This window comes from Vulpes vulpes, unplaced genomic scaffold (assembly GCF_048418805.1).
Source record: "Vulpes vulpes isolate BD-2025 unplaced genomic scaffold, VulVul3 u000000671, whole genome shotgun sequence".
NCBI lineage: Eukaryota > Metazoa > Chordata > Mammalia > Carnivora > Canidae > Vulpes > Vulpes vulpes.
This window is the reverse complement of record NW_027325801.1, coordinates 635,822-689,513: the sequence shown is the minus strand read 5'-3', so window position 1 is coordinate 689,513 and position 53,692 is coordinate 635,822. Positions and strand designations below refer to the sequence as shown.

The window sequence follows — 53,692 nt, the reverse complement described above, 5'->3', positions numbered from 1 at the left end:
CGTCCCGGGGCGGGGGTCGGGCACGCGGGTCTGGGCACCCTGCGGCGGCCGCCCGGGCCTGGCAGCCCCGCCTCACTGGACGGCTCCCGACGCTCGCGGCGCTGAAGCCGTCGGCCGCAGCCCTCCCGCGGCCCCCCCCCGCAGCCCCCCCGCAGCCCCCCCCCCCGCACCCCCCCTCCTCCAGGTGCCTCGGGACTCCCCCCCTCCAGGTGCCTCGGGACCCCCCTCCTCCAGGTGTTCGGGACTCCCCCCCTCCAGGTGCCTCGGGACCCCCCTCCTCCAGGTGTTCGGGACTCCCCCCCTCCAGGTGCCTCGGGACCCCCCTCCTCCAGGTGTTCGGGACTGCCCCCCTCCAGGTGCCTCGGGACCCCCCTCCTCCAGGTGTTCGGGACCCCCCTCCTCCAGGTGTTCGGGACCCCCCTCCTCCAGTTGCCTCGGGACTCACCCCTCCAGGTGCCTCGGGACTCCCCCCTCCAGGTGCCTCGAGCCCCCCCCCCCCCCCCGCGTCCAGGTGCCTCGGGCCCCCCCCCCCCCCTCCAAGGCCTCGAGCCCCCTCCTCCAAGGCCTCGAGCCCCCTCTTCCCGCGGGGGCACCCGCTCCAGGTGCCTCGGGCTCCTGCGACCCCCCTCCCTCCCCGCGTGCTAACCACCCCCTCATCCTGTCTGGGAGGGCGCAGGTGCAGTCCGCCTCCGCCACCAGGAACGCGCCAGCCCAGCCGTCCTGGGCCACGAGGGCCTGTGTCCAGAATCACCTTGTCCCCGTTGTAACAAATGCTGGGCACCTTCCCCGGGTGAAGGCGCGGCCGTCGCTCCAGGGCTTTCGCCTGCCTGGCGGGGAAGACAGGGACCCGTCGGTCCTCTGCGCGGCCCTGCCCCTGGCATCCAGGCCGCCGGCAGCGGATCCGGAGCTGTTCCCAGGTGCCCGCAGCCTCCCGGCTAACCCCGTCGTGTGCGGCCACGCGGGTCCAGGAGCTATTGCAGGCCACAGAGAGGTGCTTGGAGGGCGTCCGGGAAGTGACAGAAGCGGCGGAGAGTAGCCACGTGGCCTCAGACACTGCTGGAAGCCTGGGCCAGCCGCCCTGGGGCTGGGACTGCAGTGGGTAGGGGCTTTCTTGCCCACTTTTAGGAAACAAGGTACAGCCAGTTCCCACCCCCCAATGCACGATCGGATGCCCTCAGTTCTATCGTCCCATCAAAGGCCCCTGGGCTGAATGGGCGGGACCCCACCCCTCATGGTGCTATGTGAACTCAGTTCCCCAAAACTGAGGTAGCTGGGCCCCAGGAGCGCTAAGAAAACCTCCCCTGAGTGACCACTACTCCTGGTCCAAACTGCAGACACAATCACCCCAGCGCTGCCCGTCAGCCCCCCACTGCCCAGGACACCTCCCAGATCTCCCAGCACCTCTGTGCTCCCAGGTCCTTGAGTCTACAAAACTTGTTTCTTAAAAAAAATAAATAGGGATCCCTGGGTGGCGCAGCGGTTTGGGCCTGCCTTTGGCCCAGGGCGTGATCCTGGAGACCCGGGATCGAATCCCACATCGGGCTCCCGGTGCATGGAGCCTGCTTCTCCCTCTGCCTGTGTCTCTGCCTCTCTCTCTGTGTGTGACTATCATAAATAAATAAAAAAATAAAAAATTATTTAAAAAAATAAATAAATAAATAAAATAAAAAAGTCTAAGTGTATTTACTAAGAAGAATGATTCTCACTCATAAAACGAACGTGTGTGTCGTGACTCAACATCCCTGCACAAAACACGTCCAAGTCCTCAGCTCTGCCAGTTGTGAGGTGATGTTATTCAGAGACAGGGTAGTTGCAGGTGTCCTTGAGTAAAGTTCTCTGAAGAGATCGTCCCGGAGGACGATGGGCCCTAAACCCAGGAGCTGACCTGACACAGAGGCAAGGCCGGTGTGAAGGCCGAGGTGGGGTCACAGTGATGCGCCCCCAAGCCCAGGGACACCGGGATCGTGACACCACCTGTGGGGGGAAGGGCCTGGGAACGGGTCACCCTCAGCCTGCGCAGGAGCCCGCCCGCCCTGAACTCAGGCTCGGGCCTCCAGCGCTCCAGTCGCTGTCACTGTAAGCCACCGGGTGTGTAGTAATTTGCTCCAGCATTCCTTTTTCTTTAAAGATTTTATTTATTTATTCATGAGACAGAGAGAGGCCGAGACACAGGCAGAGGGAGAAGCAGGCCCCATGCAGGGAGCCCGACGTGGGACTCGATCCCGGGACCCCGGGGTCATGCCTTGGGCGGAAGGCAGGTGCCAAACCGCTGAGCCCCCGGGGATGCCCTGCTCCAGCATTCCTAAAAACCTAGAACCATGCGGCAAAAGTCTCTTTAACTCATTAACCAGTGAGAGAACAAGGAAGCGATTACAAGTTCAAAAGCCACAAATTTATGTGGAGTGAAGGAATGATGAAATGACTTTTTGGTTTGTTTTTAAAATTCAGTTTTCTAATCTGTAAAATAATGTGTTTATGACATTTACATTTTTAAAATGAATTTAAATATAGATGGAAATTGGCTTTTCCTACAGGAGAAAACAACTGAATCTCTAGAGAACCATATTTGCAAATCTACAAAAAGGAAGTGTCTGGGGCACCTGGGTGGCTCAGTGGGTTCAGCGTCTGCCTTCAGCTCAGGTTATAATCTCTGGGTTCTGGGATGGAGCCCTGAGTTTGGCTCCCTGCTCCGCGTGGAGTTTGCTACTCCCCCCACCCCTGCTCTCTCATGGGTGAGCACTCGCTTTCTCTCTCCGAAAAATATTTTTTTAAAAAGAAAGTATTTCTTTAAATAGTATTTCATAGGGCAGCCCCGTTGGCTCAGCGATTTAGCGCTGCCTTCAGCGCAGGGCCTGATCCTGGAGACCCTGGGATCGAGTCCCGTGTTGGGCTCCCTGCAGGGAGCCTGCTTCTCTCTCTGCCTGTGTCTCTGCCTCTCTCTGTGTCTCATGAATAAATAAATAAAATCTTTTAAAAAATAATAAAAATACCATTAATGTATTTTGTTTATTCCTATAGTTTATTACTTCAATTAAATTATTTTTTCATTTTTTTTAATTTTTATTTATTTATGATAGTCACAGAGAGAGAGAGAGAGAGGCAGAGACACAGGCAGAGGAAGAAGCAGGCTCCATGCACCGGGTGCCCGACGTGGGATTCGATCCAGGGTCTCCCGGATCGCGCCCTGGGCCAAAGGCAGGCGCCAAACCGCTGCGCCACCCAGGGATCCCTTAAATTATTTTTTCAAATAAAAATCACTTTAGGCCATAAAACGAGGCTGGTTTCAATAAGTGTGACCCAGTTATTTATGTGGGTGTAGCAAGTGTCAAACTATAGGTTTGCTTCCCTCAAGTTTTCAAAAGAAATCTCAGATTGGATTTTCCAAATCCTGTATTATTCTCCCAGGGTAAGAAATACAATACCCATAAGTTGGGTTAATTTCTATGTTCCTTCCTGTGACCAGAATCTCCACTCCTAGGAGGGTTTTGATCCTTTTTTTTTTTTTTTGTGGAAGAGTCTGGCTAAAGGTTTGTTAGTCTTGTTGATCTGTTCAAAGAACTAGCTCCTGTTCTATTGCTTTTTTGGTTTCTGTTCCTTTTACTTCTGCTCTGCTCATTATTTTCTTCCTTCTACTGGTTTTGTATTTGTTCTTCTGTTTGTAGCTCTTTTAGGTATAAAGTCAGGTTGTTTGAGATTTTTCTTGTTTCTTAAGTTAGACCTGTACTGTTATGATCTCCCCTCTTAGATCAGCTTTGCTGCATCCCAAAGATTTTGGACCATTGTGTTTTCATTTTTTTTAAAGATTTTATTTATTCATAGAGACAGAGAGGGGGGGGTGCAGAAACACAGGCAGAGGCAGAAGCAGGCTCCATACAGGAAGCCCGACATGGGGCTCGATCCTGGGTCTCCAGGATCACACCCCAGGCTGCAGGCAGCACTAAACCACTGCGCCACAGGGGCTGCCCTTCATTTTCATTTATCTCCTTTTTTTTTTTTTTTTTAATTTCCTCTTTGGGGATCCCTGGGTGGCGCAGCGGTTTAGCGCCTGCCTTTGGCCCAGGGCGCGATCCTGGAGACCCAGGATCGAATCCCACGTCGGGCTCCCTGTGTATGGAGCCTGCTTCTCCCTCTGCCTGTGTCTCTGCCTCTCTCTCTCTCTCTGTGTGACTATCATAAATTAAAAAAAAAAAAAATTTCTAATTTCCTCTTTGATTTCTTATTTGACCCATTTATTGGTTAGTAGCATGTTATTTAACTTCCATGTATTTGTGCTCTTTCCAGATTTTTTCATGTGGTTGATTTCTAGTTTCCTAGCTTTGTGTTTGGAAAAGATGCATGGTATGACTTCAATCTTTTTATATTTATTGAGACTTGTTATGTGACCCAGTATGTGATCTGTTCTGTTCTGGAGAATGTTCCATTTGCATTTGAAAATAATGTGTATTCCAGGGTTTTAGGATGGAATGTTCTGAATAATATCTGTTAGACCCATCTGGTCCAATGTGTCATCCAAAGCCACCGTTTCCTTGTTGATTTTCTGTTTGGATGAGCTGTCCATTGATGTCAGTGGAGTGTCGAAGTCCCCTACTATTATTGTATTAGACCGCTTCTTTTATGTTTGCGATTAGATGCCATATGTATTTGGGTGCTTCCATACTGGAGAAAAGAAGATAAACTTCTGCCACATGGTACTACTTTTTTAGGAATTCTGGAACAAATTAGCACAAGAGTTATATCTTCCGGCTGGAGTGTCCCTTCTATGGTTATATAAGTGTCTTTCTTTGTCTCTTGTTGCCGTCTCTTTTTTTTTTAAGATTTTATTTATTTATTCATGAGAGACACACAGAGAGAAACAGAGACACAGGCAGAGGGAGAAGCAGGCTCCACACAGGGAGCCCAATGTGGGACTTGATCCCGAGTCTCTAGGACCACACCCCAGGCCAAAGGCGGCACTAAACTGGGCCACCGGGGCTGCCCTGTCTTGGCATTTTTGTTAAAAATCAATTAGCCATAAGTGTAATATCTCATTCTGAACTCCTGATTCTATTTTATTGATCTCATGTCTCTTCTTACATTGGTACCAGTACTGCCCAGTCTTTTTTTTTTTTTTTTAAGTAATCTCTATGCCCAGCATGGGGCTTGAACTCATGACCCGGATATCAAGAGTCACATACGCTACCAAGTGAGCCAGCCGAGCACCCCAGTACTGCTTGGTCTTGGTTAGTGTAGCTCTGTAGTAAGTTTTGTGATTGGGAAGTATGAGTGATTCTTCCAACTTTATTCTTTTTAAAGATTGTTTTGGGTATTCTGGATCTGTTGCATTTTGTTATGAATGTTAGCATCAGCTTATTGATTTATGCATTAGAAAAAACCTTGGAATTTTGATAGGAATTTCTTGAATCTGTAGATCAATATGGAGAGTGATGCCATCATAAAAAGTCTTCCGATCCATGAATTTGGAATGTTTCCATTAACTTAAGAGAGAAAAACTCTAGCAGACTCCACGCTGAGCACAGAGCCTGATTCTGGGCTTCATCTCATGACCCTCAAATCATGACATGAGCTAAAATCTAGGATGCACCTCAAATTCATTGTTTTCAAAAATATTTTGTAGTTTTCATCATACAACTCGAACGGTTTTTGTTAAATTTATTTCCAAGTATTTAATTATTTTTGATGCTATTGTAAATGACTTTTTCATAATCTCTCTTCCAATTGTTCATTGCTAGTATATAAAGACAACTGGTTTCTGTATATTTATCTGGTCTCCACAACCTTGCTTTTTAGTTCTAATTATTTTTTCTGGATTCCTTAAGATTTTCTATGGTCATGTCATCTGAGAATTGAAATAGTTTTACTTCTTCTTTTCCTTTTTTAAAAAGATTTTATATATTTACTCACGAGAGACACACAGAGAGTCAGAGACACAGGCAGAGGGAGAAATAGGCTCCATGCAGGGAGCCCGACGTGGGACTCGATCCCAGGTCTCTGGGGTCACCCCCTGGGCTGAAGGCGGCGCTAAACCGCTGAGCCACCCGGGCTGCCCCTGTTATTGATTTTTAATTTCTAATTTTTTGTGAATTTTAATTTGTGGTCAGAGAACATGTTCCATATGATTTCAATCCTTCTAAATTTATTGAGACTTTCTTTATGGCCTAACAATGTCTGTACTGGAGAATGTCCTATATTCACCAGAAAGCAATATGTATTATGACATTGTTGAGTAGATACAGCATTGTTGTTGTTTTTAAGATTTTATTTATTTATTTGAGATAGCAAGTGAGGGGCAGAAGGAGACGGAGAAGCAGGCTCCACGCTGTGCTGGGAGCCCGAGGCCGGGCTCCACCCCAGGACCCCGAGATCATGACCTGAGGCAAAGACAAACACTTAACTGACTGAGCCACCCAGACACTCCTATGCAGTTACATTTTAAATCAGATAGGACAAGAAAAAGAGTTAATAGGAAAAAAATGCATGAGTACAGGATTTTGTAAATACCTATGTAGTCACCTTTACCAGTGCTCTTTATTTTTTATACGGATTTGAGTTACTGTCTAGTGTTTTTCAGCTTGAAGGATTACCTTTAATATTTCATATAGGGAAGGTCTGCTAGTGATAAATTCTCTCAGTTTTTATTTATCTGGGAGTGTCTTAATTTTTTCCTTCATATTTGAAAGGTAGTTTTGCTGAATACAGAAATGCCAACAGCTTCTTCTTTCAGCACTTGGACTATGCCATCCTCCCATCTTGGTCTCCATGGTTTTTGGGTTTTTTTAAAGGTCTTATTTATTTACTCATGAGAGACACAGGGAGAGGCAGAGCCAGAGGCAGAGGGAGAAGCAGGCTCCTGGCGGGGAGGCCAATGCCAGACTCGATCCCAGGACCCCAGGGTTATGATCTGAGCCGAAGGCAGATGCTCAACCACTGAGCCACCCAGGCGTCCCTTTCTTGCTCTTTTTAAGATTCTCGGTCTTTGACTTTTGGCAGTTTGATTATAATGTCTCTGAGTGTGGATGTCCCTGTTTATCCTACTCAGAGTGAATTGAGTTTCTGACATGTTATATTAACATTTTCATTAAATTTGGGAAATCTGGGGATACGTGGCTCAATGGGTGAAGCATTTGCATTCGGTTCAGGTCATGATCCCGGAGTCCTGGAACTGAGTCCTGTGTCAGGCTCCCCGCTCAGCGGAGAGTCTGCTTCTCCCTCTCTGTCTGTCTGTCACTCCCCCTGCCTGTGCTCTCTCTCTAATAAATAAATAAAATCATTTAAAAAAATAAATAAATTTCGAAAGTTTTTTTAAATTTCTTTTCTTTTCTTTCTCTCTTTCTTTCTTCTTTCTTTTCTTCTTTATATAAGCAATCTCTACACCCAACATGGGACTTCAGCTCACAACCCCAAGGCCAAGAGCTGCATGCTCCTCTGACTGAGGCAGCCAGGTGCCCCTCAGCCATTATTTCCTTAAATATTCTTTCTCCTACTTTCTCCTCTCCTTTTGGGACTTTCCTTATGCATATATTTGGTATATTTGATGGTATCCCACATGATTCTGAGGCTCTGTTCATTTTTCTTCATTATTTTTTCATTCTCTTCCCTAGATTGAATCATGTTAATTGACCTGCCTTCAAGTTTGCTGAGTTTTTCTTCTGCCACTCAAACCTGCAATTGGCCTCTTTAATGACAATAGCTTACTGTGGAGTCAAACACAAACTAACAATGAACAATTCAGATTCTCCACTGCCTCCCATCCACTAGGCACTGGATGTCTGTAAATCATTAGTCCATCTGCAGAGCTTACTGAATGGTCAGACCACAAAACCAATACCCGCCACTGCTCCATCGCTGTCAGTGGTGGCCAATGAGTTATTGGCCACAAAAATAAAACCACAAAATAACTTCAGAGGAAAATTATAATTAGAAAAACTGCAGTTAGGGATGCCTGGGTGGCTCAGTGGTTGACCATCGGCCTTCGGCTCAGGTCGTGATCCCCGGGTCCTGGGATCGTGTCCCACATCAGGCTTCTCTCTCTGCCTATGTCTCTGGCACTCTCTGTGTGTGTCTCTCCTGAATAAATAAATAAAATATTAAAAAAAGAAAGAAAGAAAGAAAAACTGCAGTTGGGGATCCCTGGGTGGCTCAGCAGTTAAGCGCCTGATCCAGCTGAGCAGTCCAGGCCGTGATCCTGGAGACCCGGGATCGAGTCCCATGTTGGGCTCCCTGCGTGGAGCCTGCTCCTCCCTCTGCCTGTGTCTCTCATGAATAAATAAATAAAATCTAAAAAAGAAAAGAGAAGAAAAAAAAAAGAAAAGAAAAGAAAAGAAAAAAACTACAGTTAGGAAATGATAATCCTGTTGCCACTTCAGACTCCTCCCTAGAAACCAAGAACAGACAAGTCAGGGCTTGGCCTGCGAGGTGCACACTCAGGAAAGGCAGCTCGCCCAGCTCAGCCAGGGGAGCCACTGGTCATCTTGGTGGAAAACCTCCAAAACTGTTTACAGGATAACTTACAGAAAAAGGCAGAGTCATAACTCTCATACAGATATAAAATGAACACATGTCAAAGATTTTGTCTTTTTTTTTTTCTTTTTAAGATTTATTTATTCATTCAGAGAGAGCGAGAGAGAGGCAGAGACACAGGCAGAGGGAGAAGCAGGCTCCACACAGGACGCCCAACATAGGACTCGATCTCGGGTCTCCAGGATCACACCCCAGGCTGCAGGTGGCACTAAACCGCTGTGCCACCAGGGCTGCCCGATTTTGTCATTCTTTAGGAGATTCAGGAATGTTATAACTGCTTCAAAGAAGTCCAAGAATCATAAATCCGGGCAGAATGAAGGATTGCTGGAATTAACTTACATATGGATACAAAACCGGCTTTTTCCACGACTGGAGGAGGGAGATCAGCTGACAGTTACATCCTACTAGTCACTTACAAACACAAGTTTGTAAAGTGGCTTGAAGACGAGGAGAGACACCGACCTTATGAATCAGAGACCCTGGGACGATGCGCTTTCCGCAGAGCGCGGCCGTCCTTAGACACCAGGAACCCGCTCTCGGGTGCTCGGGCCTCACTCAGTCTTAACCCTCTTACACCCCCCCCAAGTGCCTCTGATTTTCCGTCCCCGGGTCCCCCAGACTCCCAGTCCCCCTAAAGCCCATTCCACTCTGTCCCAGCCCAGCCCCCCAGACCCCAAGCTTCATCTCCTGTTACCCCAGCACCTGGTCCCCACGAGCCACCCCCTCAGAGCCCAGTCCCTCGAGGTCCTGGCCCCCAGCTCCCAGGGACCGGGAGCCACACCCCCTCCCTCCCTGCCCCAGCCCCGGTGCCTCCAGCACGTCCAGGGAGAGGGGAGGCCCAGGGGTGGCGGGCCTGGCCGACCTCTGGCCTGGTGGCCCATGGGTGGGGCTGGTGACTCTTCACTTCACAGAAACAGGGAAGTTCCTCCTGTGGCTCCCGGCAGCTCCCTTGAAGAGGGGCCCGGCCCGCAGGCCATCCACCTGCCACCAGTGGACCCTCCAGAAACGTGAAGTCGGCCGCGCTCCTGGGCGGAGGGGCAGGGCTCGGGGGGACGGTGACGGGCTCCAGGCTCCCGGCCTCCACCGCCTGGCCGCCCGCTCCGCCCGGCTCCCGGGGCCCTGCGGACCGGCGGCATCGCCACGGGCTCGGCTCTTCAGTGCCGGTTCCCAGCCCCCGGCTCGGCTGCCCGCCGGCTGTCCTCCCCTCTGCACCGTGGCCCCCAGTGAACACCTTCTCCTCTCCGCCCCGCGCTCTCGTGCCCGGGTGCTCGGGGCTGCCTGAGTGCTCGGGACCTGCCCTGGGTGCTCGGGACCTGCCCTAGGTGCTCGGGACCTGCCCTGGGTGGTCGGGCCTGCCCTGGGTGCTGGGGACCTGCTCTGGGTGCTCGGGCCTGCCCTGGGTGCTGGGGACCTGCCCTGGGTGCTCGGGGCTGTCCTGGGTGCTCGGGCCTGCCCTGGGTGCTCGGGACCTGCTCTGGGTGCTCGGGGCTGCCCTGGGTGCTCGGGACCTGCCCTGGGTGCTCGGGACCTGCCCTAGGTGCTCGGGACCTGCCCTGGGTGGTCGGGCCTGCCCTGGGTGCTGGGGACCTGCTCTGGGTGCTCAGGCCTGCCCTGGGTGCTTGGGACCTGCCCTGGGTGCTCGGGGCTGTCCTGGGTGCTTGGGACCTGCCCTGGGTGCTCGGGGCTGCCCCAGGTGCTTGGGACCTCCCTTTGCAGCCACCCGCGTGCAGAGTGGACGCTCACCAGCTCAGCGGTCAGGGTGGGGCCACCCACAGAACGACCCCACGAGGAGTGTAGGTGGGGGCGCCCGGGTGGCTCAGTCGTTTAGGCTTCAGTCCCTTGATCTCGGCTCAGGTCTTGATCTGAGTCGTGAGTTCAGGCCCCGCATCGGGCTGGGTGCTGGGCGTGGAGCCTACTTAAACAACAGCAAAGGGAATGTGTGGGGAGGCCCAGGGGTGCCAGGAGGGCCCGGGAGGAAATCTTTTCCAGTCTGCTTTTGAATTAGCTTTGTTTCCCCACCACCCTTGCAAAGGGATGGAAATCCCACAGTTGTTTGCAGCTTGTCTTTCAGCAAATTAAAATGCTCCTCCTCTTGTGTGGACAGAGAAGCCTTCCCCTGCGCACGTCTGGCGCCCTGGTCAGGGAGGCCCGGCCGAGGAAGTTCCTGCCGGCTCCCCGCCTGGCCTGGCTCTGGGTGCTCCTCTGAGAGGGGCAGATGCGAGGGGGTGACTCCCAGGGAACTCTCCCTTGCAGGGCAGGAGCAGGGCAGGGGAGCCCTCTGCGGAGAGCTGGAGGTCACAGGTGTGCCGGGGACAGCTGCCCAGACAGGACCGCCATTCCCCCAGGCAGGTGCCGGGTGTCCCATGGTCCGTCTGTCCCGGGTACTCAGGGAGGCGGGACCCACCACGCCCTGGGCTGGGGCAAGAAACTATGGGCCTACACAGCTAGGAAGCCCGCGGGTCTCGCTTTAGACCACCTGGGTCTGGATGATGCCAGCATGTTTTCTGGGTCCTGCCTCTGCACCTCTCACCCTGCTTGCCTCTGCAGCGCCTTCCTTCTCGGGTCTGCTCCAGGAAGTTTGGGTAGCTTTTTATGGCTTTTGGGATGACTGAGATCTTCAGACGGATGTCACAGTAGACCGATTTGCTCCACAGGGGCAGCGTCCCCAGTACAGTCATGAGGGTAGGAGGATGGGCGCACCGTTGGATCAGCGGGGTCACCCACCCAACCACAGGGTGGGGGCAGGGGGTCCTGTAATCAGCAGCACCCCATCAGGATCCTACTAGCCTCTGAGCCCCCTGGAAGGAGGCCAGTGCTGGGAGAGGGGGAGGCCACAGTGGCCTCAGGATCTCAGGCACGTAGCCTCCGTGACAGGGTGGACATGGCCCAAGTGGCTGATGCTGGAATGGCCGATGACCTGCATCCATTCTCTGGCCAAGGTCCCAGGTGCTCCCATATTCCCATTTTCTGTTCCCACAAAAACTAGGAATTCAAATTCCCTTTGAATTCCATGGAGGAGAGGAAGCCCCTTAAAGACAGTCCCGTGGCCCCAGATCATGCAGTGGGGACTCTGAGCAGATGCTAATGGATGGACACAACCTTCTATTACCCAGGTTGGTTACACACATTGACAATCACACCCCCTTGGGGAGCCCGTAGGCCGAGGACCGCAGGACTGAAGGCAGGCGAAGGCTCTTCTGTCATTCCACCAAGTGCAGGCGGGACTTGTCCTGAGGTCTCACCAGGAAAGGAACCTGCATGTGGCAGGCCGCAGCCTCGCTGGCCCTTCCTTGGTTCTGAGGAGCCGAGGGGCCTGCCCCCGGTGGTGGGACAGGCACAGTTGCCCTTGGCTCAGGCCTGCTCTTTCCCCAGGAGTGCTCCCGTGGACAGCCAGTGGTCAAAGGTCCTGCCTTGGCCCCTGCCTGCCCTCTGGGGTCTCCTTCCACAGGCCCCCAGCCCTGGGTTTGAGCCCCTTTGGGCAAGGCTGTGAGGCGGGGTCCCTGGCCACCTGCTGTCCAGCTGGAAGCGTGGGTACCCTGTGACCAGACCCCGTGCTGGGGGACCATGGGTAGGAAGGGTGTGCCGGGCAGCTCTCAGGGACTTGGCCCTGAGCATCTCTCTCCCCTTGTTATTTCCTACCAGGCTGGGACAGGAAGGCCCTTGAGGCTTCTAAGGGCAGTGGCTTCCTCAAATTGTCCACTCCAGCCCTGGCCCCCAGGTTCAGGGCCACCTGCCCCCTCTCCAGGAGAGCGTGCACGTCCTACCGGGCCTCACTCCTCTGTGGCCCGTGGACCTGGCCCACGTGCTCATGTGGGCAGAGACGAGGCTCTTGCAAACGCCTTTGATCGTCGCCTGACGGAAGAGAGCGGGAACTGGGACGGGGCTCCAGCCCCAGGTGGGCAGGGAGGGTGCCGGGGGTGGGGGATGAGGATGTGCCCACACCCATGTCCTCATCCTCCTTCCTCTGAAGCTCTCCACTCACCACCATGGACAGCGGCTCCTGCACTCACACCCCACCGACCAGCCCGGACTCCCACAGGTGAACAGCCAGGTGAACCCCCGCGGCCCCTGCTCCTCCTCTAGGCCGGCCAACGTCCTGGGAGTCTGGGACCTGGCGGGGGCCTCCCGCTCTCAGGACCGTGCTGTGTCTGAGCCACTTGGGAGCCCGGGCCCTCCCAATACTTGATGCAGCCCCAGATCACAGGCTCAGGGGCCAAGGCCTCGGGTGCCCCCCTCGGTCCTCTGGCCGGTCCTGCCTGGGACCTTCAAAGGCTCACATGCGGGCCACGTCAAGGACAGGCAGCTTCTGAAGTTTAAAAGGGCTTCCGGAAACCAGGACAATCGTGGGAAGGAGCCGGGGAAACGGAGCAGGAGCCATTTTTCCCAGTGCCCACCACCCACCCGAGCTGCACGGTCCCCGCTGCAGAATGGCGGGGACAGGATCCCAATGCCAGACCCAGCCCCGCTGGAGCACAGCTCAGGTGTCCCGCCTCCCCTGGGGAGCCTGGGTCCCCCCACGGGCCTCCGCTTCTTGCCTGCCCAGGAAGCCCGAGCCCCTGCCCACTGCAGCGTCTGCCCACGCGTCCTGAGGCCTTGTTGGCCGCCTGGCCGTGGCCTTGGCCCTCCATCAGGTCCCTTCCAGCTCTTTACGCAGGATGACCACCCAGAGCAGCACAGTCCACAGCCTAAGGCTCTGCTCCCTGCAGACGCTACCCAAGCAGAGGCCTGACCGCTGTCCCAGGGCAGAAGGCACGTGCCTGCCTGAATGCAGTGTGTGGCATTTGCACATTTGATCACAGAAAGAAGCCAGAAACTAGCTGCTTGTGGCTCAGGGAAGGGAGCGATGCTCCTGACCAGAAGGATCCCTAAGTTGGCCAGGACCTTAGACCCCAGTGTTCTCAAAGCCCTACTGACGGAGCCCCTACGGTGCCTGGGCCTCACAAGAGGATCCTCCCGCACGAGCAGACCAGACGCTACCACTGCTGCACCACAATGAAGCAGCAGCCCCCTGCGGGACCCTCGCACCTCGCTGGCTCTGCCCACCACATGGCCAGAGGTTTGCAGAGCAGTGGCCCCCACAGGAAGAGGCCCCACCACCCGGCGGGAGATCCCGGGGAAGCTGGTGTCGGGTGGGGACCACGCGCCTCTGACCACGGTAGCCAGTCCTCGGGAGGAAGTTCCAACAAGCAATGGGGAGATGGGCAGCAGAGTCCAGGGCTCAGAGGGCGCAACCCCAGAATCTATGAGCAGCCAGGAGGCGGGGGGGCCCTACCGAATGGTTCAAGTCATCCCTCCAGCTCAGCAGATGTCCACCTGCACAAAGACACTACAGGAGTTAACTACTCGGATCCATGGAGTAACAGTGATTTATTGTGTAAAGCCCACACGGGTTCCAGATCTCGGGCCAAGTCCACAGCCCTAGCCAGACCCTGGTTCTGGGCCTGCTCTGCGGTCTCCGCCCTGACCAGTATCTGCTATGGAGTGTACAGGTGTCCACGAGTACGTCCACGTGTAGGAGGGCCTCCTTGGACTCTGAGCACTTGGGCGCTGTGGCATCTCAGCCCGACGTCAGGTCCCCATCCACCCAGGCTTAGGAGCCACACTGGTCCACACAGTCCTTCCCGCTGCGGAACACATGATAGATGCTGGTAGGAGGGAACATGGCAACAGCACCGAGCAGGGAGCCCACCTGGATTGCCACTCCAGCTGCCAGCAGTGCCGGCCGGCCGCCACCGTGCAGCAAGGAGCTCGCGGCCACCTTCACGTAGGAAAACACACCCGAACACAGTACCCATGACAGCACCTGAATGATGGACACAGCAGCAGGCTGAGCATGAAATGTTCCCTGCTCTGGGGCAACCCCCACCACCACCACCGCAACCACTTTGCCTCAGTATTCCCAGCAAACTTACCACAAGGACCACCCCTGCAGAGGTGCCCACCAAGGGTGGGCAAGGGCTCAGGACTGCCAGTGCCATCAGGTAGGCCCCAAAGAGCATGCCCAGCACAGAGAGACCACCCAGCCCTGCCAGAGACCTACACGGGTGAGCAGAAGTTCAGGACTGGCTGCACCACAACCCAGCGCCCATCCCTAAACTCCATCCCAAGCAGCCGGGGACCCTCATACCTGCATAGCACGCCCATGGCCAGAAAGCAGGCAAGAGGGTTGGCGGCGCTGCCCAACACCACTGCCAGGTGGTAGGCCAGGCGGCCATAGGGCAGGCAGGAAAAGCTCTGCACGGAAGGCAACACACCGTTGGTCAGTGCATTGGTGATGGCCAGCAGGCCCAGCAGGAAGGCACTGTGGACGGAGAGCAGCCGATGGGAGTCAGGGTCTGGGCTGGGAGGGGCGCCTGCTGCTTGGTTCGGTGATTCCTGCAGCGGTGAAGCCTCTTCCTCCTCCTCCTCCTCCTCCACTCCTGGGGTCCTTACCCGCAGGTCAGACCCCAGACCTGCTGTGGATGCAGATGGTGGTGATGGCAACAACAGCAGCAGACCCTGGAAGGCGGCAGCCGAAGTGACCAGAAGAGCAGTCAGCACCCAGAAAAAGGTGCTGGCAGGAAAACGCTCTGGGAAGTCGTTGGGGAGCCAGAGGGTGCCATTGGCAGAGGCTGGCAGACATTCGAGATGGCCTACGCCTTGCAGTAGGGCCAGCACACAGGGCAGCAGGGCGCTGAGGCCCTGACCCAGGAAGAAGGAGCGCAGGAAGGGAGGTGGCAGGTGGCTCAGGAAGGGCAGGAAGGTGACATTAGAGGCACAGCAGGCCAGGGCCAGCACGGAGGCCAGCGTCAGGAAGGCCACGGAGTGGAGCTGCCCCGCTACGGGGGCCACGTGGTGCCAGAGCGGGGCCAGCAGGGCTGTGCCCACCACGCTCAGCGCCTGTACCACCTGGATGGGGACCCGCTCGCTCTTGCCCGGAGCCAGCCGCCTCCACAGAGTCACCAACAACAGACCCAGGTTCCCCAGCGCCACCAGCACAGACAGATAGGACGGCAGACTCCAACCTGCGGGGAGGGGAGAGCAGCGGTGAGCGGCGGCGGCTCAGGGCGGCCGCCCCCGCCCCCTGCGCGCCCCCTGCACGCCCCGCTCACCCTCGGGAAGGTCTTTCACCACCACGGGCAGCTCCACCCAGATCCCGTTGATGGCAGCCCAAGAGCCCATGCCAAAGAGGGCCACCAGCAGGTGTGTCGACACCAGGCGGCCCAGCGGGGGTGCTGCCATCCGGCCCGCGCTGGGCCCCGCAGCACAGCCCAGGGTCACCGCCTGCTCCTCCGCCCCCGCCTCGGCCCGAGCGCACGCTCCGGCTCCGCCGCGACCCCAAGGCCTCCGGCACCTCGAAGAAAACAGACGCGGACGCGGGGCCACACGTCAGACAGACCTGCACGGCGACGAGCGGGGCCAGCGGGCCTCGACGGTGCCGGGCGGCGCACCCGGGAGGCGCTCGCGGCAGGAGGCGCAGCACGCGGGGCCCCGGGAGCACGCGGGGAGGGGGCCCCACGCCCCGCCTGCGCTGCTCGGGCCACCACCGCCCGCCCCCGGGGCGGACCCGGACCCGGGACGGGGATCCCCAGCGCCGCGCACACCTCGGCTGCCGCTCCGCCCCGGCGAGAGTCCCAGGCTTCTGCGAGCCGCGGGCCGGCGGGAGCGAAGGCGGGTCCGCGGGGAGGGGGCGTGTCCGCGGGGAGGGGGCGGGCCCCGCACCGCCCCTCGCGGCGTCCGGCGGGCGGCGCAGAGCTGCCGGGCGCCCCCCGCCCCGACAGCCAGGCGTCTCGCCGCGCTCCACGGGCGGCGCCTCGGGCCCGGAGCCGGGGGCGGGGGCCGGGGCCGGGAGCCGCTGCCCCGCCGGACCGAGCGCCCACCCCACAGCCAGGACCGCAGGAAGCCGCAGGCCGCCCAGCCCGCCTCGGCCTCCCGCGAGGCCGCAGCCGGAAGTCCCGCCTCGGAAGTCGGGCGCGGGGCGTGTCGGCCCAGGCCCCGCCCTTCCGCCGCGGGACCCGCCCCTTCCGCCGCCCCGGGGCGGCCCGGGGCTTGGGCTGGGAGCTATGGCTGCCGGGGCGGCGCGACGGGCCCGGCGCCGGGTTCGGGGCGCGCCGGCGGCCGGGGAGCGGGCTCGCTCGGCCGAGGACTGGTGGTGGGACCGGCTGGCGCCGAGCGGCTCCGGGTACCACCTGCTGCAGTCGGACAGCATGCTGCTGGTGCTGCCCGGCCCGGGGCCTGCGCGCCCGCGCGTGCACCGGCGCGCCGCCCGCCGCGCTCAGCGGCAGCCGGCCCCCGCGCCCCGCGCCCCGGGCGCCAGGGCCAGGCCTAGAACGGCGCCCGCCCCGGAGCCGCCGCCGGGGCCCGACCCGGGCTGGGGCGACCGCATCCCCCTGGAAATCCTGCTGCAGATCTTCGGGCTGCTGGTGGCGGCCGACGGGCCCGTGCCCTTCCTCGGCAGGTACCCCAGCCCCGGGGGGCGCAGCGGCACGGCCCAGCTGACCTCTTGCCCAGCGGGCGGGTGGCCGCGGCGGGGGCACCGCGGGGGACAGAGCGCGGCCTCTCGGGGGTCCACGGAGAGCCCAGCTGTCCGCAGCCTGGTGAGGACGACGGGGCCCGCGGTCTCGTCGCAGCCCCTCAGCCCAGGTCTCCTCCCAGGGCTGCTCGCGTGTGCCGCCGCTGGCACCAGGCGGCCTCCCACCCTGCGCTCTGGCACACGGTGACCCTGTCGCCCTCCCCGGCTGGCCGCCTCACCAAGAGTGAAGCCAAGGCCGAGAAGAAGCTTCTCGCCTCCCTGGAGTGGCTTATGCCCAATCGGTGAGACCTTCCCTCTTTTCTTTCTTCCCTGGCTTCCTGTCGGCGGCTTGTAGAAGGCCGTGTGTGTCTCCCTAACGGAAGGGGTGGGTAGGGACGCCGCTGTCGGGCAGCATGGGAACACCGTGCAGCTCTGCCTCTGCTGTCGGCCCAGGTTCTCGCAGCTCCAGAGGCTGACCCTCATCCACTGGAAGTCCCAGGTACACCCCGTGTTGAAGGTGAGAGCTCCAGGCTGCCCTGCCCACCGGCCATGACATTTTGGGGTTGCCCAGTACTTCCAGGGACTGGGTCAGGCACCTGGAGCCCAGTGTTGCCCCACAGGGATGCCTGCCTGGGCCTCCTTCCCTGTTGTTTCTTTCAGCAGGGAGGTGTCAGAACTGGGAGCACCATGTTGGCCTGCCGTGGGCAGAAAGGAGGTCATAGCTGAGGCAGTAGTGAGGGTTTGGTGTCGGCCACTGGTTTCTTCCTTTGTGGACACATGACCTCTCCCAATCTCTGCTGGTACTCTGTCTTCCACAGCTGGTTAGCGAGTCCTGTCCTCGGCTCACCTTCCTCAAGCTTTCCGATTGCCATGGTGTAACCTCTGACACTCTGATCATGCTAGCCAAAGCCTGCCCTCAGCTCCACAGCCTGGACATACAGCACTCCATGGTGAGCCCTGTGTCCCCAGGGGCCCTGAAGAAGCTTGGGCCGAAGGGACGGGTACCCATGTGCTGGGTTCCCAGGTGGAGTCCACAGCCGTGGTGAGCTTCTTGGAGGAGGCAGGGCCCCGAATGCGCAAGTTGTGGCTGACCTACAGCTCCCAGACAACAGCCATCCTGGGTGCGCTTCTGGTAGGTTGGTGACGGGCGGCAGCAGAGCGGGATGCTGAGCCCGGCGCAGCCAGGCCGCTGAGTCTGTTCTCCTCCACCTCTGCAGGGCAGCTGTTGTCCCCAGCTCCAGGTCCTGGAGGTGAGCACTGGCATCAACCGCAGCAGCACTCCTCTCCAGCTGCCTGTTGAGGGGCTGCAGAAGGGCTGCCCCCAGCTGCAGGTACCTGACACCCCGCCTCTCCCACCTGCCACCCTCCCTTCCCGTCTGCAGCCTGGGCCTCGCTCCAGGTGCTGCGGCTCCTAAACCTGATGTGGCTGCCCAAGCCTTCCGGGCGAGTGGTGACTCCTGGCCCAGGCTTCCCCAGCCTCGAGGAGCTCTGCCTCGCCGGTTCCACCTGCAACTTTGTAAGCAATGAGGCCCTGGGCCGCCTGCTCCACGGCTCTCCTAACCTGCGCCTGCTGGATCTTCGTGGCTGTGCCCGCATCACACCCGCCGGCCTGCACGATCTGCCGTGTCAGGGTCAGCTTTTTCTGGGTGGTGGCTGGGCGGGAGGGATGTGGGCACCCTTGCCGCCCCACGACTCATGACCACTCTTCCCTTGCAGAGCTAGAACAGCTTCACCTGGGTCTTTATGGCACGTCAGATCGCTTGACTCTAGCCAAAGAGGGCAGCCACCTGTTGACTCAGAAGTGGCGCCACACTCTGCGGGAACTGGACTTGAGTGGCCAGGGCTTCAGTGAGAAAGACCTGGAGCAGGCCTTGGCTGCCTTCTCAGCCACCCCTGGGGGCTCACACCCAGCCTTATGCTCTGTCAACCTCAGGGGCACCCGGGTCACACCAAGCACAGTCAGGTCAGCATCCCCATTCCCGGTCTCTTGGAGTCAGTACGGCTTGCAAGTTTCAGGGTGCAAAAGGGGAGCACGTGTTGGCCAAGCTCCTCTTTAGGATGGACATTAGGGACACCATGGGTACTGGGCTTGGGCCTCGGTGGCTGTGGGTGGCAGAGCCAGGTGTGGCACCTGGGCAGAGAGGGCTCCTTACCTTGGCTGAGCCCCAGGCCAAGGGAACCAGCGTCTGGGTCTTTTGGGAACCAGCGGCTTGACTCCCCATGGTGTGCCCTGCCCCCACAGCTCTGTGATCAGCAGCTGCCCAGGCCTGCTCTATCTCAACCTGGAATCCTGCCGCTGCCTTCCTCGGGGCCTGAAGCGGGCCTACCGAGGCCAGGAGGAAGTTCAGTGGTGCCTAGAGCAGCTGCTCACCAGCCTTCCCTCCTCCAGCTAGGCAGCTCCAGACCCCCAGCCCTCAGGTAGTCAGCAGTACCTGCCACCCTTTCTACATTTTGGATGTTTAAGCATTTTTTAAACAATAAAACATTTTTAGGAACTCTGTGTGGTCCTTAAGGTGGGGATGAGAGGCCAGGTGTTGTGCCTACAGGAACCATTCAAGGCTAAAACTGCTGGGAGCCTGAGGGTGGGGGTAGGGGTGCATTGCTGATTCACCAGGTGCTTGAATCTTGGAATGTGTGTGTCCTGCCCTCAGGGACAGGGGGGTGAGCTGTCTGTGCTTGTGTTTGAGGCTCCGCCTGGGCAAAAGTGGCCATGGGGTGAGGGCAGCCCTGCTCAGCCGGGAGGTCCAGTGTGGAGTGCCTGCCTGCAGACCTCCAGCGCAGGCCTGGGATGTCTGGCCACCCGCCCTTAAGGCGAGGCCTGTGAACCGGTTGGTGCAGGGGGCCTCTGTGGTGTGGGCACTCCCCACAGAGGTAGGAACAGAACAGCCCCTTCTAGAATGCGCTGCCCAGAGCTTCTAGAATCGCGGACCGCCCAGCCGGGACCACCCGCCGCGGCGCTCCTCGGCCCTCCGTCCGACAGACGCTCCTTCCTGGACCGCAGCCCTGGAGGCTTTGTCGTCCCAGGTACCGGCGTGACCCTGAGCCCGGGGCGCGGGCGGCCTGCGGGAGCCCCGCTGACCCTCTGTGCCCAACGCAGGCCCCCAAGGGCCGGGCTAGCGGCCTGCCCACGACCTCCGGAGGCAAGCGCTTCCAGCTCTGGGCCCTGGGGCTCTTCTGCACCCAGCGCCACCTGGCCAAGCGCCTGAAGAACAACAGCTTCTACCCGTTCACCCAGCAGCAGCCCAACGGTGCGCGCGGGCCGGGCCGGGGCGCCCCCTGAACCCCCGGGGGGCTGCGGCCTGGGTGGGGGCGCGGGGCGTGGGGCGCGGGGCGGGGATCCGATGTGCGTGCGGCCTGGATGCCGACCGCGCCCCGGGCCCTGCGTGCGGCGGCTGCTCCGGCCCGAGCGCTGGCACTGCCACCCCCGCTGCCGGCAGGGCCCGGCCGTCCTCACGCGCCGCCGCCACGCTGCCCGCAGTCTTCGTGCTCGAGTACTACCTGGACACCCTGTGGAAGGGCACGCTGCTCTTCGTCGTCTGCCTCCTCCTCGTCAGCTTCGGCGTGGTGAGCCAGGTCTGAGCTCCCGGCCGCGCCCCAGCGCAGGGCCGGCCTCCTGGGGGCTGCCGCGCCCCGCCCCGCCCCGCCCCACCCCGACACTCGCCCTGGCCCCGCCCGTGGCCCCGCCCCCCGACACTCGCCCTGGCCCCGCCCATGGCCCCGGCCCTCACTCACCTGGCCCCGCCCGTGGCCCCGCCCCGACGTTCACCGGCCCCGCCCCCTCGCCCAGGCCCCGCCCAGGCCCCGCCCCCTGGCTGCTCAGGTCCCGGCGGCTCCCGCAGGTGCGGAAGCAGGAGACTTGGGGCTTCCCCGCGTGCGGCCTGGCGGTGGGCCTGTGGCTCATGATTTCGTCTTTGGCGCGGCGCCGCCTGGTGCTGAACCACGCGCGGGGCACGTACCACTTCTCCATCCAGGGCCGCACCGTGTGTCAGGGCCCTATGCACCTGGTCTACGTGCGCCTGGCGCTCAGCTCCGACGGTGAAGCACGGCGCGGCCGCCGACCGGGGAGGGTGTGCAGGGGGGAGGGTGCCAGTCCTCTGCCCCGCCCCCCGGCTCTGGCCCCCGGAGCCCCCAGCCCCCGGAGCCTCCCCGACCCCTCGCCCTCGCCCCAGCCCCAGGGAGCCCCCGGGCTGAACTGCTCGCCCCACTGCAGCCTACGGAAGGTGCTTCTTCCAGCTGGTTCTGTGCGGCCACAAACTAGAGCCGCTGGTGCTGGTGCAGCTGTCAGAGCGCTACGAGGTGGGTCCCGGGACGCACTCCCTCCCCTCCTCCGTCCTACGCGAGGCCCCCACCGCTTAGGGGCTTAGCACGGGCCGCTCCTCCGGCACAGCGCGGTTCCCACGCGGCCCGCGGCGCAGGGCGGACCGTCTCCTCCTGACCGCCGCCTGTCCCCGCAGCAGATGGAGTACCTGGGCCGTCACATTGCCCGGAAGCTCAACATCAACTACTTTGACTGCCTGGCCACGTCCTACCGCCACGTGGTCCGCCACTGGCCGCTGGGGGCCGCCTTCAGCCCGGGCATCGTGCAGCGCAAGACCCGCGCGTATGACAAGCGGGACTCCCAGTCCGACCTGGACCTGGACCTGGACGTGTGACGCCACAGGCAGCCCCGCTCCCCGCACCCCTGCTCACGAGCTGCATTCTCCCTTCCTGGCCAGTCTCTCACCTCTACCCCCTCAATAAAGCTGCCTCTCGCTTCCAGGAAGTGCTCCCTCTGGGAGGGGAGGGCAAGGGAGGGGGGGGGAGGCCCCTGCTCCAGGGTCTTCCCCTACTGCCCACCTCCCAGGGCCTCAGGGAGCACATCTTGGAGTCTGGGCTGGAAGATTGGGGGTGGCAATAGGAGCAGGGTGAGCAATGAGCAGCAGGCCCCCCAGGACTCCTCACTGGACAGGTGTGGGACCCCCTGCCTCCCTGTCAGCAGCATTTAGCCGTCCTGCCTGGCCTCGGGAGTGTGGACCAATGAGGCATCCTGGAGTCAGAATCTGGTCAGTCTGTGTTCCTAGTCCACTCAGCAATGGGAGGGGGCATCGCCACGGGTCCAGCCTTGTGCCTGGGGCTACGTGTCCCCAAAGTCAGGGCTGCAGCGCTCCTAGGGAGTACGTTGCAGAGCCCTGGAGCAGGGTTCAAGGCCTGCTGGGTGGACCCATGCATCCCTGTAGCTTCCTTCCCCATGCCCACCCGCCCACCAGTCCCCTATCCCCTTGTCCAGTGGGTGTTCCCCCCTCCTGGGTAGCGGGAGCTGCTGTGGGAGTGGAGAGGGCAGTGGGCTATTGTGGCCCCCGCAGGAGTGGCAGCTGGCACTGTCCATGTGGCTCCTCTGGTCAGCATTTCCCCTCAGGGCCTCGCTGGTGGCCTAGGTCTCTGAGTGTTATGTCAGTGAGCATCCCTGGAACCAGAACCAGCTGCATAATTTGCAGGGCCCCATGTGAAATGAAAGTGCAGCACCTCTTGTTAAAACAGTTATTGAGAATTTCCAGGAGACACTAAAGCATTAAGCCCAGGATGGGGGTGCCTGCCTGGCTAGGTCAGTGGAGCATGTGACTCTTGATCCTGGGATTGTGTTTGAGCCCCATGTTGGGTGTAGTTTACTTAGTTAAACAAACAAACAGAACAACAACAAAACCCTGTATGGGCCCTTCTGAGGGTGACTGCCCGGGTCACATGCCATGGAGCTCGTCCTGCCTGGAACCATGGCTCAGAGTCACTCACTGATCAACTCCTGATCCCAAGGTGGCCAAACCCAGTGGGTGCGTGGGCAGGATCCAGGGACTGCTGGAATGGCTTCAGGCAATGGTCATGGCACAGGTGCAGGCTCCTCTTGCCCCTCAGAAGATAGGGCCCAAGTTATCCCCAGGTGAGTGCCTTGCTTTTGCCAGGGGACAGGCTGGAGAGGGTGAGCAGACCTGGCGTGAGGGGCTTGGGACAGGTTGGGGGAAACGTTATGAGGGGAAGGTGAGGAGTGGGAGGTGGAGGCCATGGGGCTAGCCTTGCTGCGTGAGTGGCTCGTGGCCGAGCTAGGCCCCCAGTGCGTCTGCTCTGAAGGGGTTAGAAAGGCATGTCAGTCCCTCGGGCTCTGGGAGGCTGCTCAGGTCAATGCTTCAGGTTGGGGACTTAGTTGCATCTAGGAAGGCAAAGTTCCTGTCCTCCTCGGGCTGACCTTCTTTTGGGGGGGGGCAAGATTTTATTTATTTATTCATGAGAGAGACACATAGAGGCAGAGACACAGGCAGAGGGAGAAGCAGGCTCTCCGCGGGGAACCCTGATGCAGGACTCTATCCCAGGACCCCTGAGCCGAGGGCCACCCAGGCATCCTGGGGCTGACAATCTTAAGAGGGACAGAGCTAAAAGAAGAGCTAACTTGTATACTGCCAAAGAGGCTGGAGGTGGGGTGGTGTCCCCCTAGCTCAGGGGATCAGGAAGGATGCACATTTGAGAATCCTTCCCTGGATGGGGAGGGATGCAGCATTTGAGCTGATGCTGCAGGCGGGGGTCATGCAGAGCTCTGGAGAAGAGCACCCAGCAGGGGTGGGGGAGGGGAGGGGGTGGGGGGGTGGGGGAGGAGGGGGTAGGATGCAGGAACCAACTTCCAGGCTGGGCAGAAGAGGAAAGGACAGCGAACACCTTGCGAGGGCAAAGCGGGATCCCTTTGCCCATCCTCCACTGGTTCCTTAGGGAGAACCTCCCCCAAATTTAACTAGGCCTATGGTCCCACAGAGCAGGGACTGCGTTGCCGAGCCTCCATCGCAGGTAGATAGACGACCGTCGTCTTGGGACTAAGTCCTGGCCAATGCAATATAAGAATTGGCGTGTAGAATTTCCAAATGCGTCCTTAAGGGGGGGTGGCCTATCTTTGCCATTTCCCACCCCCCCCCACCCCGCTGGCCTGTAGGCACGGCACCTACGATGCCAGGAGCTTCAGCAACCACCTTGGATGACGAGGTACCAGGCACGGGTTGAGGAGAGCAGAGCAGCAAGATGGAATCGTGGAAGCCTGAACACTGCAGCTGCCCTGCGCACTGGATGGCTTAGGCTGAACTCTTTGCAAAAGAGTAAGACTTCTAAGTTTAAGTTAATGTTATGCGGAGTTTCCTAACACTTGTAACCAAGGCTCTGATTCAAAAAGAAAGAAAAGAAGAAAAAAAGGATTGTTAGCTTCAAGGGGCGACAGGGTGGGTGGAGATTCAGAAGCTTCAAGGAACAAAAACAAGGCAAGGTGTGAAACAGTCTTCCCAGAGAAGGAAGACGAACAGGATAAAGAAAATGTAGTAAGATTTTCTGGTCGTGTGCAGAGCCCACTTCGAGACGTGTTTTGTAAACTTAAAGGGTGAGTGAGTGTGCTTTTGTGTTTTTCTCTAACGCAGTTTTGCTGCTTGGATGCAGGTGTGGAGTTGGAAGATAGTTCGGTCTAACAAGGGTTGGGGATGTGTGAGGACAGTATAAGAGTGTGGGGTTCAGGGAAGGGATTACAATTTTGGACTATGGGACTCGGGCTGGGAAGGCAGACAGTGAGGACGGGAGTCAGGGGCGCAGACCAAGCGGCTTCAGTTCCCTGTTGATACCTAACAAACCAGCCTCAGCTTGAGGCCTTTGAAACTGCAAGTCCTCACTGGAGCCGGGCCGCAGGCGGGGCTCAGCTGGGTGGTTCCACTTGCTCCCTCCCGGTGGGGGCCAGGCGTCCAAGCTGACCCCCAGCCTCCAGGCCTCTTTTCAGGTGGTCTCTCATCACTCAGCAGACTCTCTTGTTACCGGTTTCCAGGAGGGAGTGTTACAAGCAGCACAGCCTCACTGGGCCCCATCCCATTAAGCCTCTGGGCTCATCATTCATGCCAATGTCCTAGTGGCCAAGCAAGTCACAGGGCCAAGCCCAGAGTCATGTCCATGAAAAGCAGGAGTTTCACAGGGGTCCTGAATGTGGGGAGTCCACCACAGTGCACCCTCTGGCCTCTCCCAGACCCCCCAATAGCTCATCTCATCACAGCACCCGGCTCAGACCTCAAGTCCAGGATCTCCCATCTAAGTCAGGTCCAGGGGCAAATGAGGTTGCTCAGGGGTCCTTCCTTGGGCCACCCAGGTGTGTGTGTCCTCCATGCAGAGACCCATGAGCTAAAAAACCCCAAGCTCTCTTTCCCTACATACAGGATGTACATGAATGAGACAGGGAAGGATACCTTTAACAGATACTCTATTAAAATATGAGGAAGTGGGACACCTGGGTAGCTCAGCAGTTTAGCACCTGCCTTCAGCTCAGGGCATGACCCTGGGGTCCTGGGATCAAGTCCCACATCGGGCTCCCTGCTCCGAGTCTCCTTGTCCCTCTGCTTCTGCCTGTCCTCCTGATCATGCTCTCGTTCAAATAAGTAAAATCTTAAAAAAAAAAAAAAAAAGATACTGCTTTACATCTCTTAGGCATCTGAAGGAGAAGCCTCAAGGTCCTACATTTCTTAAAGATTTTATTTTATTTTTTATTTATCCATGAGAGACAGAGAGAGGCAGAGACACAGGCAGAGGGAGAAGCAGGCTCCCTGTGGGGAGCCCAATGCGGGACTCGATCCCGGTTCTCCAGGATCATGCCTTGGGCCCAAGGCAGGTGCTCCATGGCTGAGCCACCCGGGCGGCCCTCTCATTTCTTCTTGAAAACTAAAAGGTCGGGATCCCTGGGTGGCGCAGCGGTTCGGCGCCTGCCTTTGGCCCAGGGCGCGATCCTGGAGACCCGGGATCGAATCCCACATCGGGCTCCCAGTGCATGGAGCCTGCTTCTCCCTCTGCCTGTGTCTCTGCCTCTCTCTCTCTCTCTGTGACTATCATAAATAAAAAAAAACAAAAAACAAACAAACAAACAAAAAAACTAAAAGGTTCCGTCCTTAGCTCATTCACTGCTTGTGATCCGTTCGATGTGACTGGCAGCTCGCCGCCCTCATGGCTCTCGAGCCGCGGGTACATCAAGACAACAGCGCTCTATGATCTCGCAGCTCTGGGGACCAGAAGTCTGAAATCGAGGTGCCCGCAGGGTTGGCTCCGTCTGGGGTCCCTGGGCAACTCCGCGGCCGGCCCCCTCCCAGCCTCTGGCGGTGCCGTCCTCGGGTCCCCTGGCCCATCTGCCTCTGCGTCCTCAGGCATCTGTCTTCACCGGCGCCCTGTCTCACGGGCGCGTTCCTTCTCCCTGTAAAAGCACCAGTTCCCCTGATTAAAGGTCCCCTGCTCCCGTGATGCCCTCCCCTGAGCTAACGGCATCTGCAAGGACCTTATTCCCAAAGAGCATCACATCCTGGAACACCTGGGGCTTAGGACTTCAATACATTATTTTTGCAGGTGACACAGTGGCACACACGACAGGCATTTCCACCATTTCCTGGATGTCTCCTCTCCCTGAAGCAGGTCATTAGGTACATTTTCTCCCTTCCAGGTGACGGAAGGCAACCGCCTCGCCGTTCTCTGCGCTAACACGCATCCCCTTTCTCTGGCCTCTGTTCATACTTTCTTCCCTTCCAGCCTCAGCCAACAATCTCGTCCATCTCCGCTTGTCACCTGGCCCCAGAGCCAGTGCCACTGGTTCAGGTGTTGCTGTGCCAGAGCACGCTTTTGGGCCAGGGTGGCCATGCCTGGTGGTCAGCTGCCAGGACCTGGCAGGCCCTGGTGCCACCCAGTCCCAGACCCCCACCTGGTGGTCAGTTCAGGTCCCCTGCTGTGCAGGCCACTCCTCTTCTGGCCTCTTGCACACGACAGGCAGCGGCCACAGCCTTCAGCTCATGGACACTGTAGCTGTGCCCCTGGCCATAGCTGTCACCCCCTCGGACTGACCCCGGAGCTGCGGGGACATGGAGCCCAAGCTCCCAGGGGCCATGCTTGCTCTCACTCCATGGTGCCTGGGCTGTGTGCTCCACCTGCAGGGACAGGTGTGTCACACACTAATAATACACCCCCTCCTGCACATTCCTTTTGAAGAACACTCTAACCCACTATAGAGCTCCTTTGGGTTTTAGCACCTGCCCCTGTTTCCACACCCGCAGCACATGCTGTGAGTCACAGGCCTTGTGGTAGGAAGTGGGGACAGACCCGAGGGGAGTATACGAGGACAGAAGAGAGAACGGTCCCTGAATGTTCAAGGAGAGGATGTCCTTATCAGGGGGCAGCACTTCCGCCAGCCCAGCTTAGGGGGTCTGGACGTGAAATACGTGCAGGGCACCCCCCAGCTGGCCTCACCCCATACAGGAGGTTCTTGTTCACTCTCAACCAGGACCTGGGCCTGGCACAGGTATTTTGTGTTTTTTAATATTTTTATTTATTTATCTACTTAAGAGGAGTGTGTGAGAGAGAGAGAGAGAGAGAGAGAGAGAGCCCGCAGTGGGGCTCCACCCAGGAACCCGGGATCGTGCCCTGAGTGGAAGGCAGATGCTTCACCGACGGAGCCCCCTGGGCACCCTGGCACAGCTTTTGCAGTAAGTTTAGCCTTCTTTGAAACAACCCTCTCAATCCCTGCAATATTCTTTATTTACAAATCTACTTTGTGGGGCACCAGGGTGGCTCAGCAGCAGAGCATCTGCCTTCGGCCCAGGGTGTGACTCTGGGGTCCTGGGATCGAGTCCCACATCGGGCTCCCTGCATGGAACCTGCTTCTCCCTCTGCTTTATCTCTGCCTCTCTGTGTGTCTCTCATGGATAAATAAAATCTTAAAAAAAAATAAATCTACTTTGTCCTATGCAAACATAGCCCCCCCAGCCTTCTTTAGTGTTTATGTGGTGTATCTTTTCAGGTCCTCTTATTTTAACCTATTTCCGTTTACGATGGGTTTATTGTAGACAGCGTGCAGTGGGGGCCCGCTTTCTTACACCACCTGGCAACCTCTGCCTCATAGTTGGGGTGCCCACACCACTTGCATGTAATATGATTAGAGACACAGCTGGGTTTGGATCTACCAACCTGCCATGTGCTTTCTATGTGTCCCATCTCTTCCTGTTTTCCTTTCCCTCTTCTGCCTTCTTTTGTATTTGCTGCGAATTTTGCATGATTTCTTTGTTGGCTTATTATTTTGCTTTAAGATTTTAAAAAAATTTATTTATGAGAGACACACAGACAGAGAGAGAGGCAGAGACACAGGCAGAGGGAGAAGCAGGCTCCACGCAGGGAGCCCGACGTGGGACTCGATCCCAGGATCCCGGGGTCATGCCCTGAGTCGAAGGCAGGCACTAAACCACTGAGCCACCCAGGTGTCCGTAATTTCTTTATTCTTTACAGATACACCTTTGATTTATCAGAGCCCACATTCCAGTGACTTAGGCCACTTCACCCACGCTGTGAGCACTTTGCCATCCTGTCCTTCCATCTCTGCCACCCCAACACTATGCTATCTAGTTATACATTCCACTTCTATATATGTTTCAAACCCCACATACATTGTTAATTCTATGTAATCAGTTGATCATCTTTTAAATAATAAGAAACAAAGTGTTTACATTTACTTCTTAGTTACAATTTGCATACTTCTCATTTCTTTGTAGACATGGATATTTTCATCTGGTGTCATTTTCTTCTGTCTGTAGGGCTTTTTTTTTAAAATTTATTTTATTTTTTTATTTTATGATAGTCACAGAGAGAGAGAGAGAGAGGCAGACAGGCAGAGGGAGAAGCAGGCTCCATGCACCGGGAGCCCAATGTGGGACTCGATCCCAGGTCTCCAGGATCACGCCCTGGGCCAAAGGCAGGCGCCAAACCGCTGCGCCACCCAGGGATCCCTCTGTAGGGCTTTCTTAAGGATTTCTTGTAGTGTGGGTCAGCTGGTGACAAATTCTTACAGCTTTTATATGTCTGAAACATCTATCTAACCTGTGCATTTCAAAGATATTTTCACTGGGTATCAAACTCCAGGTTGACAATGTTTTCTCCCAGCACTTTAGAGACGCTGCTCCACCATCCTCTAGCTTGCTTTATTTCCATGAGAAATCTGTTGTCGGGACACCTGGGTGGTTCAGCGGTTGAGCACCTGCCTTCAGCTCAGGGCGTAATTCTGGGGTCCCAGGATCAAGTCCCACATTAGGCTCCCTGCATGGAGTCTGCTTCTTTCACTGCCTACGTCTCTGCCTCTGCCTCTCTCTCTGTGTGTGTCTTTCATGAATAAATAAATAAAATCTTTAAAGAAAAAGTCTGTTGTCATCCTTATCTTTGCTCATTTATACACAGTATGTTGATGCCTCTCCCTACACCCCCTGGTGGCTGCTTTTAATATTTCCCTTTATCACTTGATTATGATCACACAGAGAGACACAGGCAGAGGGAGAAGCAGGCTCCGTGTGGGGAGCCTGATTGGGACTTGGTCCCAGGACCCCAGGGTCATGGCCTGAGCCAGAGGAAGACAGTCAACCACTGAGCCACTCAGGTGTCCCTGTCCTGTGTCTTGATACAAGAACAACTGTGTTGTTAAAATTGATGGAACTCCAGGGGTGCCTGGGTGGCTCAGTGAAGCATCTTGCTTTGGGCTTAGGTCATGATCCTGGGGTCCTGGGATCGAGCCCTGCATCAGGCTCTCTGCTCTGCAGGGAGTCTGCTTCTCTGCTATCTCTGTTTCTGTCTCAAATAAATAAATAAATAAATAAATAAATAAATAAATAAAATCATTAGGAAAAAAAAAAAAACGGATGGAACTCCATGCTCTACACATTTATTGTATGGAAATTCTATCTCAGGCTTGAAATGAGGCCCAAGGATCTGGGCAGATCGGGCAGTTGGATCCCTTGGAACAAAGTAGGACCTGGGTCACTCAGGGCTGCTGGCCTCTCTGATGGCCCTAAAATGAGGCTCAGGGGACACCCTTCCTGAAGCAAGAAGGGGGCAGAGCCCAATGACACCTCCTGGTGACCCCAGGCTGGGACCCAGGGCCTCCCTCACACAACTCCCAGGCCCTCTGTGCTCTAATGTCTTTACTTACTAAAAGTGGCATTTTGAGATACGATATCTGGGATTTCAGGGAGAGAAAGGAAATCAGATTGGCTGTGAGCCGGCCTTAGGTGATGGTAGTGATGGGCCAATGTGGACCTATCTTTATCTGACCTTTTGCACTTTTGTGCACATCTGATATTTTATATAATAAAACTGTAAACAAAACCCCCTAAAATTTGCATCTTGTTTAATTTGCATGTCTTTCCCAGTAAGGTCTCTTATTTATCGTGCGGTAAATTGCCTGTTAACCCCTTGGGGGTCTCCGCATCTTTGTTCTGTAGGTTCATTTATAGCAGCTATTCTATGATCAGAATATTAACCCATTGTTATACAAACATTTTCTACTACTTTGATATTTGCTCTTTGTTTTTCCTTGTCTTTTTTAAGTAGACATTTTTAGTTGCCTCATGGTCTAACCTCTCTCCCGTAGCTCCCAAGCTCCTGCCCCGGCAGGGACCTGCTGTGCCCCATGCTGCTGTCCTCCCGAGCCTCACCCGGTACACACCCCGGCTTCTGGGGCACAGCTAGTCACTAGCAACCCCCCACCAGCCTCAGCCCTGTTGCTGGGAACCCCAGTTCCCCTCTGCCCTGCTCCCTTCCTGCCAGCCTTCTCCGGGGGCTGCTTTTTCTCTTCCCACCTCAGCCCCCTGGGAAGGGGGCACCAGGCACCCCTGTTCCTCACCGTGGCCTGTGGCCCCTTCCCCACTCCTCTCTGCAGGAGTCTTTGCTGACACAAGCCATGAGCCGTGCTAACCACCCAACCGGCCCTGGCTGCGGGCATTGCCCCGTCGCCGCACCAGGTCTGCTTCCCGGTGGCCTCAATTTCTTAGGACCAGCCTGCAGCTCCCTGCTCCTCAGTCATGACCCCTTCTTCCTGCCAATGACCTCGTCCTCTGCCCCAATTATGACCTTGAGCCTGTTGCCGTCAGTAACTGTCTCCCCTCACGTCCCCTCCAGCGTTTCAACCCAACACCCCACTTTCAGACTGTCACCTACCCCCCAGCGCAGTTCCAGCTCCGTCCTGCAGATGCCCACCCCAGCGCCAGAGCCCCCACGCTGTCATGCCCTCACCCCTTCCTCACTCCATTTAGATTCTACAATCAGTGCCTCCCTCTCCCTTGGCTCAGCTGCCCCTCTCAGAAGCTTGCCTGGCAAAAGCCCAAACCTGGGTAAACCCAACACCCCTGCTTATTCCCATTGGCCTCCCTGCAGCTCCTCAAAAATATACAATCCCATCTCCTCTGGAATAGAGGCTGAAGCCCACAACGGTCTCCCAGGCCTGGTCTCTGCCCCTGCCTGCTCTCATGATCCCAGTTACCACCTGGCCTCCTCATCTTTCTGGTTAGTATCAGTGTCCTGGGCTGGCCGTGGGCTTTAGGAGCAGGTGGGGGGTGGCTGTTCTGAGCTGTGAGTCTTACCTCACAGCTGGGAAATTGGCAGTTGAGTCAGCCCACTATGTACACAGGATCTCAACTGACTTCCAGGAAGTCAAAAGTCTTCCAGGAAGACTTCCATTCTCCCGGTGAGGAGGAGGGCGTTGGGGTGCCAGGGAGCCAGACCAAAAGAGACTCCTAGCAAGGGTCAGATGCTGGCAGCCAGGGAGAGGGATCCAGAGGAGGAGTGGACCTGCTAGGCTAGGCTAGCAGGCTGGGCTAGACTGGATTGGAGCCCCAGCACAGTGGAGGGGGGTGAGAGGGTGACCACAGGGCCCAGGAGTGAGCACACAAGGGATGTTGGCTCTGCTGGGGGGAGGGTGCTGGGGACATAACACTGTGAGTTTCCACTTTAAAGCATGGCCTTTGAGCAACATGAGACCTGCCCAGGGCGGGAGAGGGCATGCCCAGAAGCAGAGGGAGGTAGAGGGACGCAGAACCAACACTGCATCCCCTCACCCCAGGTGGGTAAGATGCTGGGCCCAGCTGCAACACGAACCAGGACAGGGGGAACACGGGCTCTATGGGGGCAGGGTGGACAGACCAAGATCCTCGGGTGCTAAGGCCCTGAGGGTCGGAGTATCCCTCAACTGGCTGGGTCCTCGGGGAGCCAAAGTAGCCTCGTCTGGGACTGTGTCCTCTCCTGCAACAAAGCTCACCCCACCCCCGCCCAGTCTTCAGCCCTCAGTGGGAGAGACTCCGGGTGGCCTCCGGGGGAGGATAGCTAAAAGTTTCCAAAAGCATGGGAATCACCATCTCTCCTTCCCCAGTCTCTCCTAGCTGGACCCTAGGACTGGGACGCAGCGACCTTGGGATGCTGGCGGGGGGCAGGGGGGTGCTGGAAAGGAGGTGGGGCGAGGCGGCCCACGTAATTGAGGCCGGGCCGCATGTGTGCGCTGCACCGCGGCCACTGCGAGCTGATGGCCGAGGCCTGGGCCCACCTGCCCCTCCCCGCCAGGCGCCCCAGGGGGCTGCGGACTCCACCTGAGCGAGCGAGATCAAGGGCCGCCCGAATGGTCCCCTCGAGAGCGCGGCCGTGGGACACATGTGTCCGCGCTCTGACGCCTTGTCCGTCCAGGGGGTTGGGGGCGGGGTGGGGGGCGGGGAAGCTGACAGGGGCAGGCACGCGCACGGCCAGCCAGGGGCTGGAGGGGCAGATAAATGACGGCAGCGGTGAAGGGGCAGCCAGGGGCCGTGCGCGGCGGCCGGGCGCGAGAGCGAGCCGAGGGATAGGCCGCCTGGGCCGCGCGGGGGCACGGGAGCGGCCGGAGGGGCGGGCGGCGGCGCCGGTGCAGGGACCGGCCGGGCACGTCCCGCCCGCGCCCGGAGGGTTTGCCCGGTAATTAGGCCTCGGTCCAGATGGGCCCCCAGTCCCGCAATCAAAATGCTAATTGGCCCCGCGCCTCCGGCTGCGCCTCGGCCGGGCCCCCCTGGGAGGGCGCCGGAACACAGGCTCGGCCGGGGGGTCCCCGCCCCGCCCCCGCGTCGGGCCGCGCCGGCTGCGGCTCCGCGATAAGGGGGTTGGCGGCGCCCCGCCCCCGCCCCTCGGGAGCGCCCGCCACGCAGGACGAATACGCCGCCGGGCCGAGGCCACAAAGCGGGGCTGCGGGCCCGGCCGCGCACACGGCAGCCGCGGGGCTCGGCACCGCACCCCGGCGCGCCCCGCCCCCGCCCGCGCCCCCGCCCGCGCCCCCGCCGCGCGCCCCCGCCCCGCCCGCGCCCCCGCCGCGCAAGGTCACCGCGAGGAGCGCCGGGCGCGCGCACCCCCTGCACGCGCCCCGGCCCGGCCGCGCCCGGACCCTCCCCGGAGGCGCCGCCACCTCGGCCCTCGGCGCCGGCGGGCGCGCGGAGGCGCTCGGAGCGTGGGCTCCCCAGCCGGCCGGCGCGGGGACGGAGGGGACAATGGCAGCCCGGGGTCCTAATTGAGGACATATGTCCCCGCGCGCGGCCATTGTGCGGCCTGGAGCCCCCGACACCCCCGCGCGCGGCCATTGGCGGCCGGGCCTGACGTCATGGGGGCTGCAAACGCGGGGCGGGCGGCCGCGGGAAGGGTTATCCGCCTGGTTGCGGGCCTCCGGGGGAGCTGCGGCCGCGCGGGAGGGTGCAAAACCACCCGTGAAGTCGCATTTCTAGAGCAAGGGCACGGCAGCCCCTCTCCCCCTCCCCAGCCCCTTGGCTGCGTCGCCGCCGCGCTCGACATCCGCCCCTGGGGGAAGGGGCGGGGGTGCAGGGAGGCCTCTCCAGCGGGCACGGGGTCAGCCCGGGTGACCGAGTGGCAGGGAGACACTGCGGCACGCGGCGCGCGCAGCGCTTCCACACTGCGCTTCCGCTGCCTCAGCACCCGCTCTCCGGCCTCTCGCCCCCGCCCCCGCCCCCGCCCCCCGAGGTCCCCAGCCTCCAGACCCGAAAGCCAGGCGGGCGGGCCGGGGCTGGGATCCGCCCTGCGTCCCTCCCCACTAGCTCTCCGGGCTGCGGCTCATGAGTCCCAGGCCTGTTTCCACCTCTCCCCCCACGCACGACAATGCCGCAGACAGCCAGGCCTCCATTCCCGAAGCTGCTCGGGGGAAGTCCACACGGGCGGGGGCCGCGGCATCCCCAAGACCCCTCCCAGGAGACCCTGGCCGGGCCCGGCCCAGCGAAGCCATTTCCGCCGGCTTCTCCTCCCTCCCCGCCCTCCCCCTCCCGCAGCTCCCGGGCTTTAAAAGCCAGAGGCTGGGCCCGGCCGCAGGCAGAGGCGGCCGCGGGCGCAGGAGGCCGGGCCAGGAGCTGTCCGAGCGCCGAGCCCCGCCCCCGGAGCCCCCGTCCCTCCCTCTCTCCTTCCCTCGGCCCGCCCTCCCTGCGCACCCCTCCCCCCGAGGACCCCCGCCCCCCGCCCGCCGCCGCCGCCGCCGCCGCCGCCGCTCGCTCCGGCTGCAGAACAATAAAGCAAGGCTCCCAGAGACCCCCGCCGAGGACCCCCGCCCGGCGGCCGAGCCCCCGCGGCCCGCCCCCCGCCGCCCGCCGGGCTGAGCGCGCCCGGTCGCTGGCCGTGGTGCTGGCCGGGCCGGCGCTGGCCGCGGTGCTGAAGCTGCTGGCGCTCCCGCCGCCGCCGCCGCCGCCGCCGCCGCGTTCTCCGGGCCCGGCGCCTCCACCCCCAGGGGCATGGGGGGTCGCTGACTGAGGCTCCGCCGCGGCGGTGGGGGGGGAGGGGAAGGGGGCCGCGGAGCCGGGCCAGCCCTGCACCCACTCGCAGCCTCCGGGCTCGGGACGGAGCCGCTCCCCCCTTCCCCACCCCCCACCCCCCGGCCTCCTCCCCCGCCTGTCCAGGGGCGGCACTGCGGGCTGGGAAGCCGGGACCAGAGGAGGGAAGGAAAGAAGGAAGGAAGGAAGGAAAGAAGGAAGGAAAGAAGGAAGGAAGGAAGAGAGGAGAAGAGAAGAGAAGATAAGAGAAGAGAAGAGAAGAAGAGAAGAGAAGGAAGGAAAAGAGGAGGAATCCGGAGAAGCAGAGGAGGAAACGCAGGGCAGGCAGGCAGGAGGAGAGAGGACGGCACTCCAGCGGCAGCATCCAGAGGCCAGAGTGGGGACCCGTGCTGCCTCCGCCGCTCCTCGGATGGTGACGGGGCCCCGCCGCGGCCGCAGCCCCCCCGCGCCCCGGCTCCGCAGGCCCGCAGCGCCGGAGCCCCGCAGGAATCATGCCCAGGTCCTTCCTGGTCAAGAAGGTCAAACTTGACACGTTCTCCTCGGCGGACCTCGAGAGCTCCTACGGGCGCGCCCGCAGCGACCTCGGAGTGCGACTGCAGGAGAAAGGTGCGAGCTGGGCTGAGGCTGGGGACGGCAAGGGGCCCAGGGCAGTGCTGGAGGGGGCAGAGGACCAGAGTACTGGGGAGGCAAGGGGCAGGGGCCCCGGGAAATAGACCCGAGGAACCAGAACCAGAGGGAGAGGGAGGCTGAAGCTGGACTGTGGAGGAGGGTGGGGAGAGGGGAACGCAACGGCAGGCCAGAGCAGGGCCACGGCCGCCGGGCAAGGAGAGTGCCAATGCGGGAGAGGAGGTGGGGAACAAGGGACGGGAACAGGAAGTGCCCGAAGGTACACACCGACCCACACCCTGACCATGCGGGGACAGATGCAGTCGTACGGACACCTGGCTGATATGACGGGACCTGTCATGCGTGCAGACCCACACCCAGAAGCCTGGGCCTTCCTCGGCATCATCCTGTCTTTTTTTTTGGCTAGAGTCAGCGGAGTGCTGCGAGTGCCTGGGAGTAGGCATGGGTCCAGTGGGGGCCGCCACCTGTCAGGACTAGGGTGTCAGCAGAGAAGCAGCAGTATTTCCCCTGCAGCCGGGGTCAGGCAGGAGGATGTGGGCAGGAGGGCTGTACATAGGGAGGTCCCAAGTGCTGGAATCAGGGGGAGGCTCTTTGTGTAAGGTTGCTCAAGTTCAAGGACAACTGTTAGCATGCAGGCAAGAGGGCTGGGAGTGCCAGCGGCGGCCTGGGGTGATAGAACAAGTGTGACCTGAGCCTGTGTGTGAGCCTGTGTGCGCCCATGTGACTGCGTGCGGCCATGTGACTGTGTGCGCTTGTGTGTGACCCTGTATGAGTGTGTGCCTGCCTGTGTGCCACTACATGGGACCATGTGACTCTGAGGCCGCTGTGCACCCATGTGACTGGCGACCCCGGCTGAGAGTGTGCCCTGGGTGGCTGCATGTGTGACCCTGCATGAGTCGGTGCTGGGCTGGGATCAGCGTGCAGCCCACCCCTTTGAGGACACTCCAGGGCTGACGGTGGCTGGGAGGCTGGGTGTAACCCTGGAGAAGCCAGAGGCTGCATCGTGTGGTGTGTGCATCTGTGACTTTGAGGTTGTGAGATCCATCTTGTGCCTTGAGAACAACTGCGGTTATGGGCTTGAATGATGCTGCCTCCCTGCAGCTTGCCTCAGTGAAGGTGTCCCCTGCTGGGTGCCCTGGCACTCCCCGGTCCCCCGGCAGCCCGCCCGCCCGCCCGAGGCTTGGGAAGGCCCCGACAAAGGGTTAGGGCCTGGGGGAAGAGGGCTATGTGGAACGAGGGAGGGCCCAGGGGGTGCGGGATGACCGAAGGGAGTGGGCGAAGAAGTAGAGTGGAAGGAGGGAGACCGGGCTGGAGCGGGAAGGGGGGTCCGGTCCAGTGAGGAAGAGGAGACACCTGGGCGGCAGGAAGGAGGTGCTACCGGGTGGGAGGGGCTGCCGGAGGGAGAAGTCTTCAGGGCCCGTGAAGGGGGGCGGGGGCGGCTCGGGGGCCAACGAGGGGCAGCATCCAGCCCGGGCACGAGTTCTAGGTGCCGAGGGGAAGAGCAGGTGGGAACCCCGAGAGGCAGGAGCGACGGGGTCCCTTGGTGGGCGGTCCCGGCTTTGTGCGCTGCGGGTCCGCAGTGTGTTGCATAATCAGGGAAAACTGCTGAAGTGGGGAGAACCCGAGGGGGAGGAGGGGTGGAGGAGGAAGGGCGAGGGAAGCGCCGCCCCTCCCCCCTGACCTTGAGGCTCCGCGGAAGGGGGGCAGCCGCGCCCGAGGATGCGCCTCTGTCCTCCCCCTGCGCGGGTGGGGCGGGCGGCGGGGGCGGAGCCGGCCCGGTCTCATCTGTCCTCTCTTCTCTCCACCCCCCCCCCGTGCTCCGTGCCCCGCGGTCCCCGGCCTCTTCTCCTTTGTCCTTCTTCCTGTTTGCTCCTTCCCGGACCCCGTGTGTCCCGCCCGCTGCCCGCTGCCCCTGCCCCCTCCCTCTGTCTGCCTGTCTGTCCGCCCGGCCCCCAGGATACCTCAACGACTACGCGGGGCCCGCCTCCGTCTACGATGGCGATGCGGAGGCGGCCTTGCTCAAGGGGCCGTCCCCGGAGCCCATGTACGCCGCGGCCGTGCGCGGAGAACTGGGCCCGGCGGCCGCGGGCTCGGCACCGCCCCCCACCCCGCGCCCCGAGCTGGCCACGGCCGCGGGCGGCTACATCAACGGCGACGCGGCCGTCAGCGAGGGCTACGCGGCTGACGCCTTCTTCATCACCGACGGGCGCTCGCGCCGCAAGGCCGCCAACGCCGCCGCCCCCTCCACGGCCTCGGCCGCGGCTCCCGACGGCGACGGCGGGGGCGGGGGCGGGGCCGGGGGCGGGGCCGGCGCGGGCGCGCGCGGCGCGGGCGCGGGCGCGGGGGGCCGCGGCGGCGCGCGCGCGGGGGTGAGCGCGGAGGCGCGCGCGGGGCCCGGGGCCGGCGGCGCGGGGGGCCGGCACGCGTGCGGCGAGTGCGGGAAGACGTACGCCACGTCGTCGAACCTGAGCCGCCACAAGCAGACGCACCGCAGCCTGGACAGTCAGCTGGCGCGGCGCTGCCCGACGTGCGGCAAGGTGTACGTGTCCATGCCGGCCATGGCCATGCACCTGCTCACGCACGACCTGCGCCACAAGTGCGGCGTGTGCGGCAAGGCCTTCTCGAGGCCCTGGCTGCTGCAGGGCCACATGCGCTCCCACACGGGCGAGAAGCCCTTCGGCTGCGCGCACTGCGGCAAGGCCTTCGCCGACCGCTCCAACCTGCGCGCGCACATGCAGACGCACTCGGCCTTCAAGCACTTCCAGTGCAAGCGCTGCAAGAAGAGCTTCGCGCTCAAGTCCTATCTCAACAAGCACTACGAGTCTGCGTGCTTCAAGGGCGGCGCTGGCGGCGGCGGCCCCGCGGCCCAGGCGCCCGCCGCCTCGCCGCAGCTCGGTCCCGTGCAGGCCTAGGGCGGCGGTGCCACGCCAGCCCAGCCGGTCGGCTCTCAGCAATACGGGCCCCCAGGGAAGTCTCCGCCAGCGCCCGGGCGGAGGGGCCGGAGGGCGGGCCCCTCCTCACAGCAATAGAGGGAGGGGGCCCGGCCCCGCCCCGCCCGCCGGGGGCCTTGTCGGCCCCTTCAAGCAATAGGGTCCTGAGGGGAGACCCACCCCGACCCCCCTCCCTTCCCCTCCAGGGTGCCCCAGGCTTTTTCCCAGCAATAGGGTCGAGGAGACCCCGAACCGAACCTCATCTCCGAGTTAGGTCTCTGAAGACCGGGGTGGGGTGAGGTGGGGAGCACCCCCCTCCCTCCTCTGCGCCCCTGGGTCGCGCCGCAGAGACTCAGGTCTTCCCCACCCCTTTCCAAGCCTTCCAAGGGCCAGGCCTGCGGCCTAGACGTCCGGGGAGCAGGCGGGGGGAGGAGCGGGAGGGGGTCCTGCGGAGGCGGCCCTGCTCCTCGGCCTCCGCGGAGCCCCGGGGGGGACAGACGCGCTGGGGACGGGAGAGAGGCAGGCGGCGGCACCCTCTCCCTCGGGGCCGCTCCGGGGCCTGGGTCCCGGCCGCCCCGCTCTCCCACCCTCGCATCCTCGCATCCTCTGCCAAATCCGAATTCTTCCAGCCCAGCGTCCCGGGCTCTGTCCTTCATAACGAATAATAATGACGCATATCGAATCGCATGGACTTATCCGACCTCCTCAGACCCCAGCGCCCCCGCCCCGGGCCCCCCCCCCTCGTCCCCGGGCCCTCGGTGCGGGAGGCCGGAGCCCGGCCCGGCAGGCAGGCCTGGGCACGGCCCATCACACACCTCTCTATTCGCTTTGCGGGTAAAGCCCCCTGGGGGGGTTGCGGATGCGTCGGGTTTCTCTCTTTCTGTATTTGTACGTTTTATTTATGAACGGATTGCACTCGGGTCGGGGAAGGGGCGCTGAGGCCCCCACCCTTCCCGCCGACGCCGGGGGCTCGGGACGTCCGGGGTCACCTTCCCCGCCCCTGAACCCCGCCCCCTGGGCCCCGCCCCCACTCGGTTGCCAACTTTCGCCCGTCTATGCCAAAGCCTCGGCGGCGACCCCGCCCCAAGGGCCCGCCCCATTGGCCGCCGCCTTTGTGACGTCACTGCATGCAGCCCCACCCCCTCCCGTCCCTTCCCGGGGCTGCCCGCTTCCTGTCCCTTAGTTAGTCCGACGCCGACTATAGAGCAATAATGCGCACTGCATGCGAAGCTGCCGCCGCCTCTAGAGTTACTGAGAATCAGGTATCCCCCTGCCCTACCCACCCCATAGGCCCCTAGATCAGGGACATTGCGCGGGGCCGGACGCGCAGACTTTCTTTCCCCCTCCTCCCTCCCCCCCACGGCAGAGCCCTGCGGGTGTAACGGCTCCAGGGGCAGGGGCAGGGCGGTTGCGCCCGAGACCCCTCCTTCAGTCATCCATCACCCACCGACGGACTGTTCATTGGGCACCTACCATGTGCCAGGCCCGCTGCAGAGTCGGCCAGGGATGCAGCGACCTGCAGGGGGTGCATGTGGGTGACAGGGGTCCAGCAGGTTTGGGTGGGCCAAGGAGGGCTGCATCTGCAGAGAAAGGCCTGGTCCCTAGACCCAGCCCTGCATCCCCCTTACCTCTTCCCCGCCCCAGCCCGGGGCCAGTGCTGGGTGCAACTGGGCTCGACCTTTGACTTGCACCTGGTGTTCTCAGCTCAGGTGGCACAGACCCAGGGCCCCAAGGCCCAGCATGAGCAGGGCCACCCATACCACCGACTCTCAGTCCTTCCATCTTCTGGCCTCCTGGGCTCTGCTGTGTGGGGCCAGGGCCCCAGGCCAGACAAAAGGTGCATGCTGGAGTGTATGGCCTGGTCAGCCCCATCCCACTGGGCGCCAAGCTGCTACCCAGCTGCACCCGCCGGAGCGGACTGAGGGCCCAGCCCAGCAGGGCCCATATCCAAAACCCTCTATACCACAGCCCCGTGTCCACACAGCTCCCAAGCGGGGGCCTGCCCTCCTGTGCTGGGCACACCCGCATGCACACGCACACACAGGCGCCCCGCCCCATCCCCACACGCCTGTCTACCTACCTAAGGAGAAGGCCAGAGGGCCATGGGCCGGCCAGGGCCTCCCGCTTCTCCCTACACCCCGCCGCCGTGGAAAGCCATGGGCCCCCTCCCGCCCCCATAACTAAGCAGCACAATAACCGACTTAGCGAATTCAGGTAGAAGGAACGTTTAGGTAGCACCTATTTTGTACTGATTCTACGAGTAGGGCCCGAGATGCGGGGGCCCTCGGGTGGGGGTTGCGGCCGCCGGCCTGCCCCGCCCCCACCCCCGCCTGCGCCCCGCCGCCTTGTACATACTCCCACCCGGAACAGGCCGGGATTTTTACTCGGGCCGAGCCCCTCTTCCGCCCCCGTTTGGGGCTGGGCCGGCCGGACAGACGGACGGACGGACAGACCTCCTTCCTAAGCACAATAGCACCAGCTCCCCGGAGCGCCGCACCTCCACGAGGAGAATAAATGCCACTCTTGATAGAACTTGGAGTGTCGGGTTGATGTCTGCAGCGCTGGGCCTACAGGGGCGCTGGGATGTCGGAGGGCCGTCTGTCCAGTCCTGCTGCGTCCCGGCAGGGCCGGTGCAGGCCGGGCGCTGGCAATGGCAGCCTGCCTGTGCAGCCCCGGGGGCAGCTCACTGCCTGTGTCAGGCGTGCCAGTGTCCCTTCTCGGGAGAGGGCTGTCTTCATCCTGCCAGGAGGGCCGGCTTGGCAGGCCGAGGCGTGGGAGGACTCCCCTGAAAGCAAAGCAGCTGGCATTTGTCCAGTGGCAGGTTAATCCACCCTGTGCCAGGAGCTGAGGGAGCCAAAGGTCTCCTGCCTGAGGTCAGGCCCAGCCCAGAAGTGACCTAGACTCACCTGAGTCGGTACAGCAGGGCCTGCGGACCTCTGGCCTACTCTCCCTGCAGGGGCTCCTGCTGCCCCTCGGGGCTGACGGCCACCAACGACCCTTCCTCAATGCCAGTGGAAAAAAGGGGGACAGCAGAAGGTGCAAGGTCTAGCCCCTTCCTGCTCTGTGCTGCCCACATCCTGACCCCTGCAGTGTGAGGAGGCCTCCAGGGACAGCTGACCCATGCTGGTTCTGGGGAGGTGCCACTCAGGTGACCGAGGGGCTTCCACAGCCACTCACAGCTCTTGAGCTCTAGACAGGATGAACCAAACTGAGGTGAGGGGCAGGACTGGGCTGGTCAGGGGCAGCCCGGGGACAGGGTCGCCTGCCCTAGCAATGCCTCCTGATACCCAGGTAGGCAGGTATGAGCTGAGGGGCCTAGAGTCTTTGGAGACATGCCCTCAAACCAAGTCATCCCAGAGCAAGCTGTGTGAACCCTGGCAGGAGACAGGTCTGCCCAGACTTCATCAGGGTGGACGGCCCAGGTAAGCCTGTAGGTTGCTCAGGGTGGGGCTCAGGCGGAGGTGGGCGCCCTCTTTGGGGAGCACTAGGAGCCTGTGGAAACCTCTGGAGTGAAAGCCCCTGTTCCCGGGAGAGGTCAATGTCCTGGACCTTTCACTGTCCCCAGGCTGGGGAAGGCTTTGTAGGAAGAATCAGCCTCAGGGAGGACAGCTTACCCGAGGCCCGCCTTTGACAGTAGCCCTTCCCCACTACCCACCCGCCCCGCCCCTGAAGGCACACCCCGGGGAGTGTCCAGGCCGGAGGAGCGCTCCTCCCTTGCCAGCTCCTGGATGTGGACCAGAGGTCTCTGCTTCTGCAGGCCCCCGGGGGGCCCTGGGGTGGAAGGGCGGGACCTGCCTCCCCGGGCCTGTCCCTCAGTCCCCATAATCTCCACGGACAGGACCCTGCATCCCGAGCCGGGTCTGCCCGCTGGCCCCCACCCCCCGTGTTGGGCGCCCGCCGGCGAGGCCCGACCTCTGGCCCCTGCGCAGGTGCGGCGCGGGCAGCGGAGCGGCCCTCTCGCGCCCGGGTCGCCAGGCACCCCGCCTCCGGCGAGCCTGCCCCTCCCCCGAGGTGACTGGGGCCGCGGGGGGGGGGGGGGGCCGGGCCCCCACAACGCCTCCCGAGGCCCCGCCCACGCGGCGCAGGCCCCGCCCCGGCGCTGAGGCTCCTCCTCATCGGTGCTCCCGCAGCCCGCGCCTGCCCCGCGCCTCGCAGTCCGGCTCCCCGCGCGCCCCGCTCGGCGCCCGAGCCTCGACGGCCCGGCCGGGGCCCCGCGGGGCTGCTCCTCCCGGTGGTGCCTCGTCCACTCCGGTCGCTTCACTCCTGCTGCCACTTGCCAAAGAACGGCTTGGAGCCGGCCGTGCACGCGGGCAGCCGCTTCCAGCCTCACGGTTCCCGCTTCCTGGCCGCTGCGCTCGTCCGAGGCCGACCGGGAGCCTGGGTCCTCAGACTTCCCCGATAGCCGGGGCGGGCCCCGTGGCTCTGGGCTCCGCACTGGAAGTACGGCGCAGCCAGAGGGCACGCGGGGACCGTGGGCGCGCGTGGCAACGCTCCCGGGGCACACTCCTACGCTGCGGGCGCCCGCGAGGACACCCCTTTGTTCACCTTCGCTCGGGATCAGCATTCGGCAAGGCCTAGCGCAGCCTGGCGCGGGCCAGCTGGTGCACAGGCGCCGAGGTCTGCAGGACTGGAGGGGAGAGCAGGTGGGCGGCGCAGGCACGTGGCAGGGGCTCTCCTGCCCAGGCCTGCAGCCCCTGGGGCGGGTCACTGGAAGACACGGCCCGGTAGCCCCCGCCTGCCAGGTTCGGATGCCGGGCTATCAGTCCCCGATGGCCCAGTGGCAATAGGGACGTGTCTCCGAGGGCCCAGACACCGTGATGAAGGCGGCGGCCAGTCCGCACGAAGACGCCGCTAACCGCAGGCCGACACTCTCGGTGTATTTGCTTCTAGAGAGGCGCTCTTCTTGGCCTTGCTCAGCTCGGGCATGAATGGCTAATGGAGTTTTGCTGCTGGGTAAACCTGGCTGAGCCCCCAGGAAAGCCTCGCACCCCGAAATCCAGGATGCTCTCACTCCAAGCCCCACGCACAGAGGCGTGTTAAGCTAAGGTGGGAGGGAGGCGCACTTGCCACCTCGCAGTCGTGCGAGACACGGGAGCCGCTGGGTCTCCAGGCTCCCCAGGCCCTGGCAAAACTAGCCTGGGTGGAAAGGAGGGCGGCCCCGCAAGCCTGCGGGAGGGGCCACCCGGGGCGGGGAGTTCCTGTGCCCGCGGGGCCCGGGGCTGTGGAGCCACCGGGCAGGGCGGGCGTCCCAGGGACCGGGGCCTGGGCCTCTGTCCTGCCCCATCTTTCGGTCTGGCGCTTGTGTGGACAACCTCAGCCGAGGAAAAGCAGGTGCTAACTAGAGGGCTCCCCGACGTGCGCTCGGGACCCACACGCTGGGTGGAGCAGAAGGCGAGTCCCGCGCCCCGGCCCGCCCGGCCCGCCCAGGCGGACGCTAACCCCGGAGGGCCCTCGGAAACGATTACGCCCCGGGCTCCGCGCCTGGCTGAGCAGTGGCGCACCCCTGCGTTTCCCGAGGGATGAGCAGCGGGGAAGCGGCCGGGAGAGCTCCGCGGAGGCGCCGCGGCCCGCGGGGAGGAGGCTGCGTCACGGGCCGCACCCCCGAACCCTGTCCTCCCCGCGTCCCGGGCGACCCCGCTCCCAGCGTGCCACGCGCGGGGCGACCACGACTCCCAGGGTGCCGCGCGCGGGGCGACCACGACTCCCAGCGTGCCCCGCGCGCCCGCGGACTACAAATAGGCGCGCGCCGCCGCGGCCGGCCAGTGAGCGGCTCCCAGAGCGACGCGCCCGCGCTCCCCGACGGCCTGGAGGGCGCGCGCTGATTGGCGGCCCGGGCCAGCGCGCGGGCTACGGCGGCCGGCAGGGGGCGGTGGCGGCCGTTGGCCGAGGGGCTGGAGGCGGGGCCGCGGGCCTTGGGTGCTGTGAGCCCGGCGGGCCACGACTCTGCCGGGACAGGGTGCGGGTTGAGGCCATGGGCGACCGCGGCGGCGCGGGCGGCTCCCGGCGCCGGAGGACGGGCTCGCGGCCCTCGAGCCAGAGCGGCGGCGGGCCCGCGGCGGCGGAAGACGAGGTGCGGGCCGCGGGCCCCGAGGGCGACGCGCCGGCCGCCGACAAGGACGAGAGCCGCGGCTCCGACGCGGGCGGCAGCCACTGGGACCTGAGGTAGCGACGCGCCTCTCCCTCAGCCCTGAGCGCCGACCCCTGTCCGGGCCCTCCGAGTGCCCGGGCGCTCCCCGACTGGGCGTGGGCAGGTGTGCCCTGGCCCCGCGGGGGAACTGAGGCACGGACCGGAGCGCCACCCGCCAAGGTCACCAGGTGGAAGCGCCCCGCCTCCAGGCGCCCCTCCGCGCACCCCGGGGGAGCCCGGCCCGGCCCCCGTGCGCGAGGAGAGGAGGCCGGGGAGGCCCTCGGGGCTTGCTGGGGCGGCTGCCCGCGGCCCGGGCCATCCCCCTGAGCGGCCGTCTGGTCCTGCACGCCGTCCCCAGGGGTGTGTTCCTGGGGCCCCCCTCACCCAGAGCTCGGCTGGCCCGGGGCCCTGCTCATGTTAGCAGAGGTGGCCTTGCGGGGCAGAGTCGGGCTCTGCCCACCGGTGGGGCAGCCTGTGTAGCTGGGGGGCTGGCGGGCGGGCAGGCGTGGGGAGCGGGTGGAGCTGACGGGCGCACTTGGCCCGGGCAGCGCTCCCTCCTGGAAGCTGGCCACGGCCTCCCTCTGCCACCTCCAGCCTCGTCCTCCCGCTGCTGACCTCCGTTCCGGCCCAGGGGGCCTCGGGGGCTTTGGCGTGGGGAGTGCCTTTGGGGCTACAGGTTAGCACGGAGGAAGTCGGGGGTTGGCCAGTGTGCCTGCCAGGATCTGCTGTCTCGGTAGGAAGAGAGGCTTTCTTCACCATGGCGAGAGGGGGGTGAGGGCAGCTGGGGTCCGTGCCCTCGGGGTGCTCACAGTCCACCTGGAGATAAGGTAATCTCAGCACTGAGCCGCGTGGGCAAAGGTCAAGCCCAGAGTCTGCAGGCGCCGCAGGCGCTGCACGGAGGAGGAGGAGGAGGAGGAGGAGGAGGAGGAGAAGGAGGAGAAGGAGGAGAAGGAGGAGAAGGAGGAGAAGGAGGAGAAGGAGGCGGCCACCCTGCGGGCCAGTGAGGGAGGCTGCGAAGTCCCCCCCCCCCCCCCCCCCCCCCCGCTGCTAACTGCCGTCCAGGAGGCAGGGGCATGGCTAGCACCATCTCCTCCAGGGGTGGCAGGACTTGTCTTTTGTGTAAGATGGGGGCGCTGGCTTTGGGCCCAGTGGCTACTGCGGGACAGGCTCCTCCCGCCTCCACAGGACCAGGTGTTGGGAAGCCTCGCCTGTGCTCCTGATAGCTGGGCTGAGCCAGTGCAGCCCTGTCTCCCCAAACTCAAGGTCGACCCCCAGGAGGAGTATCTGGAGATGGCCGGGATGGCAGGGATTAGGGATTACACCCCTCCTGGTCCCAGGCAGGCCACGTGCGCTCGTGCCTTCCCCAGCCTTCCGTTTCCCCATTCCCCCTTACTCCCCGGCCTGGGCCTCCTCCGCTCCCTACACTTCCTGCTCACCTGGGCCTGGGCAGGTGGGTCAGGCCCTGGGTGTGTCCCAGACAAGGTGTGGCCATGGGGCGGGAAGGAGGGGGCACCGCACACAGCGCCCTGTCCCGGGGCATGTGGCCCTTGGTTCGTGGGCACTCCAGGCAGAGCCTTCTGCGTGCAGGGTCCCCCCCAGGGTGTCTGTTCCTGGGTCTGAGCATGTGGAGGGCCCACCTCCTCACCTTGTATCCCAGGAGTCAGCTCAGAGGCTGGGTGAAGGAAGTGCTGACAGGCTGGAAGCAGGGAGGATAGCTGGCCCTGGAGCTGGACCCTGAGGTCCTCAGGTGTGACCCTCACTGGGAGCTGTGTCCCTGGGTGAACTTTGGCAAGCCTAACTCTCCCCGTGCACCTACCTCCCAAAGGGGATGTGATGGATGTGACACATGTGATGAATTACAGTGACCGTGCTGGCTGGGTGGACCTGGGGAGCAAGTGTGGGACGGCTGCAGGGCACAGGGGTGTGGGCGGCTGCTGGTAGCAGAGGAGAGGGCAAGGCCAGCTGTCTGCCCTCTGGTCCACTGCAGGCCGTACCGGCAGGGCTGGACCTTGTGGCTTTGGTGGGTGGTGGGCTTCCTCCCCTGGGTCTCTGACCTGTGGGGAAGTGGGGTGCCTGGGGTTGGGGTGGGAGGAGCTCCATGTAGGGCCTGGGGAGTGGGGGTGGGCAGGTTGGGGAGCCCTCGAGCTGGACAGAGCCTCACGGCAGGGATCTGAACACGTTTTTATGATGTTGTTTGGTGTCAGATTTGGAAAATGATACCCCTTCCCCAGCCCTGTTTTCATCTTAGAGGTGGCTGAAAATAAAGCCAGCGTGGTCTTGGCGGCCCAAAGGGGACAAGGGGTCCTGAAACGTTCGCTGGATGGATGTTGATGTGCAGATGGAGGTGGCCCTGGGACAGCTCCAGTGAAAGTGAATGGGCTCACACTCAGCAGAGGGGCTGGCCCGGGGTCAGGCCCGGAGACTGCTCTCTGGGAAGTGGGGCCTTGACCTCTGCTCACCTCACAGAAAGGCAGGCGCAGAGACTCGGGGAGAAGAGGGCCTCAGTGGTCCCACCGCAAGGCCCAGGACAGACAGACCTGGGAGCTGGACACGAGGAGGCCAGGCCTGTGGCCGGGACAGGCTGGTGGGCCGTGCGCAGCGCGGGCCTTGCCTCCACCCTGGCTATGGGGTGCCAGGGAGCATCGCAGCCTTCCCAGCCCCTCCCTCCCGGTGGGGCCGTCTGGGTGTTGACCACAGCCGTAGCAAGGCTGGCCACTGAGGCAGGGTCAGCCCTGAGAGACATCTGCTACGGGGCCCCCGCTGTGTCCTCCTGAGTCCGCTTGTCCTGCCTGGGTGCCTCACGACGGGGAGCCGTGCGTGCACAGGAGGGGAGGGGAGGCCCAGGGCTCACGTCTTACAACACTGGAGGCCTTGCTCAATGCTGTGTGGGGCTTCCTGGTGGCACGGCAGCTGGGGTGGGTAGGGCAGGCCGAGCGCCCCAGGGGCTGGGCTGTGGCTAGGCTATGGGTAGCCCCGGCCACCCTGTGGCCCTTTTTTTTTTTTTTTTTTTAAAGATTTTATTTATTTATGAAAGACACAGTGAGAGAGGCAGAGACACAAGCAGAGGGAGAAGCAGGCTCCGTGCGGGGAGCCCGACGCGGGACTTGATCCTGGCACTCCAGGATCAGGCCCTGAGTCAAAGACAGACACTCAACTGCTGAACCACCCAGGCGTCCCTCCCAGTGGCCCTTCTGCTACCTGTGTCACCCTGAGGATCGGGCGGGGATGTGCAGGCCGCTTCTGCTTCCCCTTCCCCATCAGGTGGGAGCTCTCCTGGGTGGGTCCCGAGGTCGCCTCTTCCTGCTTCTGCGGGGACCTCGCCGCCATCAGGCCCCTCTTGCCTCTTCGGCTGGGGCGGGAGCACAGTACTTACCCGTAGTACTTACACAGGCTGAACTGGGCCGGGTTCCGCTCTTTTAGAAACAGTTGGAGGGTACGGGAGCGTATGAGGCCCGGGCCCCTGCCCCCAAGGCGCATGTGCGTCCAGGTGCTCAGCTGGCCCAGGGCCCCGCGCGCACTCAGAGCTGCATGGGCCCAGCATGGGGAGGAGGTGGTTGGAGGTGGGGACCCCTTGGGGCACTGGGCGGTGGGGTGGGCTGATGAGCAAGACAGGTCCAGGCGCTGCTCCCACGTCTGCAGAATTGCGGGCTGGGCCTGTGGCTCCCGGAGCCCATCGCCCCCTGTAGCCATTGCGCATGGTGGCGCCAGGGGCCTCTGGGGAGCGCGGATGGGCTCTTGGCCTGCGGTGCTCCAGCTCCCTGTCGCCCTGGGCTGGGCAGGGCCAGCTGTCCTCCTGTCCTGGAAGGACAGGCTTCTGGGTGGTCCTGAGGGCTTGGTCGTACCTGGCCCCCCCGTGATTGTGGAAGGGGAGTAGGACATGTGGGCGGGAGAGTGGGCAGGGTGGGCATGGGCGGTCCTGCTGGGCTACAGTAGACAACAGTTGCCCTGTGGGAGGGGCTGGGGTCCTCCTGAGGCTGGCTGCTGAGGGGCTGGACTTGGCTGGGCCCCTGGGCTCGGGGGGCGGGAGGTGAACCCACACCTGGTCCTGGCCCAGGGTTCTCACCGCCCGGGGGACAGGGGGAGCCCACACTGCTCTGCTGGTGCCTGCTGGTGAGTGTCTGTCTCTCGCCCTACCAGGTGCCACCGCCTGCAAGATTCTTTGTTCAGCTCTGACAGTGGCTTTAGCAACTACCGTGGGATCCTGAATTGGTGTGTGGTGATGCTGGTGAGTAGGCTGGTGTCTGGAGCAGGTGTCCCCGTGGCAGCTGGGGCCTCGGCCCGAGGCTGGCCTTTGCCTGGGCACAGGCTCTGCCCTTGGGGGAAGGCGCCAGAGCTTTGGTGTCCGGGTGGTCCCTGCACGGGCCACATGCCTCTCCTCCGTGTTGAATCCCAGAAACAGCAGGTGTGGGTGGTCTTGGGGTCCAGAAAGTCTCTTCTGTTCCGAGGGGTCCTCGTGGGCTGGGGTCCCTGGCAGGCCTGGTCGGGGGGAGCAGGGGTAGGCTGACGGCTCTTGGGCTCAGCCTGGCAGCTCCAGGCCCCGACAGCACACTCGGCCTCGGCCCCAGGTGTCCCTCTGCGTCCACCTCCGCGGGTGGCCTGGCTGGGGCCCCGGCCTGCTGGCACCTTGGGTGGGGCTGTGCTCGTGGCCCAGGAGCAGCCCGCAGGGTGGGGCAGGTGGGGCAGGGCAGCAAGGGCCTTGGGCCCAGCCCCTGCTGCGCCGGCTGATGTGGCCAGAGGCCTTTGACCCTTCCCTGACATCAGCACCTCTGTCTTGGGTGCGGCTTGTGGTTACGTGTGGAAACGGCTCCTGGCACACCCACATCCTCCTGTCATGGCCCCCTGCTCCGTGGAGCGGTCTGGTGGGCGGGAAGCTGGCTGGGCAAGGGGACAGTGGCTCCGACACCTGTCCGACCCTCAGATGTGTCCTTGGACCCCGGAGACCTTCTGCATAGGCCGCGTTTGTAGAGGCAGCCACGGAGGGCAGGCCCTGGGCCACTTGGCAGCACTGCCTGTTCCCTGCAACCCTTTGGGCCTGCCTGGCCCTTGGCGTAGCCCCAGAACCTTTCCCCTGCTCTGCTGCCTCACCACACTCCTGCTGGACGGGATGTGCACCCCAGGGCCGGGGCTGCGCTGCGCTCCCTCCACCAGCGTGGCCCACCAGCAGCTCCGGCTCCTGCCTGCTGTGGGCTCTAGGAGGGGCCACCACCGGGCGTGGTGGCGGCACATCTGTGCCCCGCAGGAGGTTGGCCCATGTGGCTGGGGGAGGGCGGGCTCCTGTGTCTCTCTGCGTGTCACCTCCTTGTGAAGCCTTCCCTGACCACCCAGGTAAGGGATCCCAGCAGTGTCCCCTGGCCAGCATCGCTATTCCACAGAGTGTGCCGCAAGCCCTGCTCAGGGCCTAAGTTGAGGGCACCCGGCAGGGTCTGTGCTCTCTGGGGTGGAGCAGAAGACCCTCGGGCCTGCAGAGGGAAGCCATTCCCCAGCCCCGGGCCAGACTCAGAAGCCCATCTTGCTGGGGCCGTGCTGGGGCCATGGGCCCCGGGCTCAGAGAGCGGAAGAGGGCAGTCCGGCCTCAGCTGCCTAGCCCCCAGGACTGGTCAGCTTCTCCCCACTCCCCGGGGTGTGGGACATCCTGGGGCCTCGGGGCCCTGGCCCGCTGCTAGGGAACAGGTCATCTGTGCTGCTGGTGTTGGGGTGATGGGGGCACTGCTGCAGGACTTCCTGTCCCCGCAGTGGTGTGGGGTGAGGTGTGCAGGTCAGATGGGTCACAGGATGCTGCCTGGACACCCAGGGCTCTTGCCCCTCCGGGTGCTGAGAGGAGCTGGGGGGCAGCCTGTGACCAGGGCTAATGGGGCTGTGCCCTTCCTCTCTCTTGCAGATCTTGAGCAATGCACGGTTATTTTTAGAAAACCTCATCAAGTGAGTGTCCTCCCCAGGGCCCCGGCCCCGCCCCTGAGGCCCCTCCCCACCTGCTCAGGCCCTCATCCCCCGGTCCCCAGGTACGGCATCCTGGTGGATCCCATCCAGGTGGTGTCTCTGTTTCTGAAGGACCCCTACAGCTGGCCTGCCTTGTGTCTGGTTATTGGTGAGCTGGGCGCCAAGGAGGCCCTCGGGTGGGGAGGGCCAGGGGTGAGCTGCGCCTGAACCTGGGGCACTTCCGTCCTCAGTGGCCAATGTCTTTGCCGTGGCTGCGTTCCAGGTGGAGAAGCGCCTGGCGGTGGTAAGCAGTGCCGGGGTCCCCTGTCCCGCCCAGAGGTCGGCTCCCCTCGCTGGGCCTACGGTTCAGGCTGAGATTAGCTCTCCCGGGAGGGGCTGTGCCCCAGGCCTGGCGGCCCTCCCCCGGGGGGCCCTTCGCCGAGGGAGTGGGCGCACTGGCTGAGCACTGCTCCCCCCATCCCAGGGTGCCCTGACGGAGCAGGCTGGGCTGCTGCTGCACGTGCTCAACCTGGCCACCATCCTCTGCTTCCCGGCAGCCGTGGCCTTGCTGCTCGAGTCCATCACGCCAGGTGCGCCGCGTCCTTCGCCCCAGCCCGCCCCAGGGGCCTGCAGGAGAGACCCCGGCCTCCTGTGGGCCGTGTGGGAGGGCTGTGGCCTGAGCCTGCCTCTCCCGCAGTGGGCTCCGTGCTGGCTCTGATGGTGTACACCATCCTCTTCCTCAAGCTCTTCTCCTACCGGGACGTCAACCTGTGGTGCCGAGAGCGGAGGGCACGGGCCAAGGCCAAGGCTGGTGAGCAGCTGCCCGGGGTTGGGGCCTCGGCGCTCCGGTCACCAGCCATGGGGGTCCAGACCTGGGCCGCAGCCAGGCCTCACCGCCCCTCACTTGCCTGTAGCTCCCTCAGGTAAGAAGGCCAACGGGGGAGCTGCCCAGCGCATGGTGAGCTACCCGGACAACCTGACCTACCGAGGTGAGGCCCTCCTGGGGCCGGGGCAGCGGGGGTGGCCCTGAGCCCCCACGGGCACTGGCCTCACTCCGGCCCTCACTCCCTCCTGCAGACCTGTACTACTTCCTGTTTGCCCCTACTCTGTGCTACGAGCTCAACTTTCCCCGCTCTCCCCGCATCCGAAAGCGCTTCCTGCTGCGGAGGCTCCTTGAGATGGTGAGGACGAGGCTGGCTGGGGGGGCTTGGGGGCTGCTAGGTGCTGGGGGGTTTGGGGCGGGCCAGTGGCTAGGGGTCAGGGCCTTAGCCTGGTGTTCTCTGCTTCCTCCCTCAGCTGTTTTTGACTCAGCTGCAGGTGGGATTGATCCAGCAGGTACTTGGGGCGGGGCGGCGGGGGCGGGAGGGGCGGGTGCGCTCCCTCGCCAGGGAGCTGACACTGTGCCCTCCCCTGCAGTGGATGGTCCCCACCATCCAGAACTCCATGAAGCCTTTCAAGGTGAGTGGTGGGGTTCTCCCGGGGCGGGGGGCGCGGCGGCCGGGGCGCGGGGCCAGCTGAGCTCTGTCTCTGCAGGATATGGATTACTCCCGCATCATCGAGCGCCTCCTGAAGCTGGCGGTGAGCGGCCGGGCGGGGTGGGGTGGGGCGGGGCGGGCGGGGGGCGTGTTCTGCAGCCTGGCACCTGCCTCCCCCTGCAGGTCCCCAATCACCTCATCTGGCTCATCTTCTTCTACTGGTTCTTCCACTCGTGCATGAACGCCGTGGCCGAGCTCATGCAGTTCGGAGACCGGGAATTCTACCGGGACTGGTGGTGGGTGGCCGGGGCCTGGCGTGCCGGGGGCGGGGCCTGGGCGGGGCCTGGGCGGGGCCGGGCCCGCTCCGTCACTCGCTGCTCCCAACCCCCAGGAACTCGGAGTCGGTCACCTACTTCTGGCAGAACTGGAACATCCCGGTGCACAAGTGGTGCCTCAGGTGGGCGTGGGCAGGTGTGGGGCGGGCGGGCGGCTGGGGCCGGAGCCAGGCACCCGTCCCACGGCCCCTCCCTCCGCAGGCACTTCTACAAGCCCATGCTCCGGCGGGGCAGCAGCAAGTGGGTGGCCAGGACCGGGGTGTTCTTCGCCTCGGCCTTCTTCCACGAGGTGAGCGCTCTGCGGGCCCCCTGCCTCGCCCCTGGGCGGTGTGGCCGAGCGCGGCTGACGCCCTGTCACCCCGTTGCAGTACCTGGTGAGCATCCCGCTGCACATGTTCCGCCTCTGGGCCTTCACCGGCATGATGGCTCAGGTGAGCGTCCCTCCCCAGGCCCCCCCGCCCCGCCCCGCCCCCGGATCCCTGTGGCCAGCTGACCTCCGCCCGTGTCTCCAGATCCCGCTGGCCTGGATAGTGAGCCGCTTCTTCCAGGGCAACTACGGCAACGCAGCTGTGTGGCTGACACTCATCATCGGGCAGCCGGTGGCCGTGCTCATGTACGTCCACGACTACTATGTGCTCCACTATGAGGCTCCCGTGGCGGGGGCCTGAGCTGCCCCAGCTGGTCCTCACAGCCACCTCCTCACCTCACTGCCCACGGCCAGAGCCAGCCCCCACCTGCGTGCTGGGGAGGGGGGCTGGCTCTCCACTGCCTCCTACGAGCCCCCAGAAGGCCTCTCTGCCCCTATGGGGCTCCCTCCTGCCCTGCTCAGGGAATGGCAGACCAGGCACAGGCCAGGGCCCAGGGACCTGTGCCAATCTGCCCAGGGGTTGAGGGAATCAATAAAGTGCTGTCCAGAGTGGCTGCCCTCAGCCTGCTGGGGTTGTGGGGTGCTAGTGGTGCTCTCGGGAGAGGGTCTGCATCCCGCTGGCCCTGTCAGTGCCCACACCTCCTGGGGGTGCCACGTCCCGGGAGGCAGCCACGGTGACTGATGGAGAGGTCCGCTCCTCCCACCGCCCAGCAAGGCTCAGCTGAGGTCCCACATCCTGTCCTGTCCCTGCCCCTGACAATCTCAAATGTGTGTGTGTGTGGGGTGGAAGAGCGGCTCGGAGCTGCGTGTCCCTGTGCTGGGGCCTTGGCAGGGGGCCCACACCTCGCAGCAGTGGCACCGATCTGGTGTGTGTACAAGGCCCAAGGACCAGGACCAGCTGCTGGCTGGCAGAGCCGTGTGCCTGGGGCCGTCCCTGGGCTGTGGGGTCACAGCGGTGGCCCACGGACCCTCGGGCATGCTCTGGGTCGCCTGGATGAGGCAGGTGGCCTGGCCAGCCCCTGACCCGGTGTCCCTCAGGGGCACACACGCATCCTCTGCCCCTGCCAGGACCCCGGAGGAACCCTCAGCTCCCCTGGGTTGGAGCCTGTCCCCTCAGCTCTCCCTGCCCCGGGCAGGGCAGTTCACATAGCCTCAGGACGACCCCCCCAGCCCCCCCGCCCCCAGGCCCGACCACCTGCCAAGCCTGAGAGGTGGGGACAGCCTACCTTGGCGGTGGGCTCTTTCTACTAAAGACCCTGCGGCCAAGGCCTGGGCGGTGGCCTCAAGAGCCCTGCGGCCCCTGCCCC

At 62.3% G+C, this 53,692-nt stretch overlaps 5 protein-coding genes across 10 annotated transcripts; 4 read left to right on the top strand and 1 right to left on the bottom strand.

Moving 5' to 3' along the window:
• Window positions 1-13,865: 13,865 nt before the first annotated feature.
• Window positions 13,866-16,338, bottom strand: SLC52A2 (solute carrier family 52 member 2). Of its 3 annotated transcripts, none has more exons than XM_072745837.1 (5): window positions 16,101-16,338; window positions 15,609-15,850; window positions 14,645-15,521; window positions 14,430-14,542; window positions 13,866-14,320 (listed from the first exon to the last, which is right to left on the bottom strand). In XM_072745837.1, the coding sequence occupies exons 2-5, from the start codon at window positions 15,736-15,738 to the stop codon at window positions 13,992-13,994; spliced, it is 1,449 nt and encodes a 482-aa protein (XP_072601938.1). In that variant the 5' UTR covers window positions 15,739-15,850; window positions 16,101-16,338; the 3' UTR covers window positions 13,866-13,991. The 3 variants fall into 3 exon arrangements, with proteins under 3 accessions (XP_072601938.1, XP_025843339.1, XP_072601937.1); XM_025987554.2 differs by having other exon boundaries at window positions 14,430-14,553; window positions 16,101-16,296; XM_072745836.1 differs by having other exon boundaries at window positions 14,430-14,553; window positions 15,609-15,895; window positions 16,101-16,206.
• Window positions 16,339-16,439: 101 nt separating this feature from the next.
• FBXL6 (F-box and leucine rich repeat protein 6) lies at window positions 16,440-19,503 on the top strand. Of its 3 annotated transcripts, none has more exons than XM_025987607.2 (9): window positions 16,440-16,954; window positions 17,152-17,310; window positions 17,462-17,525; window positions 17,827-17,958; window positions 18,033-18,140; window positions 18,226-18,339; window positions 18,408-18,639; window positions 18,725-18,971; window positions 19,251-19,503. In XM_025987607.2, exons 1-9 carry the CDS (start codon window positions 16,560-16,562, stop codon window positions 19,399-19,401), a joined length of 1,602 nt encoding a protein of 533 aa, XP_025843392.2. In that variant the 5' UTR covers window positions 16,440-16,559; the 3' UTR covers window positions 19,402-19,503. The 3 variants fall into 3 exon arrangements, with proteins under 3 accessions (XP_025843392.2, XP_072601935.1, XP_072601936.1); XM_072745834.1 differs by having other exon boundaries at window positions 16,517-16,954; window positions 17,462-17,507; XM_072745835.1 differs by having other exon boundaries at window positions 16,517-16,954; window positions 18,226-18,258.
• A 215-nt stretch (window positions 19,504-19,718) lies between these two features.
• TMEM249 (transmembrane protein 249) lies at window positions 19,719-21,766 on the top strand. Its single transcript, XM_072745937.1, has 6 exons — window positions 19,719-19,723; window positions 20,033-20,256; window positions 20,487-20,581; window positions 20,848-21,043; window positions 21,219-21,304; window positions 21,463-21,766. The coding sequence occupies exons 1-6, from the start codon at window positions 19,719-19,721 to the stop codon at window positions 21,658-21,660; spliced, it is 804 nt and encodes a 267-aa protein (XP_072602038.1). The 3' UTR covers window positions 21,661-21,766.
• A 13,129-nt stretch (window positions 21,767-34,895) lies between these two features.
• Window positions 34,896-38,502, top strand: SCRT1 (scratch family transcriptional repressor 1). Its single transcript, XM_025987560.2, has 2 exons — window positions 34,896-35,214; window positions 37,192-38,502. The coding sequence occupies exons 1-2, from the start codon at window positions 35,100-35,102 to the stop codon at window positions 38,145-38,147; spliced, it is 1,071 nt and encodes a 356-aa protein (XP_025843345.2). The 5' UTR covers window positions 34,896-35,099; the 3' UTR covers window positions 38,148-38,502.
• Window positions 38,503-43,974: 5,472 nt separating this feature from the next.
• Window positions 43,975-52,934, top strand: DGAT1 (diacylglycerol O-acyltransferase 1). 2 transcript variants are annotated; one of them, XM_072745947.1, is made up of 17 exons: window positions 43,975-44,327; window positions 48,430-48,517; window positions 50,171-50,211; window positions 50,292-50,377; window positions 50,460-50,512; window positions 50,693-50,798; window positions 50,906-51,019; window positions 51,123-51,197; window positions 51,286-51,389; window positions 51,505-51,543; window positions 51,625-51,666; window positions 51,742-51,786; window positions 51,867-51,979; window positions 52,075-52,140; window positions 52,220-52,307; window positions 52,387-52,449; window positions 52,531-52,934. In XM_072745947.1, the coding sequence occupies exons 1-17, from the start codon at window positions 44,137-44,139 to the stop codon at window positions 52,684-52,686; spliced, it is 1,470 nt and encodes a 489-aa protein (XP_072602048.1). In that variant the 5' UTR covers window positions 43,975-44,136; the 3' UTR covers window positions 52,687-52,934. The 2 variants fall into 2 exon arrangements, with proteins under 2 accessions (XP_072602048.1, XP_072602047.1); XM_072745946.1 differs by lacking the exons at window positions 43,975-44,327; window positions 48,430-48,517 and having other exon boundaries at window positions 49,064-50,377.
• Window positions 52,935-53,692: the final 758 nt, after the last annotated feature.

What these genes read in the sequence shown, in the direction of transcription:
- SLC52A2 (XM_072745837.1), bottom strand. Translation starts at nt 15,738, where the DNA reads ATGGCAGCACCCCCGCTGGGCCGCCTGGTGTCGACACACCTGCTGGTG. An exon ending in GGTGAAAGACCTTCCCGAGG is followed by an intron (nt 15,522 to 15,608) that starts GTGAGCGGGGCG and finishes CCCTCCCCGCAG; the next exon opens with GTTGGAGTCTGCCGTCCTAT. An exon ending in GCCATGGGCGTGCTATGCAG is followed by an intron (nt 14,543 to 14,644) that starts GTATGAGGGTCC and finishes GGTCTCTGGCAG; the next exon opens with GGCTGGGTGGTCTCTCTGTG.
- FBXL6 (XM_025987607.2), top strand. Translation starts at nt 16,560, where the DNA reads ATGGCTGCCGGGGCGGCGCGACGGGCCCGGCGCCGGGTTCGGGGCGCG. An exon ending in CCCGTGCCCTTCCTCGGCAG is followed by an intron (nt 16,955 to 17,151) that starts GTACCCCAGCCC and finishes GTCTCCTCCCAG; the next exon opens with GGCTGCTCGCGTGTGCCGCC. An exon ending in CCATCCTGGGTGCGCTTCTG is followed by an intron (nt 18,141 to 18,225) that starts GTAGGTTGGTGA and finishes CCACCTCTGCAG; the next exon opens with GGCAGCTGTTGTCCCCAGCT.
- TMEM249 (XM_072745937.1), top strand. An exon ending in CACCCAGCAGCAGCCCAACG is followed by an intron (nt 20,257 to 20,486) that starts GTGCGCGCGGGC and finishes CGCTGCCCGCAG; the next exon opens with TCTTCGTGCTCGAGTACTAC. An exon ending in AGCTGTCAGAGCGCTACGAG is followed by an intron (nt 21,305 to 21,462) that starts GTGGGTCCCGGG and finishes CTGTCCCCGCAG; the next exon opens with CAGATGGAGTACCTGGGCCG.
- SCRT1 (XM_025987560.2), top strand. Translation starts at nt 35,100, where the DNA reads ATGCCCAGGTCCTTCCTGGTCAAGAAGGTCAAACTTGACACGTTCTCC. An exon ending in AGTGCGACTGCAGGAGAAAG is followed by an intron (nt 35,215 to 37,191) that starts GTGCGAGCTGGG and finishes CCCGGCCCCCAG; the next exon opens with GATACCTCAACGACTACGCG.
- DGAT1 (XM_072745946.1), top strand. Translation starts at nt 49,543, where the DNA reads ATGTGGCTGGGGGAGGGCGGGCTCCTGTGTCTCTCTGCGTGTCACCTC. An exon ending in ACGGGCCAAGGCCAAGGCTG is followed by an intron (nt 51,020 to 51,122) that starts GTGAGCAGCTGC and finishes ACTTGCCTGTAG; the next exon opens with CTCCCTCAGGTAAGAAGGCC. An exon ending in AGCGCCTCCTGAAGCTGGCG is followed by an intron (nt 51,787 to 51,866) that starts GTGAGCGGCCGG and finishes CTCCCCCTGCAG; the next exon opens with GTCCCCAATCACCTCATCTG.